General features: G+C 63.5%; 3 protein-coding genes and 1 long non-coding RNA gene across 6 annotated transcripts; 2 read left to right on the top strand and 2 right to left on the bottom strand.

The window, feature by feature from the left end:
• The first annotated feature begins 6,820 nt into the window (after positions 1-6,820).
• LOC144930615 (uncharacterized) lies at positions 6,821-32,602 on the top strand. Of its 2 annotated transcripts, XR_013635884.1 has the most exons (5): positions 6,821-6,906; positions 7,265-7,359; positions 7,885-7,971; positions 30,763-30,878; positions 31,398-32,602. It is a non-coding gene; the product is annotated as an uncharacterized LOC144930615 (long non-coding RNA). The 2 variants fall into 2 exon arrangements; XR_013635885.1 differs by lacking the exons at positions 6,821-6,906; positions 7,265-7,359 and adding an exon at positions 7,440-7,508.
• On the bottom strand, positions 13,495-18,789 carry CABP5 (calcium binding protein 5). The gene is made up of 6 exons (XM_073346399.2): positions 17,994-18,789; positions 17,618-17,648; positions 16,873-17,016; positions 15,462-15,571; positions 14,240-14,387; positions 13,495-13,868 (listed from the first exon to the last, which is right to left on the bottom strand). The coding sequence occupies exons 1-6, from the start codon at positions 18,054-18,056 to the stop codon at positions 13,843-13,845; spliced, it is 522 nt and encodes a 173-aa protein (XP_073202500.1). The 5' UTR covers positions 18,057-18,789; the 3' UTR covers positions 13,495-13,842.
• LOC140912251 (ADP-ribosylhydrolase ARH1) lies at positions 19,634-27,521 on the bottom strand. 2 transcript variants are annotated; one of them, XM_078853053.1, is made up of 8 exons: positions 27,430-27,521; positions 26,997-27,220; positions 25,845-25,943; positions 25,410-25,515; positions 25,098-25,177; positions 24,557-24,740; positions 23,723-23,937; positions 19,634-21,304 (listed from the first exon to the last, which is right to left on the bottom strand). In XM_078853053.1, the coding sequence occupies exons 1-8, from the start codon at positions 27,438-27,440 to the stop codon at positions 21,141-21,143; spliced, it is 1,083 nt and encodes a 360-aa protein (XP_078709179.1). In that variant the 5' UTR covers positions 27,441-27,521; the 3' UTR covers positions 19,634-21,140. The 2 variants fall into 2 exon arrangements, with proteins under 2 accessions (XP_078709179.1, XP_078709180.1); XM_078853054.1 differs by lacking the exon at positions 25,845-25,943.
• A 3,676-nt stretch (positions 32,603-36,278) lies between the features above and the next one.
• On the top strand, positions 36,279-56,702 carry LOC140912248 (uncharacterized). The gene is made up of 10 exons (XM_078853023.1): positions 36,279-36,327; positions 39,053-39,327; positions 39,452-39,989; positions 46,298-46,414; positions 46,735-46,932; positions 47,397-47,810; positions 51,513-51,866; positions 53,721-54,032; positions 54,324-54,677; positions 56,185-56,702. Exons 1-10 carry the CDS (start codon positions 36,279-36,281, stop codon positions 56,187-56,189), a joined length of 2,616 nt encoding a protein of 871 aa, XP_078709149.1. The 3' UTR covers positions 56,190-56,702.
• Positions 56,703-67,323: the final 10,621 nt, after the last annotated feature.

Genomic DNA, 67,323 nt, shown 5'->3' with positions numbered 1-67,323 from the left:
TATGAGAATGGGCCCTACACACTCATGAGCAAGTAAGAGTGGGGGAATGGGGTGTGTGGGAGGGTGATCCCTGATGCTGACCCCACCTTTCTACCACCAGCTGCCTGTGGAAGGGACAGTTCGTCACTGTGCGAGGGCTGAAACCAGAGCCCCCCGGCAGCAGGCCCCACGGCCCCATGGACTTGCTGGTGGCAGAGCAACAGCACTGCAGGTAGCACCCCCCCCCCCCGAATCCCTCTGCCCCGGGCTGTCACGGCGTCCCCGGGCGATGCTCTGGAACTGCTCCCCACGAAGCCAGGCAGGACTCCGGGGCCGTCTCCTCTCTGTGAGCAGCCTGTCTGCAGGACACACAGCTCACCCGGCTTCCACCTTCCTGGGTCTGACCGCAGAGCATTCAGCATCCTCTGCCCCTCCGTGCGCTTCCCACAGTGAGTCTGCCCAGGTGGGGTCCTGGGGAAGCCAGAGGGTCCTGCCTCCCAACTCCGCAGTCAGACGTGACTCTCAGCCAGCCGGGAAAACAGAAGGTTTATTAGACGACAGGAACATGGTCTAACACAGAGCTTGTAGGTGCAGAGAACAGGACCCCTCAGCTGGGTCCATTTTGGGGGGGGCAGTGAGCCAGACATCCCCGTCTGCCCTTCACTCCTTGTCCCCAGCCAGCCCCAAACTGAAACTCCCCCCAGCCCCTCCTCCTCTGGGCTTTGACCCTGTCCTGGGCCAGGAGGTCACCGGATTCCTTTGTTCTCCAACCCTTCAGCTCTCACCTTGCAGGGGGGAAGGGCCCAGGCCATCAGTGGCCAGGAAACAGGGTGTCGGCCATTCTCTGTGTCCAGACTCCTGCACACACCTGCCCTCTAGGGCTCTGCAATGATCATACACCCTTACCCCACCGCCTAGAGACTTAGGAAATGCCTAGGGGAAACTGAGGCACCCCCCACACTATTCAGAGGAAACATTAAGAACAGTCCCGCTTCTTCACACGGGCATCCCGGTCCTGGGGGGCCCTTCCCCTCCGAATCCCTCTGCCCTGTGGACCCCCCTCCCCCCATTAGTGATTGCTGCCCCGTCCCCATGGGGGCCCCTCCTGTTAGCGGGAGCGGCTGTATGGCTGGTACAACCCCCCTTTTCCCCGTGGGGGGCCCTGCACTGGGCTACACCCCAATAAGCTGCCCTCTTCCTTGTAGCCGTCTGCACCACCCCCAGCTGCTGCTGCTCCTGGCTGTGAGCCCTTCCCTGGACTTGCATGAGGTGCGTCTGGTGTTCGAGAGGGTGGAGATGGGCTCCCTCTACTGGGCCCTGCACCAAGAGGTGAGCGGGCCTGGGGCCAGGGTGAGGGGCTCTGTCTACTGGGCCCTGAGCCAGAAGGGGAGCTGGCCTGGGGCAAGGTGAGATGCTGTCTGCACTAGGAGGGGAGCCAGCCTGGTGCCAGTGTGACGGGCTGTTTGTGCAAGGAGGTGGGATGGGAACATGGGGGGGCAAGGGGCTCCCCACTCATGCTGTGTCTCCTGCTGCAGGCACCCTGCCCCCCTGTACCCCCCTCCTGCCTGGCTGCCTTGCGTCTGCTGCTGCAGCTGTGTGAGGCGCTGCTGTTCCTGCATGGGCAGGGGTATGTGCATCGTGCTCTCACCTCTCACGCCGTCCAGCTGGTGCGCCCCGGCCTGGCCAAACTCGGCAGCCTGGAGTACATGCAGCCACGGTGAGTCCTGTCAGGATGAGGCCTGGGGGACCCTCGGAGAACCCCGCTCTGATGTCTCTCTCTCTTGGTTTTCAGGGCTGAGACTGGGCCTCGGGACCCCGCACCACCCCCCGAGCTCTATAACTGGCTGCCCCCAGAGGTGATCCGTGACCGCCCAGCCTCCACGACCTCCGACCTATACAGTTTCTGTGCCGTCACCCAGGAGATCTTCACAGGTCAGCGCCTGGCTAGGCGGAGTGGGGCTGGACCCTCGCCATCAGTCTAACCCAGCCGCTCTGTGTTCCAGGCACCGGCCCCTGGGAGGTGATGGGCAGGGGAGTGGGGCCGGCCCCCCGGCACAGAGCTAACCCAGCTGCTCTATGTTCCAGGTGCCGTGCCCTGGTACGGGGCGGAGGGTGCGGCTGTGCGGCAGTGGGTGCAGGCAGGGCGGGCTCTGGCCCCTGATGCCTGTGTGCCCCCACCCTGCTATGAGGTGGTGAGGGCTGGACTGGCCTTCCGGGAGCGGGAACGCTGTGGCTCGCTGCCTGACATTCGCTACATCCTGCGCAAGGCCCTGCAGGTAACAGGGCCCTGGGGGGATCCCCCACCCTGCTCCACCCGCCAGGATCTAACAGACCTGTCCATCCCCTTCCCAGAAGGCCACAGGGCGGCCAGGCGGCACACTGTCCCTGTTTCCCAGGAGGCTGTGCGTATGGGCAGGAGAGGCTTGGACCCCCCTGGAGTGCCTCCCTGCAGCCCCTACAGGTGAGAGCCATGGGGTGCAGGTGGGGTGGACAGGGTGTACTGACTCCAGGCCCTCACCCCCACCCTTCTGCTCCCCAGAACCACTCTACTATGAGGTAGGGGATGGCAGCCCAGAGCGGGCAGCAGCCGATGGCAACACAGACCGATGGGCTGAGGTAAGGGGGTGGGGTAGGAACCCGGGACAGCACCAGGTGCCGTTGGGGATCACAAGGGGGTGGGGCAGGGATCAGCAGGTTAGGATGAATGGGGTGTGCGCAGGGTCCAGGGATGGGGGTGAGAATGGCTGGGTGGAAATCACAGGGTGGGCTCCAGCGCCCAGCTACCAGGGGTTGGTAAGTGCAGGGCGAAAGGGATGGGCACAAGCACCAGGGGCAGAGTGGGGGAATGAGGGGGTAAGGTCCAAGGAACAAGGTAAAGAGGTGGGGGATGGGGCGGGATTCACTCCCGCACCCCAGCCCCTTTCTCAGCAATGCCCCCTGCTTCCCCCCCAGCCGGGCAGGGGCAGCCCAGTGCCCGGGCTGCAGGGCAAGGGGCAGCCCACCCCCCATGTGAGCCAGGCCAGAGAAGCCTCAGACAGCAGCTTGGAGGTGGACAGCAGCAGCCAGGAGGAGTCAAGGGGCTGGGAGAGTGGCAGCCCAGGCTCCAGCACCACGGTACGTGGGTCTGTGCCCCCTGCCCTGCTCACCCCACCTCTCCTGGTATCTAACCCGTCTGTGTCTGCGTCTCCCTGGCCTGCACCTCCGGCATCTCGCCCCGTCTGTGTTTGCGTCTCCCCGGCCTGCACCCCCGGCATCTCGCCGCATCTGTGTCTGCGTCTCCCCGGCCTGCACCTCCGGCATCTCGCCCCGTCTGTGTTTGCGTCTCCCCGGCCTGCACCCCCGGCATCTCGCCCCGTCTGTGTCTGCGTCTCCCCGGCCTGCACCCCCGGCATCTCGCCCCATCTGTGTCTGCGTCTCCCCGGCCTGCACCTCCGGCATCTCGCCCCGTCTGTGTCTGCGTCTCCCCGGCCTGCACCTCCGGCATCTCGCCCCGTCTGTGTCTGCGTCTCCCCGGCCTGCACCTCCGGCATCTCGCCCCGTCTGTGTTTGCGTCTCCCCGGCCTGCACCCCCGGCATCTCGCCCCATCTGTGTCTGCGTCTCCCCGGCCTGCACCCCCGGCATCTCGCCCCATCTGTGTCTGCGTCTCCCCGGCCTGCACCTCCGGCATCTCGCCCCGTCTGTGTTTGCATCTCCCCGGCCTGCACCCCCGGCATCTCGCCCCATCTGTGTCTGCGTCTCTCCAGCCTGCATCACCCCGGCATCTAACCCCGTCTGTGTCTGCATCTCTCCGGCCTGCATCACCCCGGCATCTAACCCCGTCTGTGTCTGCGTCTCTCCGGCCTGCATCACCTCAGCATCTAACCCCATCTCGGTCTGCGTCTGCATCTCCTACTCCTGGGGGAATATGCAGAAATGGGCAGCAGGGCTGCTAGCCATCACTAGGTGCTGCTGGACCTGACAGAGCTCCGCTCGCACCTAGAAGACACTGCTGGGGGGACGGGGAGGGAGCTAAAGGGGTCCTGGCAGCTGCAGTTCCCAGCATGCCCTGGGAGAAGAGGACGGCACGCAGGAAACTCCGTGCAAGCCTGGGACGAAGTATCAGGCTGTTTCTCCCTCTGGATCCCTGGGCTCTGGGGGTTGATGTCTGGGCAAGGGGGGGCCCTGTGGCTGGACACTGGCGGGGAGGGATGTGGGTGTCTGGGCCGGAGGGCCCCAGCGGCTGAGCCCTGGGGGGAAGGGGGCCCTGTGCCTGGGCTCTGGGGGGGAAAGGAGGCCTGTTCTATCGAGAGACGAGTGACTCACTTCATCACCATTATCATCACCTGGTGCTGAAGTCCTTGCATGATGGAGGAGGGCACTTTGGGGCAGACCGGACACTTGGGAGGGTGAATAGAAGGTTCTATTGGCCCAGATTAGTGAGGGTTATAGAGGAATAGTGGTAAGAACGGTGCCAGCTGTTGAGCTTGGAAGATGTTACCCAAACCATGTGCCCAGTTAACCTCCAAAGCAAGGGACCCCTGGATCTCGTGTGTTCCTCAACCCTGAGAACGAAGGGAACACTAGCGTATTAGTGGTAACAGATCATTTCACTCAGTAAGCACAAGCAGTCCCCGTGACAGATCAGCACGCTCCCACTTTAGCCAAGATAGTATTGGACAAACACTTTGTGCACTTCTGTTGGCCTTCCAGAGTTCACTCTGATCTGGGGTGTGACTTTGCAACTAAACTTATCAAGGAATTACTACAACTAATTGAGGCAAAGAAATCCCGGCCCTCACCATATCACTACAAGGAGACCCCAGCCAGAACGTTTCACTAGGGCGCTTTTGAACATGCTCGGGCCTCTCAGGTCAATAGAAAAGCAGAAATGGAGCCAACATGTTTCACAGCTAGACACACTTATAAGTGGGCCAGGAAGGATGCTCCTGGATTCTCCCCTCATTGTCTGACGTTTGGGAGGGAAGCGAGACTACCTGTGGACATGTGTTTGGGAGTGACTCCGGATGGAGGGGGCCCTGATGCCTTCAATGTGTAAAGAAATTAAAGCAAGAACAGGAGGAACGCCTATTGACTGGCTATGGATGCAGCAGTGAAGACTGCTACACAGAATAAGACCTGATGTGACCGGTGCATAAGAGAGCGAGAACTATTCCCAAGTGACCGGGTTTTGATAAGGAACTCAGGAGTAAAATGGAAGAACAAGCCAGGAGACAGCTGGAAATCAGAACTCTATCAGGTTGTTCTGAAACTACCTGGGATTCCCATACATACGCTCCAGAGAGAAGAAGGAAGGAGAGATTTCACAACCCGTGACAGTAGTAGTCACACTTGTTGACTATTGGGTAGTTGGTACGTTTCCTTGGAAGAGAGCCTGGGAGAGATATGGCCACTAACTCTGCTAGTAGCAATCCGGCGGTTCCACAGAACGAGGATGGTCTGGCTGTGACGGAACAGAGACATGAAGGGGAGAGTGTCTCTGGTGACGAATCTGATGATTGGGGTTTAACGACTTTTATCAACTACCCAGGGCCTAGAATCAGGCTACTCTGTGAGGCCCCACTACAGCCCCCAATGGCAGATATCGCTGCAGAGGGGGAAGTGATGTCCAAGGAAGGGGAGTGTCACGGGGTCCCCGGGCAATGGTCTGGAACTGCTCCCTACTAAGCCAGTCAGGACTCTGGGGAAGTCTCCTTTCTGTGAGCAGCCTGTCTGCAGGACACACAGCTCACCCGGCTTCCACCTTCCTGGGTCTGACCGCAGAGCATTCAGCGTCCTCTGCCCCTCCGTGCGCTTCCCACAGCGAGTCCACCCAGGCGGGGCTCCTGGGGAAGCCAGAGAGTCCTGCCCCCCAACTCCGCAGTCAGACGGGACTCTCAGCCAGCCCGTAAAACAGAAGGTTTATTAGACAACAGGAACATGGTCTAACACAGAGCTTGTAGGTGCAGAGAACAGGACCCCTCAGCTGGGGTCCATCTTGGAGCCAGGGAGGCCAGACCCCAGGTCTGGGCCTCCCTTGCTTTCCCCAGCCAGCTCCAAACTGAAACTCTCCAGCCTGGCGCGCGCTCTCTCTCTCTCTCGCGCCAGGAAGCCACCTGATCTCTTTGTTCTCCAACACCTTCCGTTGGCACCTTTGCAGAGGAGGGGCCCAGGCCATCAGTGGCCAGGAGACAGGGTGTCGGTCAGTTTCTGTGCCAACATCATCACACTGACCCTCTAGGGCTCTACAACAATCACACCTCCTGATCTCACCACCTGGCTACTTAAGAAAGGCATGGGGGGAAACTGAGGTACCCACACAGTGTTCAGAGAGAAAATTAAGAATATTCCCACTTCGTCACAGGGAGGTACAAGCCAGTTGTAAGGCTTACCCATGACCTGCCTGGTACCTCAGCCAATAAACCTACCTCTGTGGTGCATAAAGCTGTGGGTGTTGGGGAAAACAAGCGTAAAGAGGCTTGATGTGTGTGTTAGTTACAAATGGTTGTAATGAAGTTGTGAGCTGGGGTGCTCTTACAACAGGAGAAAAGATATGTTAACATTGAGGGGATAGCTAACTGGTAACGTTAAGGGGTAGGTAAAGTGTATTAACTGAGTTTGTCAGGACGTCAGATTTTACACCCCTATCCCCAGCATCTAACGCCGGCTGTGTTACCCATAGGAGCCGGCCCGGTCCCCAGCCCTGCCCTGTGTGAGTAGCCTCCAGGCCTCGGCCTGCCTGCTCGATCAAGCCCAAGCTTCGCTGGAAACCCTGGAGCACCGCTTTGCCTCTGGCATCCAGGCCCTGCAGGACTTTGTCAGCCTCCAGGGGGCGCTCCCGGCCCGGCCCTGCTGCGGCAGGCGTGGGGCTGGCCAAGCAGGGGCCCCACAGGCATGCTGCAGCCTGGGGGCCCTGCAAGGGTCTGGCCGGCCACGCATGGCCCCAGCAGGTGAGTCACACTTCTCCCAGCCTCCCCCAACTAGAGCACAGCAGGTGGGTCTCCCCTGGCTGGGCTCCACCGAGCTTTGTGGATGGTGGGTAGCAGGCAGCCCCCCTCCCGGAGCCCCAGCCATGCTGCTCTCGCTGCCAACTTTGGGATCCCGGGGTGCCTGGCTGACAGCACTAAGGAGCAGCACAGTGCCTGCCCAGCAGTGCTGGCCCCCCACCCCATGGCTATTAACCCTCCCCCTGCCAGGCCTGCCCAGCACCCGCCCTCCCGCCATTTGGGGCCCCTCCTCCCCCACTGACTCCTGCAGCCCCCACGGGCCAGGGCAGAGTCCCACACTGACCGGGTCCCTCCTCCTCAGGTGAGCACAGCAGGGCCAGTGCGGGGCCCGAGGGTCGTCCCCTGCAGACCCTCATCGATTTCTCTGCCTGGGTACGAACGCAGGAGCAGCAGCAGGTAAGGGAGAGAGGAGAGGGGCCCCCCCACAACCCCCCCCAGGTCTGCCACCATCACAGACTCCCCCCCCTTGTCTGTCTGCAGGGCCTGGGATGCTCCAAGCCAGCCCATGAACCCGCCCTGGACAGCTCCTTTGGCACCCTGCAGTCGTGAGTGGCCAGGGAGCCCTGCATTGGGTGGGAAGCAGAGGCCAGCGCTCCCCTCAGCATTTTACCCAGCAGCCTCTGCTGCAGTCCCCCAAGGAGAACCACCCTAGAGCACACGTTATGGGGAGCAGCACCCTATTGGGTGCACATGCTTGACCTTGGCTCAGGTCCACGTTTTACCCAGCAGCCCCAGCTGCAGGCTGAGGCATGCAGGTAGCAGGGAGGTGAGGGGTGCTGGGGCTGGAGAGTGGGTGTAACGTGGGGGGAGGGGGGTGGCTTGAGAGAGCCGGCCACTACTTGCTGCAGCAGCTGTGGGGAACACCCTGTGGGGGGGGCTGGACCACTCCTACCTCCCTGCTAACCCGCCCCTACTCCCCAGGCTGGACCTGCTGCAGGAGATCATTGACGAGCTGAAGGGCACGGGAGATGCCAGGGCCAGGCGGCCGGCGGGCAGAGAGCAGAGCAGGTAGGGACACTGCCCCTCTCACCCAGCAAGGGGACCTTCCCCCTGCCCTGCCACCCTCCACTAACCCCAGCTCCCCCGTCTAGGGCAGCACGGCAGAAGAGGACAGCTTGGCCCCACGCAGCAGCTGAGAGTGGCACCGTGCCCCTGCACCAGGACAGCTGGGGTGCAGGAGGAAGGGGGCTTGGGCCTCCCTCTAAGAGATAGATGGCCAAGATCTGCCACCCCCTCGTTCACTAATAAATAGCCTGGCCAGAGCCGGGGGCTGTGTGCAATGAGAGGGCACCCCCCCACGCCCCCAGCATCTAGCCAGAGCCCCCGGCCAAGGACTCCCAGCCAGAGACACATCCCCACCCTCCCATCCCCCACACAGCTGGATGCTGGGGGTCAGCCTCAGCCCAGGGCTCCTGCTTCTTCCGTTTATTGTAAAACCGAGGAGGATGCAGGGACATTGCAGCTGGGGGGGCCCCCCCAGTCAGTAACAGGAGAGCTGCAGAGAGGGTCTCCTACCCCAGCCCCCCAAGACAGGTGCCAATCATCCCCACCACATCCTCATCCCCACTGATGGGAACCTCGGGCCGACTCCTCCCTTTCCCAGGCCCTGGGGCTGACGGGAGACTCAGGCCGGCCCCTGCTTTCATAGCTCAGCGCCAGACACCTCCCACCCCTGCACAGTACGAGTTACACTATTGACAGAGCCCCCCTGCCCTGCCCTGCCAGCACCTGCTCCCCAGCCCCCTGGCTTGCAGTCTGGGCTGGCCCCCTGGCATGGCTGGCTCAGCTGGGGGGCTGACTTTGCACAGGCCCGGCGCCCGCCCCACCAGCTGCAGCAGGCGCTGGGTGAGATAGAGGCTGGCAGGGCGGCGCGACAGCAGCTGCAGGAGTGGGTCTGGGCACAGCGAGACGGACAGCACCTGCAGAGGGGGGCAGGGAAGGAGAGAGGGGCTGTCAGGGGCTGGAGCTGGGTGGTTCTGCCACACCCCCAGGCACTCACCTCCCAACCTGTGCCCCCATCACAGCCACACCCCAAGGCAGGACCCCTCCCCCCCAGGGCAGGCTGCCCCCCGGCTGACCTTGCCGCTGCGGCACACCCCCACGAGGCCGTGCCGGGGGGGGTCGGGCACCGTGGCGAAGACGATGTCCCAGGCCAGCTGGACGCGGTGCAGGGGCTGGGCGGTCTCCACGTCGGCCAGGAAGAGCAGGGCGTGCTTGGTGAGCACCAGTGCCAGGCCCAGCCGCGGGGCAAACTGCGGGGAGGGGAGGGGAGGGTCTGGGGTCACGCACGCGCAGAGAGCCCCACACTGCTGGCAGGCACCCCCAGCAACCCACCTACCCCCAGAGAGCCTCCCTTCCCTCCCAGGGACCCACCCCACACCCTGCTCACCTGCACGGCGCTGGGGAAGTCCCCGGGCTGGGCACCCTTGAAGGCCAGGCTGGATCGGGCACTGAGCAGGGCAGCGTTCCCTGGCTGGTGGGGGCCCAGCTCCACCACGTGGAACTGAGAGAGAGCGGGGCGGAGGGGGGTCAGACGGATGCAGCCCTTCCCCAGACCCCGTCTGTCACCTGCCTGCCCCCCGCCCGCCCCACCTTTCCACTCCCACCCACCCAGGCACCACCCACACCCTCCGGGAGCCAGCCCCCCTCCACTCCCGCCCCAGCCTGCCACGCACCTGCCCGTTGCGCTCCGTGCCGTGCCGGACGGCGGCCAGCAGGGCGGAGGAGGGGTGGGGGTTCCTGGAGAAGCTGTGCCGGGGCAGCCCCACCGCCTGGGCCTCGATGACCTGGGAGAGCCGCCCCCCCCGCCAGTGCAGCTGGGTCAGCCCCACCACCTGGCCCTTCTGGGGAGAGAGGCGGGGTCAGCCGGGCAGAGGGGCCGCGGGGATCCTGGGGGCGGCAAGCGAGGGGAGGCCCTTACCTGGTCCAGGCCCAGGGTGGACAGCGCCAGCCAGAGCCCGCTGGCGTCCCGCCGGTAGCCCACCACCTCCGTGCGCCGCAGCTGCTCATGGCGCCGGAACTGGTGCCGCGGCTTCGGGCCTGCCGGCCCAGGGGGGTAGAGGCTCCAGTTAGGAGCTGAGAGAGCCCTCCGCCCACCCCCACAGCCCTTCCCCCGCCCGACCCCCCCCACACCAACCAGCCCCCCCTTCCCACGGCACCCCCGTGCCAACCCCCCCCACGCCGACCAGCCCCCCCTTCCCACGACACCCCCGTGCCAACCCCCCCTACGCCGACCAGCTTCCCCATTCCCGTGGCACCCCCGTGCCAACCAGCCCCCCCTTCCCACAGCACCCCCTGTGCCAACCCCCCCACGCCGACCAGCCCCCCCTTCCCACAGCACCCCTGTGCCAACCCCCCCCCACGCCGACCAGCTTCCCCCTTCCCGTGGCACCCCCGTGCCAACCAGCCCCCCCTTCCCACAGCACCCCCTGTGCCAACCCCCCCGCGCCCACCAGCCCCCCCTTCCCACAGCACCCCTGTGCCAACCCCCCCCACGCCGACCAGCTTCCCCCTTCCCGTGGCACCCCCGTGCCAACCAGCCCCCCCTTCCCACAGCACCCCCTGTGCCAACCCCCCCGCGCCCACCAGCCCCCCCTTCCCACAGCACCCCTGTGCCAACCCCCCCCACGCCGACCAGCTTCCCCCTTCCCGTGGCACCCCCGTGCCAACCAGCCCCCCCTTCCCACAGCACCCCCTGTCCAACCCCCCCCATGCTGACCAGCCCCCCCTTCCCACAACACCCCCTGTCCAACCCCCCCGCGCCCACCAGCCCCCCCTTCCCGTGGCACCCCCTGCCTGCCCCCCAACCATGCCAACCAGCCCCCCCCACAAGGCCCCCAGGCTAGCCCCCCCATTGACCAGCCCACCCTCCTCCCAGGGCGCCCAGCAGCTCCCCAGCGGGGGGTGCCCGGCAGCGTGCTCACGGCTGAGGGCCCAGTGGAACACCTCCTTCTCCGTCACCAGTGCCAGCGTCTCGGGCTCCAGCCACGCCCAGAACTCCAGGGGGTGGGCAAACGTCCACTGCCAGCGCAGGCAGCGCTGTGCCACGTCGAACACCTGTGCCACACGGCCCGCTGGGGGCCCAGGCGGGTCAGAGCCCCGGGGCCGAGACGGGGCAGAGCCCCGGGGCCCAGCCCCACGCGGGTCAATTGAGCCAGGGGGGAGGTGAGGTGAGGACCCCCATTGTTGTGCAGTGAGGACATGGGGCTGAGGGTCAGGCCAGGACCTCCATGGGGAGCGGATGCCATTACCAGTCAGCCCGGAACACCCCTCCCTCCCTCTTCCCTGGCCTGGGGGTCTGGCCCCACTGCCCCCTCGAGACCTCCTGTACCTCGTAGGGCCAGCAGGGGCTGGCTGGGGTGGGCCAGGGCGCCCTGGGCCTGGTGCAGGGGCCAGCTGCGGGTGGCTGGGCCGTGGGGCTCACGCAGGTCGAGCAGGGTGACCCGGGCCCCGGCGGGGTCTTGCGGGGAGCTATGCCGGACGCAGAGACGCCAGGGTGCGGAGAGAGTGACGCGAGGGTAGGTGATCTGCTCCGCGGGGATGCCGTGGTGCTGCAGCTGGGGGGAAGAGAGGGGTTAGAGGGGCACCAGCACCTAGGGTCACCCCCATAGAGGTCACCCACCCACAGTCCAGAGCCTTTCTGCCCCAGACACAGCTGTGCATCCTCAGGGGTCCCCCAGCCCAGGGGTCACCCCTTCTCCAGACACTCTCCCCTCAGGGATCACCACTTCCTTCCCCAGCACAGGTCACCCCCCAAAGCCCTCCCCCTTACCTGGGTCAGCACCTCCACCCGCACAGGGGACTCGCCCATGGCTGAGGGGGCAGGTCGGCCCAGGGAGAGGAGGGACCCGCCTGGCTGGGGCAGCAGTGCAGAGAGCTCACCCGGGGGGGGCCCTAGGCACCCAGCAGAGCAAGATACCCTGCACCCCAGGGAAACCCCCTCCCCTGCTTCCTAGCTCCCTGCTTGGCCTCCACAGGGGACTGATATAGCCCCTCCCCCAGCACTGCCCAGCCACACCCTGCTGCAATCAGCGCTAACGAGCGGCTGGAGCCCACCCTCTGACAACATCACAGGGAGCCGCTTGGGACCCAGGAGTCCCGGCTCCCAGGCCCCCTGCTCTAGCCCTCCAGGCCCTGGCCCAGGAAAGAACCCAGGAGTCCTGGGTCACAGACCTGCACTGGAGTTCCCAGCACTTCCCCCCACTTCTCTCCAGGACTCACAGTGGGAGACACACGGTGTATGGGGGGCCCCCACTGTCCTACGTGCTACCTGCTTCTGCAGGGTCCCAGCCTCCGTGGTCTGCCTTGGGGAGCAGGGCCAGCGGGTGTGAGAGCACCGGGGATCGGGGCCTGAATCTGAGCCAGCAGCCCGGCCCGGGCCCTGGGGTGAACTGACCCTTCAGCCCAAGGGCCTTAACTCCGCCACAGGGCATTGGATCCCACTGCTCACGTCACTGGGGATGGAGCGAGACCGGGGGCCCCCTCGGGCCGGGCGCGGCGCGGACCCCCGGGGAGCGAGACCGGGGGCCCCATCGGGCCGGGCGCGGCGCAGACCCCCGGGGAGCGAGACCGGGGGCCCCATCGGGCCGGGCGCGGTGCGGACCCCCGGGGAGCGAGATCGGGGGCCCCCTCGGGCCGGGCGCGGTGCGGACCCCCGGGGAGCGAGATCGGGGGCCCCCTCGGGCCGGGCGCGGCGCGGACCCCTGGGGAGCGAGATCGGGCTGGCAGGGGGCTGCGGGTACGTCCATCTTCCTGCAGTGCCACAGATACACGGACCCTCCCACCGCCCCGATCTCAGCCTTCCAGCCCCCTCAGCCCCAGGCCACCCAGGTGCGGGGAGCAATCCCAGGGCGTCGGGGGGATTATCCAGCTCGGCTGCTCGTTTCATTTAACGATATTTCCGGATTAAAAGCTCCCAGGATTGGAGCTGAAGCTGCAATTTAATCTCACCCTCTAATGACAGACAGCTTCGCCTGGGGAGGACAGGGGGACGGGACCCCCATGCCGGTGCCCCTCCCTTCCGACCCGCAGCCCCTGCTAGCCCAGCCCTGCCCCCCAGCCCTGCCGGTGCCCCTCCCTCCCTCCCGACCCGCAGCCGCTGCTACCCCAGCCCTGCCCCCCAGCTCTGCCGGTGCCCCTCCCTCCCGACCCGCAGCCCCTGCTAGCCCAGCCTTGCCCCCCAGCCCTGCCGGTGCCCCTCCCTCCCGACCCGCAGCCCCCTGCCAGCCCAGCCTTGCCCCCCAGCCCTGCCGGTGCCCCTCCCTCCCGACCCGCAGCTCCTGCCAGCCCAGCCTTGCCCCCCAGCCCTGCCGGTGCCCCTCCCTCCCGACCCGCAGCCCCTGCCAGCCCAGCCCTGCCCCCCCAGCTACCCACGCTAAGCCGGTTATTCCCATCCATATGTTGTCCCCACGGGCTGTGATTATCATCTCTAAGCCCTTCGCCCTGCGCTCTGGCTGGCCCCCCCGGGTCCCGCTGCCGGGTTGTAAGCGTGATCCCTTGGCCAAGAAAGCCTCCCTCGGGTGCCTGGGTTCAACGCACGGCTTTTATTGTACACAAGGGCTGCGTGTCTGTGATGGAAGGGCCTGGGGAGGAGAGCTGGGGGGATGGTGGGATCCAGAGAGCCGTGGGGCAGAGGAGAGGGACAGGAAGGGAAGGGCCGTGGGGAGTGCAGGGGGAGGTGTGCGAGCGATGGGGGGGGCTGGAGGTCTGGGGGGACATGGTGTGGGGGAAGGCATGGAAGGGTCGGGGGATAGTTGGTAGGGACGGTGGGGGGGACTGGAGGCAGTGATTTGGGGGTCACTCGTGGTGGTGTCTCGACAGCCAGTTGGGGCTCGACCCCCCGCCAAGGTCAGTCTCTGATCTCGGGGCGGCTCAGTCCCCTCAGCGTGACATCATCTTCACGAACTCTGCAGGGGAAAGACCCCATTAGTACTGATGCCTGGGGTGGGGGATCCCAGCCCCACGGAGCCGCCCCCCAGGGGATCCCAGCCCCCAGGAAGACCTGCGCCACTCACGCCAAGTCACACACAGTCCCCTCTTAGAGCTGGCAGGCCATGACCCTCCAACGCCAGCCCACATCCCTGCCAGGGCCATGGGGCCTGACCCACGCTGGCCACGTGGGCTCTGGCCGGGCGGCACATTACCCACAGTCCCTTGCCAGGCGCCCCAGCCCACAGGGTGTAGGATACGGCCCTGTCCCTTCAGCCCCCATGGGGGACGGCTCAGGTCCCAGCCAGGGGGGCAGATTACCCACAATCCCCCCGGGCGCCCCACGCACCCTCGAAGTCGACGGTCCCGTCCCCGTTGATGTCGGCCTCCTTGACCACGTCGCTGATCTCGCGCAGGGTGAGCCGCTCGCCCATGAGACGCTGCATGGCCAGCTGCAGCTCGTCCAGTGTGATCTCCCCGTCCCCGTTGGTGTCAAACTGCAGGGGGGCGGGGGGGAGCAGCCGTCAGGACTCCTGGGTCCTATCCCCGGCTCAGGTGGGTGGGGGCTGGAAGTCAGGATGCCTGGGTTCTATACCAGCTCTGGGAGGAGGGTTAGAGCTGGGCGCTGGAAGCCCGGACGCCTGGGTTCTCGCTTGGCCCTGGGAGGGGGGTTAGAGCCAGGGGCTGGGAGCCCGGACGCCTGGGTTCTCTCCTGGCCCTGGGAGGGTGTGATGAAGTGGGACTGTTCTTAATGTTTCCTCTGAATAGTGTGGGGGGTGCCTCAGTTTCCCCTAGGCATTTCCTAAGTATCTAGGGGGTGGGGTAAGGGTGTATGATCCTTGCAGAGCCCTAGAGGGCCGGTGTGTGCAGGGGTCTGGACACAGAGAATGGCCGACACCCTGTTTCCTGGCCACTGATGGCCTGGGCCCTTCCCCCCACAAAGGTGAGAGCTAAAGGGTTGGAGAACAAAGGAATCCGGTGACCTCCTGGCCCGGGAAAGGGACAAAGCCCAGAGGAGGGGGGGGTGGAGGGAGTTTCAGTTTGGGGCTGGCTGGGACATGGAGTGAAGGGCAGACGTGGTTGTCTGGCTCACTGCCCCCCAAAATGGACCCAGCTGAGGGGTCCCGTTCTCTGCACCTACAAGCTCTGTGTTAGACCATGTTCCTGTCGTCTAATAAACCTTCTGTTTTCCTGGCTGGCTGAGAGTCCCGTCTGACTGCGGAGTTGGGGGGCAGGACCCTCTGGCTTCCCCAGAACCCTGCCTGGGCGGACTGGCTGTGGGAAGCGCCCGGAGGGGCAGAGGAGGCTGAATGCTCCGAGGTCAGACCCAGGAAGGTGGAGCCGGGTGAGCTGTGTGTCCTGCAGACAGGCTGCTCCCCGAGAGGAGACTGCCCCAGAGTCCTGCCCGGCTCCGGAGGGAGCAGGTCCAGAGCATCGCCCAGGGACTCCATGACAGAGGGGGCTTAGAGCCGGGGGCTGGGAGCCTGGACGCCTGGGTTCTCTCCTGGCCCTGGGAGGGGGCTTAGAGCCGGGGGCTGGGAGCCCGGGCACCTGGGTTCTCTCTCCCTCACCTCCTTGAAGGCGTCCCTCATCTCCTGCAGCCCAATCATCCCAGCAGTCTCGGCCAGCAGCTTGGGTGTCATCAGCTCCACGAAGTCTTCGAAATCCACCCGGCCCCCCACTGCAACAGGAGGCTGGTGTCAGACGGGGGTGCCCTGCTCGGAGCCCCGCCCCCTTCCGGGCACCCCCCTGCTCAGAGCCCCGCCCTGCTCGGAGCCCCGCCCCCTCCCGGGCACCCCCTGCTCAGAGCCCCGCCCCCAACCCCTAGGCCCCCCCTGCTTGGAGCCCCGCCCTACTCAGAGCCCCGCCCCCTCCCGGGCACCCCCTGCTCAGAGCCCCGCCCTGCTCGGAGCCCCGCCCCCTCCCGGGCACCCCCTGCTCAGAGCCCCGCCCTGCTCGGAGCCCCGCCCCCTCCCGGGCACCCCCCCTGCTCAGAGCCCCGCCCCCTCCCAGGCACCCCCTGCTCAGAGCCCCGCCCTGCTCGGAGCCGCACCCCCCTGCTCAGAGCCCCGCCCTGCTCGGAGCCCCGCCCCCTCCCGGGCACCCCCCTGCTCAGAGCCCCGCCCTGCTTGGAGCCCCGCCCCCTCCCGGGCACCCCCTGCTCAGAGCCCCGCCCCCAACCCCTAGGCCCCCCCCTGCTCGGAGCCCCGCCCCCTCCCGGGCACCCCCCCTGCTCAGAGCCCCGCCCTGCTCGGAGCCCCGCCCCCTCCCGGGCACCCCCCTGCTCAGAGCCCCGCCCTACTCAGAGCCCCGCCCCCTCCTGGGCACCCCCCTGCTCAGAGCCCCGCCCCCATCCCCTAGGCCCCCCCCTGCTCGGAGCCCCGCCCCCCTCCCGGGCACCCCCCTGCTCAGAGCCCCGCCCTGCTCAGAGCCCCGCCCCCTCCCGGGCACCCCCCTGCTCAGAGCCCCGCCCCCATCCCCTAGGGCCCCCCCCTGCTCAGAGCCCCGCCCCCTCCCGGGCATCCCCCTGCTCAGAGCCCCGCCCTGCTCGGAGCCCCGCCCCCTCCCGGGCACCCCCCTGCTCAGAGCCCCGCCCTGCTCAGAGCCCCGCCCCCATCCCCTAGGCCCCCCCCTGCTCGGAGCCCCGCCCCCTCCCGGGCACCCCCCTGCTCAGAGCCCTGCCCTGCTAGGAGCCCCACCCCCTCCCAGGCACCCCCCTGCTCAGAGCCCCGCCCCCTCCCGGGCACCCCCCTGCTCAGAGCCCCGCCCCCATCCCCTAGGCCCCCCCCTGCTCGGAGCCCCGCCCCCATCCCCTAGGCCCCCCCCTGCTCGGAGCCCCGCCCCCATCCCCATGGCCCCCCGCTGCTCAGAGCCCCGCCCCCATCCCCTAGGCCCCCCCCTGCTCGGAGCCCCGCCCCCATCCCCTGGGCCCCCCCCCTGCTCGGAGCCCCGCCCCCATCCCCTGGGCAGCCCCTGGCTCACGGTTCATGTTGATCTGCTGGGAGAGCTCGATGAGCTCCATCTCGGTGGGCATGTAGCCCATGGAGCGCATCAGGGTGCCCAGGTCCTTGCAGCCGATCAGCCCGTCCTTGTCCTTGTCGAACTCCGCGAAGGCCTCGCGCAGCTCTGCCGAGGGAACCCGCTGGGCTGAGCCCCCCCGCCGGGCTGAGCCCCCTACATGGGGGGGACCCTGCCATCCTGAGCCCCCCTGCTGTGCTGAGCCCCCTCCGTGGGGGGGAATCCGCCACCCTGAGCCCCCGGGGGGGAACCCGCCAGGCTGAGCCCCCCCGCTGGGCTGAGCCCCCTCCATGGGGGGGAACCTGCCACCCTGAGCACTGTGCTGAGCCCCCTCTGTGGGGGGGAACACACTGTCCTGAGCCCCCTCCATTGGGGGGAACCTGCCTTGCTGAGTCCCCCCTGCCATGCTGAGCCCGCTCCGTGGGGGGGAACCCGCCGCCCTGAGCCCCTGGGGGGGAGAACCCAGGAGTGCTGCCCGCTCCCCACCGCAGCCCAGGACCCAGGAGACCTGGGATTCCTGCAGCACCTGTGTTCCTCTGGGGTTGGGGCTAGTACGGGGGGCTCCTGCGTCCCGGCACCTGTGTACCGACCTACTAGACCCCTCTCCCCTTTGCGCTGCAATGAGAACCCAGGCGTCCGGGCTCACAGCCCCACCCCTCCTTCCCTGCTTTAATCGCTAGATCCCACTCCCCTCCCATGGGCGTCTTACCTTCAATTTCGTCTGCTCCCAGCTCCCGGTGCTGGAATAAAGAGACACACTCAGGGACCCAGCCCGGTCCTGCTGGGGAGAGAACCCAGGTGTCCGGACTCTCGGCCTCCTCCCCCAGCTCTAACCCACCAGGCCCCACTCCCCTCCCAGAGCCGGGGAAAGAACCCAGGAGTCCTGGCTCCCCATCTCCCAGATCTAACCCACCAGTCCCCCATTCCCCTCACAGAGCCGGGGAGAGAACCCAGGTGTCCTGGCTCCCCGCACCCACCCAGCTCTAACCCACCAGCCCCCACTCCCCTCCCAGAGCTGGGGAGAGAACCCAGGCGTCCTGGCTCCCAGCCCCCCTGCTCCCCTCACAGAGAACCAGGTGTCTGACCCCATGCTTCTCGGCGATGCCCTTGCGCAGGAAGATGCAGGCGGGCCCCAGGGCGTTCTGCATGGTGCCGGCTGCCGCCCCGGAGCCAGAGCCGTGGCTAGAGGAGGGGGCGGCTGTGCCAGGCTGGGGTGGGGGTTTATAGTTGCTCCCACGTCAGGGGATTATCCTCACCCCCACGACCTATCACCATCCCAACCAGGACAGCTGCTGAATAAATCCGCCCTGCCAACATCTGCTAGCTGGCACAAGGGCTGGGAGCCCGGGCTCCTGGGTTCACTCCTGGCTCTGGGAGGGGAGTGGGGTCTGGTGGTTAGAGCAGGGAGGGCTGAGAGCCAGGACTCCTGGGTTCACTCCCAGCCCTCAAGGACTTGGTGGGGTGGAGAGGAGTGGCGTTAGGAGTGTAATATAATATCACACTGAAAGGTGACAGGGCCAGAAAAAGTTAATTATCTCCCAGACTGACCTGACCCCTGGCCGAACTTTAGAGACTGGTTAGGAAGAGATGGCAATGGAGAGAGCTGTGAAATGCAGCCGGCCTTGTGAGAGAGAGAAGGGGGCTGTGTGCTCAGGCCTTGTGGTGTCAGCAAACGAGTCTTGTCTATTACCACGGCTTTGATTCATTGAGGAGGACGCTGGAGTGACCCGATGTGAGGCAGCAGGGAGGGGGGAGTGTTGACCTGGGACTGTGCCCTGGGGAGGGGAGACCTGAGAGCCTGTCACCTGAGCCGGGATGGGGAGGTAACACCTCTGCCCAGGAATGTGGACAGAGGCTGCAGGAGGGGGCCTGCTGGGGGGGTTTAGTTTCAGTTTGGGGCTGGGTGGAGGAACGCAGGGAACCCCAGGGCTGGGGTCTAAGCTCCCTGCTCCCCCAGAAGGACTTGACTGAGGGGTCCTGGGGGTACCCACAAGCTCTGTTTTGGACTGTGTTCCTGTGGTGCAATAAACCTTCCGTTTTACTGGCTGGCTGAGAGTCTCAGGGAATCCCAGGAAGAGGGGTGCAGGGCCTGGACTCCCCCACACTCCGTGACACCCGGGTCATTGTCTGGTCCCTGGGAGGGTTGTGGTGGCCTGTGTCCGGACTGGTGGTGGGTAAGTGGCCCCGGGCTAATTGCCAGCCTGTCTGGGAGAAGGGAAGTCAAGCCGGGTGTTTCCTCAGGCCTCGAGGCTGCTGGAAATGTCTCCATACCCTGGGACACGATCCTTCCTCAGCACAGGTCTGCCTTGGGGCTCAGGAGGGGAGACCCTGAGCCGTAAGGATTGAGACCCCCAGCCGCTGACTGGAGTCGCCCTGAGTGTGGACGTTGGGCTGTAACCTCTGGACTGTTTCCAAACGGACTTTTGGCTGCTCCAGGCTCGTCTCTGCTGGACCTCAAGAATTGAACTCAAGCCTGTCTGGGTATCGATCTTTTCTTTTTTAATAAATGTTAGTTTAGTTAGTAAGAATTGGCTGTAAGCCTGTATTTGGGGTAAGATCTAAGTTATCATTGGACCTGGGTGTGTGGCTGATCCTTTGGGATTGGGAGGACCTTCTCTTTGATATGATGAGAGAAGATTTTCTGTAATCGTCATCACATCCGACAGGTTTCCGAGGGGCAGCTGTGTTAGTCTGTAGCAGCAAAAACAACGAGGCGTCCTTGTGGCACCTTGGAGACTAACGCATTTATTTGGGCATAAGCTTTCGTGGGCTAGAACCCACTTCATCAGATGCACGGAGTGAAAATACAGGAGCAGGTATAAATACACGATGGGGGTTGCTTTACCAAGTGGGAGGTCAGTCTAATGAGATAAATCAATTAACAGCAGGATTCCATGGGAGGAAAAATCACTTTTGAAGTGGTAAGAGAGTGGCCCATTACAGCCAGTTGACAAGAAGGAGTGAGTAACAGTAGGGGGAAATTAAGTTTAGGTTTTGTAATGACCCAGCCACTCCCAGTCTCTATTCAGGCCTAATCTGATGGTGTCCAGTTTGCAAATTAATTCCAGTTCTGCAGTCTCTCGTTGGAGTCTGTTTTTGAAGTTTTTTCGTTGAAGAATTGCCACTTTCAGGTCTGTTATTGAATGACCAGGGAGGTTGAAGTGTTCTCCGACTGGTTTTTGAATGTTATGATTCCTGATGTCAAATTTGTGTCCATTTAGTCGTTGGTGTAGAGACTGTCCGGGGTATCCGGATGGAGGCCTGAGGCCGGGCACGTTACGGGAACTGTGGTGTTTGGACTCCTGAGTACCCGGGGAGGTCAGACAGAGGCTGGTTTGGGCTGGCTGGGGAAATCTAGGTCCTGGAATATCCCCCAGCGTGTGGGGTCTGTGCCCTGGTCTGTTCGCAGCTCACCCTGATTGAGTGACCTCAGCGGGGTCGCGTGCTGATCGGAGCCGGGTTAATGGCTGATGGGGCCCAGCCGGGTGGGGCGGGGCTGAGCACAACACTGGGGGTGGCAGGCCCCCCTGGGGAGGCTGTAACAGGTTTGGGGGCAGAGCCCTTGGAGCAGAGGGGGGCCTGGGTTCCTGGTGGGCTGGCCCCCAGCAGCCGGGGCCTGGGGGCAAAAGGCCTGTGGGCAGGTGGCCCCAGGGGGGTTGCGGAGCCGGGCCAGGGGGGTACAGCACAGCAGGCAGCCGACATGGGGGGCTCGGAGGGCCCTTCCCTGGCAGGCAGTGCTGGGATCAGGGATGCGCTGCAGGGATCAGGACTCCTGGGTTCCAGCCACTCCTCCCCTGCATGCCGGCCTCGCCCAGCCTCCGGGGGTGCCTGCTCCTTGGCATGGGCCCCGGGCCCCCCCGAAATGACCCCTGCTGGCACGGGAAGGCAGGAGGCAGGAGGGTGACCCAGGAGACCCTGGAGGCAGGACCCTGAGGTCCTGGAGGCAGCAGTAGGAGGTGCTAGTGGTTGGGGCCCTGTGGCTCATGGGGGGCCAGGAGGGTGCACTGGGGGGGATGGGAATTTGTTGCCCCTCCCCCACATGTCTGGGGAATGGGGGACCCCCCAAATCCAGCCCTGGCCTGCGGTGGGGTTGGCTGTTGAGTGCAGGGTGAGAGGCTGGGGTGTCAGAGGCTGGGGGGGTGGAGGGGGGGTTAAGAAAGAACCCAGGTGTCCGGGCTGAGAGCAGTAGCCAGTGCCGGGGGAGTGGGGCGCTCGGGGGGGGGTCTCCCCGCTCACGGGGCGCTCTCCCCCCAGGCCAGGGTGTGGATCCGGTCGGCGGCTGCCTCCATGCGCTGCCGGTACTCCAGGTGTCGGTGATTCCCCTCGGGGACCCCGGCCAGCCCGTACGCCAGCCCCCAGCAGCACCCCGCAATGACGCCTGTCGAGTCGCTGTCTCCTGCAGGGAGATGGGCACAGGTGAGACGCGGCCCCCCTGGGGGGGGCAGGGCACCCAGGGGCCCCCCGGGGCGGGGCAGCTCCTTGCCCGGAGCTGGGATGGGGCCCCTCTGGGGTGGGGGCGGGACACCCAGGGATCCTGCAATGGGCTGTTTGCCCCACATGAGCCCTGCGTGGGTCAATGTGGGTCAGACGGGGCCAATTAACCTGCCATGCCCCAGCTGTGGGGGAGGTCTGGGGGGGTTCAGTCCCTGGAGGGGGCAGGGAGGTTGGCCGGGAAGGAGAATGAGGTCAGGGGGTTGCCCTGGGCCCTGCCCTGGCTGGGAGAGTCTGGCTGGGGTCAAGCGGGGTGAGAGAGCCAAGGGGAGTGGAGGAGTCTCTGGGGCCACGAGCTGTGTATACTGGCATCGGGATGCAGCTGGCTCTGGGGCAGGGTGCCGGGGGCTGTGTATACTGGGGCTGAGATGCGGCTGGCTGTGGGGCAGGGCACAGTGTATAGGTGGGGCTGTGGGGCAGGGAGCTGTGTATACCGGCATCGGGGCCAGGATGCGGCTGGCTCTGGGGCGGGACGCGGGAGGCTGTGTTTACTGGCATGGGGGCCGGAATGTGGCTGGTTTGGGGTGGGGCGTCAGGAGCTCTGTATACTGGCCTTAGGGCTGGGATGCAGCTGAGTCTGGGGTGGGGCGGTGGGAGCTGTGTACACTTGGCATCAGGGTCAGGATGCGGCTGGCTCTGGGGCGGGACGCGGGGGGCTGTGTATACCGGCATCGGGGCCAGGATGCGGCTGGCTCTGGGGCGGGACGCGGGAGGCTGTGTTTACTGGCATGGGGGCCGGAATGTGGCTGGTTTGGGGCGGGGCGTCAGGAGCTCTGTATACTGGCCTTAGGGCTGGGATGCAGCTGAGTCTGGGGTGGGGCGGTGGGAGCTGTGTACACTTGGCATCAGGGTCAGGATGCGGCTGGCTCTGGGGCGGGACGCGGGGGGCTGTGTATACCGGCATCGGGGCCAGGATGCGGCTGGCTCTGGGGCGGGACGCGGGAGGCTGTGTTTACTGGCATGGGGGCCGGAATGTGGCTGGTTTGGGGCGGGGCGTCAGGAGCTCTGTATACTGGCCTTAGGGCTGGGATGCAGCTGAGTCTGGGGTGGGGCGGTGGGAGCTGTGTACACTTGGCATCGGGGTCAGGATGCGGCTGGCTCTGGGGCGGGGTGCTGGCAATGGTGTGTGCTGGGAGGTTCACTCCACCGCTCACCTCGTGGGTCAGGGTCGCTGGGCCGGGGGGACTGGCCGGCTTGGCCCAGGCTGGAGCCCCGCACCCGCAGGGCAGGAGCAGGTGCAGGGTGAGCTGAGTGCGGGCGGCAGGGGCAGCCGCGGTCCCTCCCCAGCCGCAGGGCGCCCCCAGAGGAAGCCGTGGGGAACCAGCAGCCCCCTGGCAGGGCGCCCCCAGAGGACGGGGTGGGGGAAAGCCTGATGCTGGCGAAGCAGGACCGAGGATTGGGACCGTGCAGGCCTGGGCGGGAGCCAGTTGGGTCCCGGGGCTCGGCCGGGTTCCCCACCAGCCCCGAGGCCGGATACTGCACGGCCGCCCGGGCCAGCAGCAGGAGGGGGCGTCGGACCTGGGGGGCGTCTGTCCCCGGAGCAGCCAGAGGGAGGCGCCCTCCCCATGGCCGCAGGGGCTTGTTTTATGAAGATCAGCATGTGAATGGCTCTGGGACAGGACAGAGGGGGCTGGTTATACAGGGAGCAGAGTTTGGATGCGGCTGGCTCTGGGGCATGTTGGGGCCAGGGATGCGGCTGGCTCTGGGGCGTGGCAGGGCTCTGGGGCGTGGCAGCGGGGCCGGGGATGCGGCTGGCTCTGGGGCGTGCCAGGGCTCTGGGGCATGTTGGGGCCGGGGATGCGGCTGGCTCTGGGGCGTGGCAGGGCTCTGGGGCGTGGCAGCGGGGCCGGGGATGCGGCTGGCTCTGGGGCGTGCCAGGGCTCTGGGGCGCAGCGGCGGGGCCGGGGATGCGGCTGGCTCTGGGGCGTGCCAGGGCTCTGGGGTGCGGCGGCGGGGCCGGGGATGCGGCTGGCTCTGGGGCGTGGCAGGGCTCTGGGGTGCGGCGGCGGGACCGGGGATGTGTCTGGCTCTGGGGCGTGCCAGGGCTCTGGGACGCGGTGGCGGGGCCGGGGATGTGGCTGGCTCTGGGGCGTGGCAGGGCTCTGGGGCACGGCGGCGGGGCCGGGGATGCGGCTGGCTCTGGGGCGTGGCAGGGCTCTGGGGCGCGGCGGCGGGGCCGGGGATGCGGCTGGCTCTGGGGCGTGGCAGGGCTCTGGGGCGCGGCGGCGGGGCCGGGGATGCGGCTGGCTCTGGGGCGTGGCAGGGCTCTGGGGCGTGGCGGCGTGGCCGGGGATGCGGCTGGCTCTGGGGTGGCCGGACTAACCCCCATGGAACATGGCCCGGCTGCAGAGCTCGTCCCAGCGGTCGCCAGAGCCCAGCAGCGCGTCGTAGGCGATCATGGGGGCGTCATGCCCGCTGCGCCCCGCCCAGCCCTCCAGGCTGAAGGTCTGGTAGATGCCGTCGCGCTCCGCCGGGCCGTAGCGGGGGGGGAACCGCGGGGGGCCGTGTCCTTCGGCCAGGCCCCGCTCAGCCAGGTACCTGCGGGGGCAGGGATGAGACCAGGCCGCCGACCCCACCCCCGGCCTCGCCCCCCTTTCCTGTCCCCCGCCCTGCGCCTGGCACCTTGCTTGGCCCCCCCGGGGGTCTGCGCCCCCCTTTCCCATACACCATCCTGGCCTGGGCCCCCCCAGACTCGCCCGGGGGTCTGCGCCCCCCCTTTCCCATACACCATCCTGGGCTGGGCCCCCCCAGACTCGCCCGGGGGTCTGCGCCCCCCCTTTCCCATACACCATCCTGGGCTGGGCCCCCCCAGACTCGCCCGGGGGTCTGTGGCCCCCCTTTCCCATACACCATCCTGGGCTGGGCCCCCCAGATTCGCCCGGGGGTCTGCGCCCCCCTTTCCCATACACCATCCTGGGCTGGGCCCCCCCAGACTCGCCCGGGGGTCTGCGCCCCCCTTTCCCATACACCATCCTGGGCTGGGCCCCCCCAGACTCGCCCGGGGGTCTGTGGCCCCCCTTTCCCATACACCATCCTGGGCTGGGCCCCCCCAGATTCGCCCGGGGGTCTGCGCCCCCCTTTCCCATACACCATCCTGGGCTGGGCCCCCCCAGACTCGCCCGGGGGTCTGCGCCCCCCCCTCGCCCCCCCCACTCACCAGGCCCATTTCTGGGGGAAGTACCCCCAGGCGCCCAGGTTGGGCTCCGTCTCGACGCCCGCGTCCCGCACGTAGCTTTGGGCCAGGGGCAGCGTCTGCAGCAGGCCGGCCCCCCACTGCGCCAGGGGGAGCCCCCGCACCGCGTAGGCCGTGAACAGGGCCGAGGCCAGCGCCCCCAGGTACCCTGCAGCGGGGCAAGGGTCCGTCAGGGCCCCGCACGGAGCCCCCGGTACCCTGCCCCCCATCCCCGGGCCTGGGGCCAGAGCCGCCGCTCAGAGCAGGACCCCCCCAGTTCCCTGCAGCGGGGCACGGCATCGGGGGCTGGGACCTCCCACAGCCCTTCCATAAACCCCCAATGGGAGATGGGCGGGGGGATGGCCTCCCACACTGTGCCCCACCCCCCTGCAATGGGGCACGGCATTGGGGGCTGGGAGATGGGGGGGCTGCCCCCTGCAAGGGGGAGGGGGATGCCAGGGGTGGGAGTGTGAGACTATTTTCCCCTCCAGCCCCCTGGACAGTGCCAGCCCCTCGTGCCCCCTACCTGTGGGGTGATGGTGTGTCATGCGCCCGCTCTCCACGCTGATCCGGATCAGGGTCGGTAGCTCCGTGGGGCGCGGGTACCTGGGGGGGCAGGGGCAGTGCAGGGTCATGCCCCCCAGCCCGGTGCCCCTCCGACACTGGACCCCCCCAGCCCCCCCCTGGCATGCAGCCGCCAGACCCCCGAGACCCAGAGCCCCCATCTTCCTGGACGCTCTGTCCTCTGTCCTGACCCCCCCCAGTCTCCTCCTGATGCCCCCAGCTCCGACCCCCTTCCCTGGGGTGCCCCATGGCCCCTGGGGGCCCCGGCCCCCACCTGAGCCCGATGGCCATGGAGCGCATGGCGGCCCCGCAGCCGGTGGCGTTGGGGTTGAAGGGGATCCGGTACCCGGCCGGCTCGCCCGGGCGCAGCTGGGACGTCCCTGGAGGGAGAGAGGGTGGGGGTCACACGGGCACCCCGCAGAGTCCCTGAAATAGCACCCCCCAAGCCCGGCCCAGGTATGCACAGCCCACGACCCCCCCCCCACATGTCCTGGGGACCCCCCCATGCTCCCCCCCATGCTCCCCCCCATGTCACAGGCGTGTGGGGCTGGCGGGCTGCGGGGGCTGCTGGGCTCGGGGGGGCACATGGGGCAGCTGGGCGGGGCAGTGGAGGGGGCCCCAGGAGGCAGCTGCAGGCTGGGTGTTGGTGGGCATGGGGGGGGCCCAGTGCCCAGGGGGTGCCAGGCATGGGGGGGCATCTCTACCCTACCCAGGATGCTGGTGGGGCCGGGTTTCCTGCCCTCCATGTCTCCCATGGCTGCCACGTAGCCTCGCGCCAACTCCTGCAGCAAGGGCTCCCCTTCCAGTCCTGGGGGGCAGAGAGAGGGGTCAGTCTGGGGCCGCCCCAGCCACCACAGGGACCCCCAGCCAGTCCCCTTCCTCCCCCTACACCCCAACTTCTCTGGGTCCAGCTAACCGGCCCAACCTGATCCCTGATTTATCCCCGCCCCGGTGCCCCCCGTTGCCCCCGGGTCTGCGCCCCTGGGGCGTTCGGAGGGTAATGGAAGGCCCCCGGCCAGGTGACCGGAGCCGTGCTCGGAAGGGATGGAGGTGAAGACGAGGGAGCGAGACGGGCTGAGCGCTCGGGGCTGGGAGCCGACGAGTCTCGGTGATGGCGGGGGCTCGGATCCCAAGAGGGATATGGACACTGAGGAGGACGCTGGAGCGACCCGGGTCGTTGTCTGGGCCCTGGGAGGGTTGTGGTGGCCTGTGTCCGGACTGGTGATGGGTAAGTGGCCCCGGGGTAATTGCCAGCCTGTCTGGGAGAAGGGAAGTCAGGCCGCGAGGCTGCTGGAAATGTCTCCGGACCCTGGGACACGATCCTTCCTCAGCGCAGGTCTGCCTTGGGGCTCAGGAGGGGAGACCCTGAGCCGTAAGGATTGAGACCCCCAGCCGCTGACTGGAGTCGCCCTGAGTGTGGACGCTGGGCTGTAACCTCTGGACTGTTTCCAAACGGACTTTTGGCCGCTCCAGGCTCGTCTCTGCCCTCAAGAAGGGAACTCGAGCCTGTCTGGGGATCGACCCCGTCCCCAGCTCTCCGGCTTTTCTTTGCCAACCCTCCTCCCCCCGACAGAGGTGTCTGGACGGAGGCCGGAGGCCCGGCAGGTCAGGGGGACGGCGTTGGTGCCCGGGGGGCCGGACAGAGGCTGCTTCGGGCTGGCTGGGGGACCCTAGGTCCCGGGATGTCCCCCGGCGTGTGGGGTCTGTCTGCCCCGGTCTGTTCGCAGTTCACCCTGATTGAGTGGCCTCAGCGGGCTCCCACGGGCAGCCCCGTCACCCCCCCCCTTTTCTCTCCCCCCCCGGGTCTGTGCCCCCGCATTTCCCCCCGGATCTGTGCCCCCCAGACCTGTGTCCCCCTCACCGGTGGCCAGGGCCTCGGCGGTTGCCAGGTGCAGGACGGTGTCGTCGCTGACGGGCCAGTCGGGGAGCGCGGCCTGGATGCCCCCCAGCCCCCCCAGCTGGGCCAGCTCGGCGTGGATCTGGGGGCCCGAGGGGCAGTACTCCCAGCGCTGGTTCCGGTAGCCCAAGGCGTCGCCCGCCCCGCTCAGCACCATGGCCGCTCGGTACGCCGCCCGGGGAGGGGCCCTGGGGGGAGACGGGGGTCAGGGCTCCGGCCCCCCAAGCATCAGCCCCCCGCCGCTCCCCCCTGCCGCTCAGCGCCCTGCTGGCTGGGTAAAGGTGTGGGGGGGGTCAGGGGTCTGGCCCCCAAACCCCACCCCCCAACTCTTCACCCCCCCACTCAGCTCCATGGCTGGGGCTGGGGACAGCCTGGGGTGGGGGAGGGGGGCACTTACGTCCCCTCCATGGAGCCTCCAGCTGGCCGGGGGCGTCTGGCCCACCTGCGTCCGTCTGTCCCTGCCGGCCCCTGCCCGTCCCTCTGTCTGTCTGTCTGGCCGTCAGTCTCTGCTGGGCCCTGCGTCCCTGTGTCCCTCCCTGCGTCCGTCTGTCGCTGCCGGCCCCTGCCCGTCCCTCTGCAAGGGCCTGGCCGGCCAGCCGTCCCCCCGTCCCCCCGTGCCCGTCCCTGCAGGCCCCTGTCCCTGGGTCCCCCTGTGTCGCCCCCCCAATGCTGGCTCAGCGAGTCCTGTCTCTAAACGCGGCCTTGGCGTGGAGCCAGCTCCAGCCGGCCGCCCTTAAAGGGGCCAGAGAAACCAGAGCCCGCGAGAAGGGGGCTAGATGGGGGTGTGGGGCCGGGGAGCTGGCTTGGGGGGTGGGGGGCTGGGTAGATGGGGCTGTGGGGGTGGAGCTGGGAGTGTGGGGGCAGGTGGGAGCTGGGTAGATGGGGATGTGAGGTGGGGGCAGGGGGGCTGGCTGGGGCTGTGGGGGTGGGGAGCTGGGTGCCTGGGGGTGTGTGGGGCTGGCTAGATGGGGCTGTGTGGCTAGATGGGGCTGGGTAGATGGGGCCGGCTGGGGTTGTGGGGCTGGCTAGGTGGGGCTGTGTGGGGCTGGGGGGTGGCGGGGGCTGGGTAGTCCTGCCTCCCCCCAGCTCTCGCTGCCATTTCCTGCCATGCGCCCATCTCCGCATCACAGCCCACAGCTCGTCCGCTGGTCACTGCCTCCCGCCTGTTTCCTGCCCCCGGGGGCCCCTGGGCTCAGAGCCGTGCGCGGGCCCCACTGGGTCAGCCGGGCAGGGGGCAGCGGGAGCCGGCCCCACGGGGGGAGCTGTCGGGCCAGGCTGGCTGCAGACTCAGGCAGGCGTCGCCGCTCCCCCGGCCGGGCGTCGCCAGGGCCGGGGCAGCCCCTCCCCGGGGGCTGCGTGTGGGGCGGGCGCTCGGCCGCGATGCGCCTGGTGCTGTGGGTCACCCTCCTGCGGCTGGCGGCCGGCTCCCGGCAGCGTGGTAAGGGCAGGGGGCGAAGCCTCCGTGTCAGACGCATGGAGCTGGCAAGATCCAGGGGGCAGCGGCTGGTCCTTGCTCTGTGTGTCGCTGCGTGTGCAGCACCTGGCACCCGGGCCCCGACCTCGGGCAGGGCGGGGGGCTGGGCGGCGAGGGGGCCCGACCTCGGGCGGGGCGGGGGGCTGGGTGGCGAGGGGGCCCGACCTCGGGCGGGGCGGGGGGGCTGGAAACAGGGTGTCGGCCATTCTCTGTGTCCAGACCCCTGCACACACCTGCCCTCTAGGGCTCTGCAACGATCACACCCCCTTACCCCACCCCCTAGAGACTTAAGAACTGCATAGGGGAAACTGAGGCACCCCCACACTATTCAGAGGAAACATTAAGAACAGTCCCACTTCGTCTCAAAGGGCCAGGGTACATAAATGGCCGACACTCTGTCTCCTGGTGACTGATGGCCTGGGCTCTTTCCCCCCCTGCAAGGTGAGAGCTAAAGGGTTGGAGAACAAAGGAATCCGGTGACCTCCTGGCCCAGGAAAGGGACAAAGCCCAGAGGAGGAGGGGCTGGGGGGAGTTTCAGTTTGGGGCTGGCTGGGGACAAGGAGTGAGGGGCAGACGGGGTTGTCTGGCTCACTGCCCCCCAAAATGGATCCAGCTGAGGGGTCCTGTTCTCTGCACCTACAAGCTCTGTGTTAGACCATGTTCCTGTCGACTAATAAACCTCCTGTTTCCCTGGCTGGCGGAGAGTCACGTCTGACTGCGAAGTTGGGGTTGTCACGGAGTGTGGGGGAGTCCAGGCCCTGCACCCCTCTTCCTGGGATCCACTGAGACTCTCAGCCAGCCAGTAAAACGGAAGGTTTATTGCACCACAGGAACACAGTCCAAAACAGAGCTTGTGGGTACAACCAGGACCCCTCAGTCACGTCCTTCTGGGGGAGCAGGGAGCTTAGACCCCAGCCCGGGGGTTCCCTGTGTTCCTCCACCCAGCCCCAAACTGAAACTAAACCCCCCCAGCAGGCCCCCTCCTCCAGCCTCTGTTCACATTCCTGGGCAGAGGTGTCACCTCAACGTCCCCCTCCTGGCTCAGGTGACAGGCTCTCAGGTCTCCCCTCCCCAGGGCACATTCCCAGGTCAACACTCCCCCCTCCCTGCTGAGTCACATTGTCACATCTCTCCCCCCTTTGAGACTGAACTGAGCGGGGTCACGCTGACCAGTGACCTGGGGAAGTTCGGGGCCCCCTCTCCGGGACAGCGCATCCGCTATCAGGTTGGCCCTTCCCTTCACGTGGACCACGTCCATGTCGTAATCCTGCAGGAGCAGGCTCCATCTCAGGAGCTTGGCGTTGGCTCCTTTCATCTGGTGCAGCCAGGTCAGGGGAGAGTGGTCGGTGTAGACGGTGAAGTGTCCCCCCGAAGAGATAGGGTTCTAGTTTCTTGAGGGCCCTCACCATGGCCAGGCACTCCTTCTCGATGGCCGCGTAGTGTTGCTCCCGGGGTAGCAACTTCTTGCTCAGGTACACGATGGGGTGTCTCTCCCCCTTTTCATCCTCCTGCATTAACACCGCCCCCAGTCCCGTGTCTGAGGCGTCGGTGAACACCACAAAGGCACTTATCCTTATTGAACCTCATCAGATTTCTTTTGGCCCAATCCTCCAATTTGTCTAGGTCTTTCTGTATCCTATCCCTGCCCTCCAGCGTATCTACCACTCCTCCCAGTTTAGTATCATCCGCAAATTTGCTGAGAGTGCAATCCACACCATCCTCCAGATCATTTATGAAGATATTGAATAAAACCGGCCCCAGGACCGACCCCTGGGGCACTCCACTTGATACCGGCTGCCAACTAGATATGGAGCCATTGATCACTACCCGTTGAGCCCGACAATCTAGCCAGCTTTCTACCCACCTTGTAGTGCATTCATCCAGCCCATACTTCCTTAACTTCGTCCCACTTCGTCACAGCCGGTACGTCCCCAGCCCTGACTCAGCCCCTTCCCTCTGCCCCATAACTGGCCCTCGGTCAGGCCCAGCGCTGGTCCCCAGACTCCGGACTCCCTCATTCCAGGGCCATACGTAACCCGGGGGTGGCTCCCACTGGGGCAGGCAGGTCCCTGGGGAGTCCGAGGGTGTGTCCGTGTGATACCCCCGGAGCTGGGGTCGGGGGCCGGAGAACCCGGGAGTCGGTGGGCACTGGGGTCCCCTGGGGATTGGCAGTCGTGGGGCTTGGTGGTGGGGTCGCGCCGAGGAGCAGGGAGGGCAGCAACCGGGAGGTCTCTCTGACGTGTGCGTCCCCAACAGCTGGCGGCCTGGAGATGGGGCTCAGGGTCATGCTGTGGATGCTGCGAGCGTCACTGTTGCTGGCCATGGCCATGGGGGGCTGGCTCTGCTGCGACACCGGCAGCCGGCCGAGGAAGGTGAGGGCTGAGTTTGCTCAGCGAGTGCCCAGCACTGGCCCCAGCATCGGTCCCCTGGCTAACACGGACCCCTCTGGCCCTGTCTGCACTGGGTCTGACACGTCCTCCCCTCACCCCTCGTTCCCAGGGACGGCAGGGGGTTGGGGTGAGCCCAGAGCCCGTTTCGCTCCGTGCAGCCTCGTCCCGACCAGGCGCTGGTAGGGCCAGAGGCTCCTGCACGGGGCGAAGAGCCGGGACTATTCGGGTGTCCTGAGAGACATTCCCGGGAAGGCACAGGAAAAACGGGGCCTGCCCCAGTGATATGATGGGGGGGCATCACCCTCACACACGGGCAGAAGCGACCCCCAGGAGTTTGTTCATAGCACCTTGTCCAGAGAGACACCCTGGGCTGGAGTCAGCACCTGTAAGCAGCCCTAGACCGCCGGGGGGCCTGGCCCCTGTGGAGACAGGGCCCTGAGCTGCGACCCACGTCTCTCCCTCTGGGCACTAACGCTGCTCTCCCCCGTGGCCGGTGCACAGATGGTGGAGCAGGCGACGGAGCGGATCTGGGACCCCCTGCGTCAGACGTTCCAGCGGGCTCGGGAGGCGATCTCCTCGCGGAGCCGATAGGAGGACCCCACCGCGGCCCGCAGCACCATGGCTCTCCATCCCGCAGCGCTGTCCCTGCCTCCAGTGCCCCCCTCGGCCCGTGGGCATCCCGCGCGCCGGCCTCCCAGCAGCCAGTTCCTGCCCTTGCTGCTCCGGGGAGCGACTGAGCTGCCGGCCGCGGCAGGAGCTCTCTGCAGGGACACAGCCTGTGTCCCCTCTCGCCCCCGTGTCCCCGGCCCCTCGCTGCGTCCGGCGCGTGGGCGGGGTGTGGTTTCCTCTCTGCTCAGCTGTCTCTCTACACGCCCTGCGCAGCTGCAGTTCCTGGGCTGGGACCCCCCCCGATCCCCGCGGACCCCTCTGCTGGGAGCCAGCGCTCGGGCCAGGCGTCGCCTGGGGCCGGCTGGGCCCTGCTCCTCCCTGCCTGGCACCCTCGGGCATGCACACGTCAGCCTTTGCCCCTGCCCCGAGCTCAGGTGATCTGCTGAATTATCATTTACATCTTAGAACGAGTTCAGCTGCTTGTTAAAATTAACGCTGCCGTGCAAATATTTCCCCAGCTTCCAGAGGCTCCTGCCTGCCCCCCTGCCCCAGCCCCTGCTTGTTAAATCCGCACAAATAAAACAAAGTCTGCTCTGCAGGTAGGAGGACGGGAAGGGAGGGCAAGATCCTTTTGCAATGGGCTTCGCAGGGACCTGCAGCCGGGTGTGGCTGGAGGGCGCCTGGTGGCCGCATTCGCACAGGGCCACGTGAACGCTAACAAACCCTAGCTTGAGTGAGGAGCCTGGGGCCAGAAGATTGAGCCCCAGGGCTTGGGGTGGACTGGCAACCCGGCCAGAGCTTTATGCAGCCAGACCCCTCACCTGCGCCGCAGGGAGCCCTCCAGCCGTGCAAACACTTACCATTGTCCAAGCCCCAGGAACGGCAAACGTGGGCACGTGGCCAAGACATAGCCACAGGTGGGGAACCAAACCCGGCTCTCAGGGGGATCTCGGGCCGGCAGGGCGGTGATGCCCTGAGCGCTTTTCTCCCCAGAAGGGGAACCCACGGCCCGCGGACCTGTGAGCGTTCGTGGTGCAGATCTTGTCTCCCTAGTTTTGTGACTTTGCTCGCACTGATCGCGGCGTTAATAAAACTCAGACAGTCTCTGTGCGTCTCACACACTCAGCTTCACCATCGTGCTCTGCGTAGCCAGCCGAGAACGAACCTGTCGCTCGCGACAAGTGTCCCTGGCATTGGCTGTGCCCGGCCCGGCCCTGCTGCGCCCAGGCTGAGCCCCACCCCGGCGCGGCCCTGTCACGGAGTGGGGGGAGTCCAGGCCCTGCACCCCTCTTCCCGCGATTCCCTGAGACTCTCAGCCAGCCAGTAAAACAGAAGGTTTATTGCACCACAGGAACACAGTCCAAAACAGAGCTTGTGGGCACAACCAGGACCCCTCAGTCAAGTCCTTCTGGGGGGCAGGGAGCTCAGACCCCAGCCCTGGGGTTCCCTGCGTTCCTCCTGTGACGAAGTGGGACTGTTCTTAATGTTTCCTCTGAATAGTGTGGGGGTGCCTCAGTTTCCCCTAGGCAGTTCTTAAGTATCTAGGTGGTGGGGTAAGGGTGTATGATCATTGCAGAGCTCTGCAGGGCAGGTGTGTGCAGGGGTCTGGACACAGAGAATGGCCGACACCCTGTTTCCTGGCCACTGATGGCCTGGGCCCTTCCCCCTGCAAGGTGAGAGCTAAAGGGTTGAAGATCAAAGGAATCCGGTGACCTCCTGGCCCGGGAAAGGGACAAAGCCGAGGGGAGGAGGGGCTGGGGGGAGTTTCAGTTTGGTGCTGGCTGGGACATGGAGTGAAGGGCAGACGGGGTTGTCTGGCTCACTGCCCCCCCCCAAAATGGACCCAGCTGAGGGGTCCTGTTCTCTGCACCTACAAGCTCTGTGTTAGACCATGTTCCTGTCGTCTAATAAACCTTCTGTTTTACTGGCTGGCTGCGGAGTTGGGGGGCAGGACCCTCTGGCTTCCCCAGGACCCCGCCTGGGCGGACTGGCTGTGGGAAGCGCACGGAGGGGCAGAGGAGGCTGGAGGCTCCAGGGTCAGACACAGGAAGGTGGAGCCGGGTGAGCTGTGTGTCCTGCAGACAGGCTGCTCCCAGAGAGGAGACTTCCCCAGAGTCCTGCCTGGCTTTGTGGGGAGCAGCTCCAAGCATCGCCCGGGGACCCCGTGACGGGTGGGACTCAGTTTTCCTGGGTGCTATGGGTTTAACAAGGGGAGGCGAGAGGGAGTTTGTGGTTACACAGGACCGGCGAGGGAACATGGGACTCCGGCCAGTGGTCTGGTGACTGGAGACCCCAGCGACGGGTGACCTGGGGACCCGGAGCCCAGCTCGGGAGTCCCAACCAGGTCTGGCCAGTGGGGGGACACTGGCCTGCGGTGAGAGGGGACCCCGTTGACCGGACCAGCTGGGTCCAGCCAGAGAGGCTGGAGCACAGACAGCTCCCTGCCTCGTCCCTGTGCGTGGCGGGGGGAATAACGACTGACGGTGGGTGACGAGAGACGCTGCGGGTACGGGTGTCGCGGGAGTAAGGACCATGTGGGGCAGGGGAGATGCCTGAATAAACCGTCGCTAAGGAAATTAACACAAAACGGGGGAACCGCTGCTTACAACGGCCCAGAACCCCGAATCGCCCTGGTGATAGCCGTGTAACACCCCCGCGGCGCACGGCGCACGACGGGCCTGACCCGCGCCCGCCCAGTCACGAGGGCGGACCATGCCACTTGTCCGTGCGCGCCGGCCTTTTCTGCGGCCGGCGGCGGGAACACGTGCTATGGTCCACGCAAGGGCGGGAAACCAGCTGAGGTGAAACGGCCCTTGAGATCGCCCCGTGGCGGTGTTGGAGACACTGCGCATGGCCACTAGGTAACTCGAGGGGGTGGAAGGCCACGAGTGTCGATGAAGCCCCCTCGCACTAGGCCCAGGTGTCCTTGGCCCCCCGCCTGGAGGCACTCGCAGCAGTCATGCTAAGGATCTGCGACAATATGCTGCGGAGTCCGACTGCCTGAAACTAAGCAAGGCCAAACAGGGCAGATAGGGAAGAACAATGCTGAATCAAGCAGCTTTATGTATGGTTTAACAGATGGCACAGAGAACCAGGGAACTAGCTGGTATCTGGATTGGCTGGCTAGATGGATCCTTAGGGCAGCTTGCTATTGGGTAAGTATGCTGAAGAAAGGACGTATATGTAACCCTTCTGCCCGTCAGAGTTGGCAGCAACAAGGGCCGGGTTCAATATCTAGGGGATCCATTCCAATAACACAATGCAAACCGGCTCGAGCCCCCACCCAGTGACCTGGGACCAATATATACCACCCCCGCCGGGCGCCTCCAAGAGGCGATACTTCCCCTCTCGCAAGCTGTCACGGAGTCCCTGGGCGATGCTCTGGAGCTGCTCCCCATGAAGCCAGTCAGGACTCTGGGGCAGTCGCCTTTCTGGGAGCAGCCTGTCTGCAGGACACACAGCTCACACAGCTTCCACCTTCCTGGGTCTGACCTCGGAGCATTCAGCCTCCTCTGCCCCTCCGTGCGCTTCCCCCAGCGAGTCCGCTCAGGCGGGGCTCCTGGGGAAGCCAGAGGGTCCGGCCCCCCAACTCCGCAGTCAGACGGGACTCTCAGCCAGCCAGGAAAACAGAAGGTTTATTAGACGACAGGAACATGGTCTAACACAGAGCTTGCAGGTGCAGAGAACGGGACCCCTCAGCTGGGTCCATTTTGGGGGGCAGTGAGCCAGACAACCACGTCTGCCCTTCACTCCATGTCCCAGCCAGCCCCAAACTGAAACTCCCTCCAGCCCCTCCTCCTCTGGGCTTTGTTCCTTTCCCGGGCCAGGTGGTCACCGGATTCCTTTGTTCTCCAACCCTTTAGCTCTCACCTTGCAGGGGGGAAGGGCCCAGGCCATCAGTTGCCAGGAAACAGGGTGTCGGCCATTCTCTGTGTCCAGACCCCTGCCCACACCTGCCCTCTAGGGCTCTGCAACGATCATACACCCTTACCCCACCCCCTAGAGACTTAAGAACTGCCTAGGGGAAACTGAGGCACCCCCACACTATTCAGAGAAACATTAAGAACAGTCCCACTTCGTCACACTGAGCTATAACAGTGTAACCCCTCACACCCCACAGAGGCCCCGGGGCCCAGAGCGAGGGGACTCCCTGAGGGGCCCACGGCAGAGACAGGCGGGCTAGGGCTCCGAGAGGTGCGGCTCCAGGAGGTGGAGGGGCTGGAGCCCCGAGAGAGAGTGGACCCCCGAGAAGGGCTGTCGCACTGAAGGGGGTTCCCCCCGGAGACTGCACGCACAGGGCCAGGAGCCCGTAACAGCCCGTCACTCGGCCTCTCGGGTCCCCTATGGGCAGTGGGGATAATAGCGCTGCCTGCCCCACAGCGGGGCAAGGCTCTGACGGGGGGCGGGGACCAGAGACAGCCTGTGGCCCTGCAATCTACCGCCTCAGCAGGGGTTAGCTGGACCCAGCTGACTCCCGGGGCAGACTAACGCCCCCAGGCCTGGTGTTGGGCTGGCCGTGCCCCCGCTGGACCCCGGGAGTGCTGGGGTGGGGCGGGGGGCAAGGTCTGTCCCAGGGTGCACCTCTGAGCCAGCGCCGGGCAGGTGCGTCTGAGCCTCGCCCCGCAACATCAGACCTCCTGATCGCCACCCTTTGCCCGTTTTTATAGCCCTCCCCGTGACCCACGGAAAGTGAAAGGGAATTCGCCCTTCCCCGGGAGCCCTGCCAGCCCCGGAGAAGGAGACAGGGAGGCTGTGGGACGGAGGGCAGGGACCATGGGGCTGGCAGATCTCCTTGTCCCACTCCTTTTCCTCGGGGTGGCCGGTACGTACAGACCCCTTGTGTCCTGGGGCAGGGCCCCGGGGCTCCCCGGCCGAGTAGAGTGCCGGGGATGGAGCCCAAGACTTGGCTCGGTCCTAGCGGGGCCCAGCTCTGCTCTGGGCCCCTGGGAATGACCCGGAGGTGCAGGGGATTGTGTACGTGGGAAAGGTGGGAAGGGACAGGCTGTGCCGAGGGGGGGACACACCAGGGCGAGAGGGAGAGCCGCTTTCTGGCTATGGGTGCTGTGTGCAGGGGGGGTCTGGCTGTGGGTGCTGTGTGCCGGGGGGGGTCTGGCTGTGGGTGCTGTGTGCGGGGGGGGGGTCTGGCTGTGGGTGCTGTGTGCAGGGGGGGCTGAGCTGGCCTTTCTGCGCAATTGACCTGCTGGCAGCTCTGCTGTCTCTCTGGCCAGCTCCGTCCTCGGGACGCCAGGGCCTGTGCTGGGTGAGGGGCACAGCTGGGGAACGGCAGGATTTCACTGCAGGCAGAACCTGAGACCCCCTGGAGCTGAGCCAAGGGGAAAGGGCCCTTTGGTGGCTCGGTGGTGAGCGTGGGCAGGCACTCCTGGACCATGGCCAGAGGGGCAGAGACCTGCCTCACGGACAGAGACTTGGGGTCTGTCTGCACTGCAAGGAAAAGCCCGCGGCACTGATTCCCACAGCCCAGGTCTATTGCCTCGGGCTCGCGCTGCAGGGTTGCCAATAGCTGCATGGGAAACGACCCGGGCGCTGCGATAACCCCGTGTTCAGTAGCAGGATCCCATGACTAGATTCCTCTCTGTCACGGAGTCCCTGGGCGATGCTCTGGAGCTCCCCATGAAGCCAGGCAGGACTCCGGGGCCGTCTCCTCTCGGGGAGCAGCCTGTCTGCAGGACACACAGCTCACCCGGCTTCCACCTTCCTGGGTCTGACCCCGGAGCCTCCAGCCTCCTCTGCCCCTCCGGGCACTTCCCACAGCGAGTCCACTCAGGCGGGGTCCTGGGGAAGCCAGAGGGTCCTGCCCCCCAACTTCGCAGTCAGACGGGACTCTCAGCCAGTCAGTAAAACAGAAGGTTTATTAGACGACAGGAACATGGTCTAAAACAGAGCTTGTAGGTGCAGAGAACGGGACCCCTCAGCTGGGTCCATTTTGGGGGGGCCATGAGCCAGACAACCACGTCTGCCCTTCACTCCATGTCCCAGCCAGCCCCAAACTGAAACTCCCTCCAGCCCCTCCTCCTCTGGGCTTTGTCCCTTTCCCGGGCCAGGAGGTCACCGGATTCCTTTGTTCTCCAACCCTTTAGCTCTCACCTTGCAGGGGGAAGGGCCCAGGCCATCAGTGGCCAGGAAACAGGGTGTCGGCCATGCTCTGTGTCCAGACCCCTGCCCACACCTGCCCTCTAGGGCTCTGCAACAATCACACCCCCTTATCCCACCACCTATATACTTAAGAACTGCCTAGGGGAAACTGAGGCACCCCCACACTATTCAGAGGAAACATTAAGAACAGTCCCACTTCGTCACACTCTCTAATGCCTCGAAGCTCACTGGTGTGGGGGCTGTTTCGTTGCTGATATTTACCGGGCAGGGGTTTGTCAACTTGTTCAAACTTCCCAAAGAAACCGTGTGAACAAAACAGCCGGGTAGCTGTTCCCGCGGGGCTGGAGCCCTGGCTCGGAGACATGGAGAGGACGGCAGGTCTCAGGGCCCGGGCTCCAGCCCGGTTGGGAACATTTTTAGCCCTGCAGCCCAAGGCTTCCGAGCCGGAATTAATAGAGCTGGGCCCACCTGGTGCTGCGGGTTTTCCTTTGCAGTGTGGATGTACCCCAAGGAGCTCAGTCTGCTCAGCTTAGCACAGAGAAAGTTCAGGGGGGATGGCAGGACGCTGGTCTAGAACCACCCACGTGGGGAACAAAGGCTAGCAGCAGAGGGGCCTGTCCCCTAGCAAAGGCAGAACAAGAGCCAGTGGCTGGGGAGCTGAAACAGGACACGCTCAGGCTAGAAATACGTGACCGTGTTCAAGAGGGAGGGGAGTTAATTCCTGGAACAACTCGCCGGGGAGCAGGTGCTTCTCCAGCGCCTGGAGTCAGTGAAGTGTGATCGGGTGTCTCTCTGAAGGCGCGGCTGGAGCTCTGCCGGACGTAGGACTCCCTGGAGCACTTCTCCGGCCTGGGCTATGCAACTGGCCAGACGGGCGGGGCACGATGGGCCCTGCTGGCTGTACCAGCTGGGATCCTACCGCAAGGCTGTAAACAGTCCACAGACATTTTGCAAGGGAGGGGCCCCTCGATTTTGCATAAACATGACAGCACCCACAGTCCACAGAGAGCAACGCCCGCCTCCTGCAAGTCCAAGCCCTTGGCTCGTTTCAGCGCCTCTCTCCAAAGAATGACCATTTCGTATCTGAAAGGAAAGGTGCTGGGTTTCAGCTGAGAAACGCAGGGGTCCCCAGCTGGGAAGGGGCCCGAGCGGTGGAGCTGGGAGCTCTGCGCCGGGGACATGCTGCCTGCAGGCCAGCTTGCAGCTCAGCTCTCTCCCACCTGGCTACAGACCCATTCCTTTGTCTCCCAGCAGTCCCTAATTGTTCCGAGCTCGCTGCACAAATCAATGTGTCCGACAGTTTCCTTCATTCCTAAAAGGGCCGGAAACAGACTCTGCAGCAGGATCCCAGACGCAAAGGGTCCTGCCTGAAGGCAGAGACAGTTCCCAGGACTGCAAACCTGTGTGGTTTATTTACCCGTTTCATTTTACAGGTGACCCACTGACGATATACACCCTGCCCTCCTCCTCGGCTGTGCTGGGCTCTGCAGCGTTGCTGAAATGCCGGTTCAACATCGGGGGGCCGATCAATCTAACCGCGCTGCAGGTGTACTGGTATTTCTCGGATCGCAGCGTGGCACAGTACGACCGGGGCAAGGAAACGTTTGCACCAGGGGTGAGCATCTCCAAGCAGGAGTTACTGATCGGGAACGCCTCCCTGGGGATGGAGAACGTTCAAGTGTCGGACGAGGGGCCGTACAAATGTGTGGTCGGGTACGGTGCGGAGCGGCAGCAGAGCGAGACGACCCTCCGTGTGTTCGGTAAGGAGGGCACAGGAGTCCCGGCCGAGAAGCCGCCAGGAGTCATTGTCCCACTGCTGCTCGGGCTGGCAGGCCAGCGTGGCTCGCGTGCGTGCGAGCGAGGGGACGTGGAAGCCCTGGCGTGCATGCGTGCGCACCGTGTGTGTGCAGAGTCGCCGAACGGTGCAGCCCGTCGCGGACGCAGCGTGTTCTGCCCCAGCCGCAGGAAGGGGCCGGGCGCTGGTGCAGCGGCCGCAGGGCTCAGCACCGTGCCAGACAGTGGCGGTCGCTGAGTTAACGCTGCACTCCCGTCCTCTGCCTCTCTTTCCAGCTGCGCCCAGACTCTCCGTCCCCCGGCGAGCGGCCGGGAGAGGCACAGCCAGCGCCTTCCCCTGCCATGTGCGGGGATTCTACCCCGCGGACGTCACCGTCGCCTGGCTGAGAGACGGGCGGGTTCTGGCCGACGTCACCCCGTCTGCCCCCCAGAGGAACCCAGACGGGACCTTCAACCTCACCCTGACCTACACCTTCACCCCCACCGCGAGCGACTCCGGCAGCCTCTTCTCCTGCCACGTCAGCCACGCGGCTCTGGCTCAGCCCCTGCGGGAGGGGTTCCCCCTGGCGGTCACAGGTGAGGGGGGGCTGGGGGAGGGCAGGATCCTGGGGTCCAGACCCTGCTTTATCGCTGACTGGGAAAGATTCACATTGTTCTTTGTCCCCTCCACGTCCCCTAAGCAGGAGCAGACTGACTCTGCTGGGATGCTTGGGGAGGGGGGGCGGGGGGGGCGTGCTGACACCTGGTGTGGGGCAGCGGGCACAAGGCACAACCCAGCCTGTCAGGGGTGAGTCGTGGGGAGGGGCTGGAGGAGCCAATGGGCAGGAAGATCCCTGTGCAGCCAAAATACCCAGAACATCCCCCCCACTCCCCGCCTGCCATCACAGTGTCTGCTGCCCAGGGATGGAGCCTTGGTAATGACTGATCCTGTCTATTACGGGTGCGCGGGTGGGTGGGTGGGGGGTCCCATTGTTTCAGGAGCTGCCCAGACACAGAGGAGGACACGGTCCCTGCCCTGAGCAGCTTCCAGTCAAACCAGAGCAGACAGACCCCGGGTGGGGGAAGGGGACAGCGCATCATTAGGGGAATGGTAGGTAATGAAGAGGATCACTGGTCCCTGGTACAGAGCCATCTGGGTCACTTGGTCAGCTGGGCAGCAGTGACTGCGAAAGTGGTGGGGTTGCGGTGAATAATAACAATACTAGGTTATGCCATAAACACACCGACCCCTCTGTGACGCAGCTGGGAGGGGGGTGGATTGACCGGGGATGGCGTCTAGTTTTACGGGGACTGTCTGCACGGGGGATTGGATAGCAGGGGATGAGCCTCTAACCTGAGCCGGGAGGAGGTTGGGGCCGGGTGACACCTTGGCCCAGGAAACTGGACAAAGGCGAGAGGAGAGAGCCTGCTGGAGGAGTTTTGGTTTCAGTTTTGTGCTGGGTGGAGGAACACAGGGAACCCCAAGTCTGGGGTCTAAGATCCCTGCCCCCCAGAAGGACTTGACTGAGGGGTCCTGGTTGCACCCACAAGCTCTGTTTTGGACTGTGTTCCTGTGGTGCAATAAACCTTCTGTTTTACTGGCTGGCTGAGAGTCTCAGTGAATCCCGGGAAGAGAGGTGCAGGGCCTGGACTCCCCCACACTCCGTGACAACTGGTGGCAGCGGTGGGATGTACTGCACCCCGTGGACGGCGCTTCCTGCAGTAAGTGACTGGGGAGCAGTAAAACGAAGGGGAATTGACAGGGACCAGGCGTGCTGAAGATTCAGAGAGAGACAGTTTCAGGGGGCGGTTAACCCCTGGGAGTGTGTGACCAGAGAGAAGGACTTTTGCAGTAACAGGGTCCCCCGGGGGATCGCAGCGAGTGGTCCCAGGGGCGGAGGAGTCTGCAGCTCGACCCTGGCAAAGAGGTGGTGACCTCAAGAAGGACTGGCACCCTTGGGGTTCTTCCTGGAAACCGTGGGAAGCTGCCCGGCCTGCGAGTGGCCAGCAGGGAGATGTACGCTAAACGCCTAAAGAGTGACCTGGTGGAGCTGTGTAGGCAGAGGGGGCTGCGCATCGGGAGGTCCACCAAGGAACAGCTGATTGCCCAGCTGGAGGAGAGGGATCGCTTGGATGACCCGATCCCTGTCCCTGAGGGAAGCTGCCTGGGGGACGCAGCGTGGGCCCTGGGGCCTGACTGGGCTGGGAGGGGTCAGACTGCTGCCGAGGACATCCCGAGACCCTTCCTACCTAGGCCTGGGGGAGGGGTTGGGGGAAGCCCAGCGAATACCGAGGGCACCCTGACCCCGGCACCCAGCAGGGGATCCTCCCAGCGGAGCTCCCCATCCCTGGAGCAGAGGCATCTGGCCTGGGAGAGGGAGATGAAAATGAGGGAGCTGAAGGATCGCGAAAAGCAGTGGCAGCATGAGGAGAAGCAGCGGCAACATGAGCTGGAGGAGAACGAGAAGCAGCATCAGCATAAGCTGGAGGAGAAGGAGAGGGAGCGTCAGGAGAAGGAGAAACAAAGACAGCATGAACTGGAGCTGGCCAGGCTGAGGAGCAGTGGGGCCCCGGCTGCGGTGAGTGCGGGGGGACCCAAGACTGCAAGGAGCTTTGATAAGTGCTTCCTGGCCCAGCGGAAGGAGGGGGAGGACATAGATAGCTTCCTGACGGCCTTTGAGAATGCCTGCGAGCTGCACAGGGTTGACCCTGCAGACAGGCTCCAGTTTCTCACCCCCTTACTGGACCCCAAAGCCGTGGAGGTGTACAGCCGAATGACAGGGGCGGAGGCAGGGGACTATGAACTGTTCAAGCAGGCCCTGCTCCGTGAGTTTGGGCTGACCCCCGAGATGTACCGGAGAAGGTTCCGGAGTCAGCGTAAAACGCCTGAGGTCACCTACCTACAACTGGCCAACCGGATGCAGGGGTATGCCCGCAAGTGGACAGCTGGGGCCCGAGCTAAAGAGGACCTGCTGGACCTAATCGTACTGGAGCAACTGTATGAACAGTGCCCGTCCGACCTGAGGCTGTGGTTGGTGGACAAAAAGCTCGAGAACCCCCAGCACGCAGGGCAGCTGGCCGACGAGTTTGTGAACAGTCGGTCAGGGGGTAGCCGGGAGGAGCCCCAAAAGAACAGGCCCCCCCGATGCAGAGAGAGAGTCACCATGGGGCCTCCCAGCGGGGAAATAGGGAGAACCCCCTCCCAAGGGGAACGCCTGGCGTCGGGCCCCTCCGACCCGCTCGAGGGGACCAACGTGACCTGAGCTGCTATCACTGTGGCCAGAGAGGCCACGTACGGTCCCAGTGCCCCGGGCTCAGGGACAGACTGAGCAGACCCAACCTACCCAGGGTTAACTGGGTAGGGACCCAGCTGGACGAGGGGCAGATGACCCAGGCAAGGGGGGCTACCAGTTTACCACCTGCTCCAGAGGGAAGAGTACCCCAGCCAGCTCTGCCAGAGGGCTGGATACCCTGGACTCAGGGTGCTTGGTTTCAGGGTGGGCGCGGGGCTGTCCCTCCGGAGAGAGTGCCTTGTTCCCCTGGAGGTGGATGGGAGGAAGGTCAATGGATACTGGGATATGGGCACGGAGGTGACGCTGGCCTGGCCCAAGGTGGTGGCCCCAGATCGGGTGGTGCCCAACACCTACCTGACCCTGACGGGGGTGGGCAGGACCCCATTCAAGGTGCTCGTGGCAAGGGTACACCTGAAATGGGGGGCCAAGGAGCGCCCCAAGGATGTGGGGGTACACCACCATTTGCCCACTGAAGTTTTGATGGGGGGAGACCTAGAGGACTGGCCAAGCAACCCCCAGAACTCCTTAGTCGTAACTCGTAACCAGAGCCGGCGAGGGTCACTGCTCCCCGACCTCGGGGAGGGTATCACACCGGAGGCGCAGGACCCTACCCTGGTGGGGAGGGAGGGCCGAGGGGCACGGCTTAGAGAGGCGGAGGCCTCAGACCTGGCCAGCGAGAGGGAACCGGGCCCCGTCCCTGCCCCAGCTGCTGAGTTCCAGGCCGAGTTGAGGAAAGATCCCTCCTTGCGGAAGCTCAGGGACCTGGCCGACCTCGGTGTGGGACGGACCATGAGGAGAGGCTGCCAGGAGAGGTTCCTGTGGGAGAAGGGGTTCCTGTACCGAGAATGGGCTCCCTCAGGGGAAGTAGAGTCCTGTGGGATCAGGAGGCAGCTGGGGGTCCCCCAGAAGTATCGCCGCAGGCTCCTGTCCCTGGCCCATGACATCCCCCTCGCAGGGCACCAGGGAATCCGGCGCACCCGGCAGAGGTTGCTACAGAACTTTTACTGGCCCGGGGTCTTTACCACGGTCCGGCAGTATTGCCGATCCTGTGACCCCTGTCAGAGGGCGGGGAAGGCCCGGGACAAGGGGAAAGCGGCTTTGAGACCTTTGCCCATCATAGAGGAGCCTTTCCAGAAGGTGGCCATGGACATTGTGGGGCCTCTCAGCAGGACGACCCGGTCGGGGAAGAAATACATTCTGGTGGTGGTAGATTTTGCCACCCGCTACCCCGAGGCAGTGCCCTTAGCTTCCATTGAAGCAGACACCGTGGCCGATGCGCTCCTGACCATTTTCAGCCGAGTGGGGTTCCCCAAGGAAGTCTTGACAGACCAAGGCTCCAACTTCATGTCGGCCCTGCTCCGGTGCTTGTGGGAGAAATGTGGGGTCCGGCACGACTGGGCCTCAGCTTATCACCCCCAGTCCAATGGGCTGGTGGAGAGGTTCAATGGGACACTAAAGATGATGCTGAGAACCTTTATGAACCAGCACCCGCAGGATTGGGACAAGTACTTACCTCACCTGCTGTTCGCGTACAGGGAGGTGCCCCAGGAGTCTACCGGATTTTCGCCTTTTGAACTGTTATATGGCAGGAGGGCGAGGGGCCCCCTGGACCTGATGAGAGACGAGTGGGAGGGGAAGGCCACTCCCGATGGAGAGTCAGTGGTGGAGTATGTCCTGATCTTCCGAGAGAGACTGGCGGAACTCATGGGCCTGGCCAGGGAGAATCTGGCCAGAGCCCAGAAGAAGCCTCTGGGGCTCTATGAGTTCCTGACCCTGCCTTTCGGCCTCAAGGGAGCGCCGGCCACCTTCCAGCGCCTGGTGGACCAGCTCCTGAGGGGGATGGAGAGTTTTGCCGTGGCGTATATTGATGACATCTGTGTCTTTAGCCAGACCTGGGAGGACCACGTGTCCCAGGTTAGACAAGTGCTGGACTGACTCCAGGGGGCTGGGCTGACTGTAAAAGCGGAGAAGTGCAAGGTGGGGATGGCAGAAGTATCTTACCTGGGCTATCGGGTGGGGAGCGGCCGCCTAAAGCCGGAACCAGCCAAGGTGGAGGTGATCAGAGGCTGGCCCGCTCCCCACACCAAAAAGCAGGTCCAAGCCTTTATTGGGATGGCAGGATACTACCGAAGATTTGTGCCCCACTTTAGCGCCATAGCCACCCCCATCACTGAGCTATGCAAGAAGGGGAAGCCAGACAAGGTGGTCTGGACCGAGCAGTGCCAGGAGGCTTTCCGGGCGCTGAAGGAGGCTCTGGTCTGTGGCCCAGTTCTGGCAAACCCAGACTTTGACCAGCCCTTTGTGGTGTTCACCGACGTCTCAGACATGGGACTGGGGGCGGTGTTAATGCAGGAGGACGAAAAGGGGGAGAGACACCCCATCGTGTACCTGAGCAAGAAGTTGCAACCCCGGGAGGAAAACTACGTGGCCATCGAGAAGGAGTGCCAGGCCATGGTGTGGGCCCTCAAGAAACTAGAGCCCTATCTCTTCGGGCGACACTTCACCGTCTACACCAACCACTCTCCCCTGACCTGGCTGCACCAGATGAAAGGAGCTGTGATGAAGCGGGACTGTTCTTAATGTTTCCTCTGAATAGTGTGGGGGTGCCTCAGTTTCCCCTGTGTAGTTCTTAAGTCTCTAGGGCGTGGGGTAAGGGTGTATGATCGTTGCAGAGCCCTAGAGGGCAGGTGTGTGCATGGGTCTGGACACAGAGAATGGCCGACACCCTGTTTCCTGGCCACTGATGCCCTGGGTCCTTCCCCCCTGCAAGGTGAGAGCTAAAGGGTTGGAGAACAAAGGAATCCGGTGACCTCCTGGCCTGGGAAAGGGACAAAGCCCAGAGGAGGAGGGGCTGGAGAGAGTTTCAGTTTGGGGCTAGGGGGTGGACGCAGGGAACCCCAGGGCTGGGGTCTGAGCTCCCTGCTCCCACAGAAGGACTTGACTGAGGGGTCCAGGTGGTACCCACAAGCTCTGTTTTGGACTGTGTTCCTGTGGTCCAATAAACCTTCTGTTTTACTGGCTGGCTGAGAGTCCTGGTGAAACGCAGGAAGAGGGGTGCAGGGCCTGGACTCCCCCACACTCTGTGACACCCTCCTCAGAGAAGGGCGGGGGACGGGCTAAGAAATGAAGAGGTTTTGTTTGACTCAGCAGGGACCGGGTAGAGCGGTCACTGACCTTGTCACTTGTCTGCTGTGTGCTCTCACCATGTGCCGCTCTGTGTGTGTGTGTGTGGAGGGGGGGCTGGTTGGCTGCTCCCTACGTTGTCCCCCCCCAAACCCCATGGAAAGGGAATCCCCGCCTGGGCGTGAGTGCCCCCTGGGTGGGGTGGGGGGGGTCTCCCTTGCATGGTTCTGAGTCCAGGGGTGCTGGGGGAGGGGTGGCTCCAGCTGGGCCCCATTTCACCCCCTCCCCCTGGTGCAGCACCCCCTGCTTTGGCTGCTTCTGCAGCTGCTCCCAGCGGCTGGAGTCTCCGTCCTCAGCACAGCAAACGGCCCTGGCGGGCAGGCTGGGAGCACGGCCCAGTCAGACCGTCCCGGGTGTCCCGTTGGTACGGGGAGCCCGTTCTCCGGTGTGGGGCGGTGCCGTGAGCCGGGTCTGACTTTTCTCTCCTAGTCCCAAGAGCAGGAGCGGATCACACCAGCGCCGCGATCGGGGCGACCCTGGGGATCCTGGTCGCAGGGGGAGCTGCGGCTGCGTTAGCCATTTACTGCCGGAGGAAGAGGCGGGAAGGTAACGGGGGACGGTGCCATTGGCCAGTGGGGGGCGGGGGGGGGGAAGGTGTCTGCGTGGCCCCGGAGGGAGCAGAGAGTCTGGGGAGGCCGAGGGGACAGGGACACAGCCAGGGACACCCCAGGGGCTGCGGGGCTGGAGGGTCTCCCTACAGACTGAGCCCCCTGCAGCAGGGCCCATCCCCAGGGGAGGTTTCACCCTCCTGCTCTCAGGGATCCGCCGTTCCTGGCCCCGAGCTCCGGACGGACGCGTCTCCCAGACCCCCCGACACTGACCCCCTGTGTTGCTCTGACCCCGTGTGTCCCACTGTCTCTGTCTAGGTCCTTACAGTGCAGGGGAGACGCCCCCCGAGGACCCAGCTGGGAGCAGAGACAAGACGCGCGGCGAGGACATGGTGCTGATGGTGAATGACGGGGTCAGCGATGCCGGGAAGGGGCCTGAGCAGCAGCCGCTGTTACCTGCTCAGGGCCAGGACCAGAGCGAGATTCAGGAGCAGGAGGACATGGCGCGGGTCACAGGTGAGGGGCAGGAGAGGAGAGCGACTCCAGAGGGGTCACGCTATGGGGTCGGTCACCTTCCGCTGCGTGTGCGTGTAGATCCCACAGTGGGAGGACGGGGGGACACTGCATGGGGGGGGTTGATGGGGTCACGTGGGGTCAGCAGTATTCACCAGCCCCCATGGCTCAAGCCCTATGCCTCAGGCCCCCCCAGAATCAGGAACTAGCTTAAACCCATTTCAGTTCTTGCAATGGAGGCCAGGAACCTAAACACTGGTGAGAGTCTGGGCCTAAATATCAGGAGATGTGGACAGATGAACTGGCCAGAGGCTCTGGGGCCTGAATTAACCCTTTGTACCCAGGCAGGGCTGGGGCAGCCTGTGGCCCCCCAGGCTCAGGGTAACCTGGGGGCTCTGGTTCTGCCAAAGCAACTGACCCCGTGGGGCCCCTCGGTGACACCCCCCCCGGCTCGGTTTGTTTCCCAGAAAGTTCCAATTCTTCTGGATCAAAAGCGTCTGACGTGGGCCCAAGGGCATCATCCTGGATCTCGCAGGGGGGCCCAGAGGCAGAGGGGCCATCCCCGAACACGGAGCCACTGGGGGAGACGGGAGCCCAGGATGAGGAGCGAGCGGGGGCAGCCTCCCCACAGACACGGCCGGCGGTGGAGGCGACATTCCCAGCCCAGCACAGTGCGGCTGGGGAGGAGGGAGAGACAGATCTGAACCAGCACAGTGGGGAGGCAATGGTGCCCACCAGCCAGCCCAAAGCAGGGGATCAGGGGGGGCCCGGCAGTCAGACCAACGAGAAGGATCAGGGGGTGCCTGACAACCAGACCAAAGCGGCTGCACACACGGTGTCGGATCCTGCACAGGAGGAAGATGCCCAGGGAGAGGCAGGAGGTAACAGTGAGTGTTTGTGGGGGGGGGGGGGGTAACATGGGAGGGAAGGGGCCCATGTCAACTGAACATTGTTCAACGTGCAGCCCACCAGGGACAGGTGCTGGGAGCTCTGTGAGACGTTCCCAGCAAGCCTCCACCGGTCAGCAAAGGGCCAGATGGTAGGTGCCCCATCCCTGGTGGGGTTCTGCCAGCATGGGCAGAGTCACTCTGAGGGGGCACAATCCATGTGAAACAACCGAATGGTAACCCATCGACAGCTGGGGAGCGCCTCAAAGGAGGGGCCGTGTCTTTCCTCTGCACGGAGAGAGCCCAGGACACTCCAGGTGCTGTTCAAATAACTTTAAGTGCAGATGTTGGCATTGCCCGACACTTCCCATTGTAAGCACCTGTTTTTGGTTGCTTGTAACTTTGCCAAACTTTAACTGCTGAGGCTGAAATTTCCCAGGCTGGGTGTCTGCCTCGAGCTCTTTTGTCCTGGAGTGCGTTTGTGTTTGTGGGTGTCATGGAGCGCAGGTCTGATGCTCTGGAACTGTTCTCTCTGAAGCCAGCCAGGACTCTGGGGTGGCGTGTCTGCCCGCAGGGCTCGCTGCCCAGGGCAAACAGCCACCTCAGCTCTGGCCTTCCCAGACTGACCTTGGAGCATCGAGCATCCCTGTTCACCATATGCCTCCCCTTGGCGGGCCCACCTGGAGGGGACCCCCTGGGGAAACCAGAGGGCCCTGCACCCCGACTTTGCAATCCACCGTGACTCTCAGCCAGCCAGAAAAATGGAAGATTTATTAGTTGATCAGGACACAGCATAGCATAGATCTTGTTAGCACAGAAATCAATGACTTTTAGCCTAATCCATCTTGGGGCAAGGGAAGCCCAGAGCCATGGCCCTGAGCTCTCTCCCTGCACTCCCAGACTGCCAGTCCCCTCCCAGCTGCCTCCCCAGGCACACCCGTCAGCCCTCCCCCAGGAAAAAGGTGTTGGGCTCAGGTTACGAAGGGCTCCAGTGTTTACAGCTGGGCAGCCTTACCATCTAGGCATTGGTGTAGCACCCAGGGAAACTGAGGCACACACAGAGTGTTAGTATACAACAGTTGGACTTACATGCAACATAACAAGGTAAATAGGACCCCATTTCGTCACAGTGCTGGGGGGGGGGTTCATCTAAAATGGTTGGGCTATTTCAATGAACATGTTTAGGAAAAATACTTTGTTTTGCTGAAGTCAAAAAATTCTTACAACTGCTGCACTGAGAAACTCATAGAAACATGGGTCTGGAAGGGACCTGAAAGGTCCCCTAGTCTCCCCCTGTGCTGAGGCAGGACCATGTAACCCTAGACCATCCCTGAGAGGGGTTTGTCCAACCTGTTCTCAAAAACCTCCAATGACGGGGCCCCCACGACCTCCCCTGGACGCCTGTTCCAGGCTGAGCTCCCCGCAGAGCTAGACACTGTTTCCTGATATCGAACCTAGAACTCCCTGGCTGCAGATGAAGCCCGTTGCTGCTTGTCCTGCCGTCAGTGGACATGGAGAACAATCAGTTGCTGTCTTTAATACAGTCCCTGTCCCATTGGAAGACTGAACAGGTCTCCCCCTTACTCACCTTTTCTCAAGACTAACCGCACCCCGTGTTTTTAACCCTTCCTCGCAGGTCAGGTCTCTAAACCTTTGATCAGTTTGTTTCTCTCCTCTGGAGTCTCTCCAGGTTGCCCCCAGTTTTCCCAAAGCGCAGCACCCAGAATGGCACACAGTACTGCAGCTGGGCCCCCCCTGTGCCGAGCGGAGCCGGACAATGAGCTGTCGTGTCTGACGTCCGACCCTCCTGTTAATACACCCCTGGCTGATATTAACCTTCATGCACCTCCCTGCTTAGGAGTGGGGGCTGCAAATTTGGCAGGAGGGTCATTAGGAGTCAGAATTAGCTTTTGCCACCTGTGTGAAAATTGGTCCAAATTTAGCCCCGCTGTGCACCACTGACAATCACCATTGACGTGCTCAGGAGAAGCACGTGAGAGTTTGGCAGCTAAGTTCTCTGCACCGTCCATCTGCACCCAGCGTGCTCCGCGACCCCGAGCTCTCAGAGCGTGCTCTGGGCCAGGGCTGAGCGGGGCTTGCTCTGTGCTCCCACTGGGCGCAGGAACGGAGAATAGGGAGATTGTCTCCCCACTGTATTTTCCACAGTGAGCATCCGATGAAGTGAGCTGTAGCTCACGCAAGCTTATGCTCCAATAAATTGGTTAGTCTCTAAGGTGCCACAAGGCCTCCTGTTCTTTTTGTGAATACAGACTAACACGGCTGCCACTCTGACACCTGTCTCTCTTGTGCTTTCAATGCCCCCCACCCCCAAGCTGGCACCCAGGTGCCGTGGAGAAGGGGAGGAGCAGTGAGGGAAGGGCTGGGCTGGGGGGATAGAGACAGAAAGGACCGGCTGGGCTGGGACATGGCTGTGAGGCACTGGGAGACGTGAGCAGAAGCGTCGGCAACCACTAGACGACGCTCCCCTGCCGAGCCTGCAATGGAACAGGTCACGGAGCAGGGAGCGGGCGGATTGACCTGGGAATGTTGCGTGGGAGTTTTTCAGGTACCCGCTGCGTTGGGGATGGGGATCTCCGGGGGTGACTTCACCGGAGGGACGATACCTGAGCCTGTAACCTGAGCCCAGGATGGGGGTTGGGGCCAGGTGACGCCTTTGCCAGGGAAACTGGACAAAGGTTGGAGAAGTGGGGGGGCGAGGCTGGGTGAGACGGCTGGAGAGGGTTTCAGCTGGGAGTTGACTGGGGAAACAGAGGGAGCCCCAGGGCTGGGGTCTAAGCTCCCTGCCCCCCAGACGGACCTGACTGAGGGGGTCCTGTTGTCTGCACCTACAAGATCTGATTTGGACTGTGTTCCTGTCGTCTGATAAACCTTCTGTTTTACTGGCTGGCTGAGAGTCACGGGGAATCGCAGGAAGAGGGGGTGCAGGGCCCGGACTCCCCCACACTCCGTGACAGATCCCAAGAGTTCTGTGTCTCCCCCTTCCTCTGCTGTCAGCGGGTCGCTGTGACGCTCTTGTCCCCCATAGGGGCCAACTCCGGGGGTGCGCTGGGGCTCAGGCACCCCTGGGAAAAAATAGGGGGTGCTCAGCACCCACCAGCCACAGCGGTACTGGGGCCCCAGGCTGGCCACCGATCAGCTGTTGGGCTGCCTCCAGAGCGGGCCAGTGGAGCAGCGAGCGGCTGGCAGGAGGTGCTCGGGTGAGGCAGAAGACAAGCAAGTGGCCGGCGTGCAGGGGGGTCCTTGGGGGAGGGAGCAGAGCAGGGGCAGGGCCTCTAGGAGGGGGTGGTGCAGGGGCAGGAAGAGGCAGAGTGAGGGTGGGGCCTCGGGGCAGAGTGAGGGTGGGGCCTCCACTGGGGAAAAAAATTCAGCACCTGTGTCACCCCCCTGTAGTGCCTGATCCACACAGAGGATAACAGCCTACTGCTGCTCCACTCACCCCCACCATCAGGGCAGTTGTGGCCCCACACCGACTCCTGACCCCTCTCCCGGGTAACCCCAGCACCCCTGAGGTTGTGTGTGTTACAGGAGTCATCCAGGGGAGCTCTCGCTGGGTGAGGGGAGGGCCTGGCAGAGGCTGCTGGGGACATGGGGCCAGGTCAGACCAGATGGTGATGGGGAGCGTGTGTCAGATCTCCAGGTGCCGTAACTATAACGTGCAATTTCCACGTCTTCTAGACCCACAGGCTCCAGTTCTGTGCGAGATCTCCCAGTCAGACGTCCTGGCTCCCGGGAAGCAGGTAACACTGAGCTGCCAAATATCCAGGTTCTACCCCAAGGCGCTGAGCGTGACCTGGTACCGACAGAAAAGAGGAGAGCCGGTGTTCCGGTGCTTAGACACTCTGGGCACCCACAAGATTGTCACCCCAGACCCCACAGCCGCGCCAGACGGGAAATCCTACAGCGTGACCTCCCAGCTCCGCTTCACCCCCTCGGTGCCCGAGGACGACGGGGCAGAGTACCTGTGTTCCGTGGAACATCAAACCCTACCGGAGCCTGAAGGAAAATCCACTGGGCCGCTGGAGCTCCGAGGTACGAGTGAGCGGGACTGGGCAGAGCCGCGCTGACGCTGGGGTTGTTGTGGCTGAGGAGGTCTCTGCTCTCAGGCACCTGGGGTGTTCAGCGTCGCTTTGGGCTGAGCCTCCTCCCGCCGGTTCCCAGCACGTGGGGCGGGTCCTGCAACGTTTGGGGACTTGCCCGTGGGCTGCTCGCAGGTTCCCCCCGTGCTGGGGAAAGAGGGTTCTCAGGTCTGGAGAGAAGTGATGGGCGGGTGCAGCAGCCCCTCTGTTTAAAACGGGGTTCAGTTTTCCACTTGAGGCAGGGACTCACCCTGATTGTTTCGCAGGAGGAGAACAGTGTGTCCTCCCCAAACTCATGGCCCAGGGTCTGAGGGCAGAGGAGGAATTTTCTAGGGAATTTCAACTAAATCTGGGATCTGGTTCGGGAATGGGACCTTTGAGAAGGTTTTACCTAAAGCATCCGACCTTTGTTGACACTGTTTGCTAATAACAGCTGGGTCTGTCTCCTTCCCATGGTTGCCATGATTAAACCCCACTGGCAACCAGCGGCAAAGGGACAGGCGAAGACATTAAGCTGTAATTAAGCAAAGCGATTAATGGTGTACCCAGCCCTTGCTCTTATGCTCACAACTGGCCCTTGCCCAGGGGAGCTGCTGCTCCCCACACCGTGCCGTGGGGCTGACGCCACCTCCTGGGGTTGAAGCTACTCAAACCCTCAGCAGGGATGGTCCCTTTTCCACTCCCGAGGCCGCCCTCAGTAAAGATGGCTGCTGTCTCCTGTTGCTGACTCTACCGGCTGCCCTCAGGAAAGGTGGCCGACCACATGAAAATGAGGCTGCCCGTCCCAAAGATGGCCACCATCTCCCATGGTTTCCATACACCAGTAGCCAGGCTGCCCTCACAGGAGAGCCCCATCCCCACCCCCCACGCTCCTTGGCTGGGAAACGGGGCAGGAAATTGTGAGGCGACATCTGTGCCGTGAGCCCCAACGAGACCACAAGCTCCACCGCAGGAGTGAAGGCGCCCGGCCAGGGTTATTGCCCACGAAGCACGGTCCTAGTGCCCGGCTCAGGGGCACGAACACACGTGTGCCCGTCGCTACGGACTAGCTCAGGGAACGGCGGGACTTTCCATTCCCCACTCAGCTGGCCAAGGACACCCCCTCTGAGACCCCTCTGTATACACCGATACAAACACGATGCGCGTCGGACCGAGTTAGTTCCCGCCCGTCACCTTGTACACGTTGGTTCGGTCAAACCAGCGCTATCCCTCACCCCGTCAGCCTGACCTTGTCTTTAGGAGGGGTCGGTGTGTTCTCGTTACCTTTGGGGGGCTGCTGGTGAGCGACGGGGGTGGGGGGGAGGGAAGGAGCTGATGGGGGGCTGCTGATGGGTGCTCAACATCCACCATTTTTTTCCGTGGGGGCTGCAGCCCCAGAGCCCCCTCGGAGTTGGCGCCTATGTATCATAGAATCATAGAATATCAGGGCTGGAAGGGATCTCAGGAGGTCATCTAGCCCAACCCCCTGCTCAAAGCAGGACCAATCCCCAATTTTTGCCCCAGATCCCTAAATGGCCCCCTCAAGGATTGAACTCACAACCCTGGGTTTAGCAGGCCAATGCTCAAACCACTGAGCTATCCCTCCCCCCCATGTGCCCAGCATGTGGCCTGGCAGCCTGAGAGCTCTCTGCCCCAAGGCGTAACACAGGCCTTGCTGACTCATGAGGTGTAGTCCCCGGCTGGCTCCGGTCTGTCCCTACCCGCCCCTTCCCCATCGGGGCCTGACTCAGTTCTCTGGGGAGACACGTTCCAGGTCTCCCCCTTACCAGCCCCTGCTCTCACTGACGCTCCTGCTGTCTCCCTGCAGCCCAGCCACAGGTGTCCGAGATCCAGGTGTTACCACACTGGGAGCCCCGGGAGGAGGTGCCGTTTGCTGTCCAGATGCAGAACTTTTACCCCAGGGAGATTCACCGGATCCAGTGGACCTGGGACGGGGCAGGGAGCGGGAGAGATGAGACCCCAGAAGTCAGCCAGAACCGGGATCTCACATTCAGCGCTACCAGCGTCTGGAGAATCCCCAGCCAGGGACTGAACCGTCCGGAGCTCAGAGTCCGAGTGTCCGTTCAGCAAAGCCCCCGAGAGCCCCCGATCGAGAGAGAGATCAGAGCCGGGGACACAGGTGAGGGGGGCCTCTTGGGGTCGGACGGGGAATGAGCAGGAATCGCTGCCCCCACAGGGTCCCTGAGGCATGAATGAGGTTTGGGAGCTAATATTCCTCGTCCCCCTTTCCAGCTGGAGACGCCGATGGGTCGGGGTGTAACAGAGTCACACCCGGGGGTGATTTTATGGGGTAACAGCCCCACAGAGGGGTCAGATCTCTCCCGCCTGAAGGGAGGGGGAAGCAGCCCTCACCAGGCCCCATCTCCCCCTTGCGGGGCCTGTAACTGTCTCTGGATGTTTCATTCCCCAGGTCTCCTGCGGCCCCCGGAGGTGTCGGAAATCTCCCAACCCGAGTCAGTGACGGCGGGGGAGGAAATCACCCTGAGCTGCCGCATGGTGGGGCATTTCCCTGGGGTGCTGTGTGTGACCTGGCTCAGGAGGAACAGGGGGGCTGGGGCGGCTGTTCGTATACTGAACTCGGCCGAGTACAGAATCGAGCCCGGAGCTCCCCACACACAGGACGGGAAAAGCTTCCAGCAGGAGACGAGACTCCGCTTCACCCCCTCGGTGCAGAGAGACCAGGGGGCAGAGTACGTCTGCCGGGTGGGACACGTCATCCTACGGACCCCAGTGGAGAGACGCAGCAGGGAGCTGCAGGTCACAGGTCTGATCTTTCGTCTTGAAAAGCCTGCAACTCGTACAGGATGTTAGGAATTTCCCAACTGGAGCAGGCCAGGGCCCCTCTAGCGCAGCACCTTCCCCTTGACAGCGGCCAGGGCAGCTGCCCCAGAGGACAGGACAAACCCCTGCCGTCGGGGGCTACAGCCTAACGCAGGTGGTTACCCCAGCTGGTGGGGACTCAACATGGTGTGTTGCACACACGCACCCCTTGTGAGAGCGCTTCCTGGCTGCACCTTTCCTGGCTGTTGTGTGGGTGACCCACTTCCCTGGGCCCCGTGTGCTTTAAGCCTCCAGAGTCTGACCAGAGTCCAGCCACAGCCCAGGGCTTGGGCTCTCTTTGCCTACTTGTGGGGTGCAGATCCTCTGCCTTGCACCCCCCCCGAGAGCTCTGACCCTGTGCTCTCGCTGCCTAGCCCCGGGATCAGTGATGCCCCCCCAAACCCCACTTCCTCCCCCTGTATCTCAAACACACCGTCGCCAGAACTCCCGCTGGGTGGGCGCTCTGGGGTTACAGTTTCCCTCTTAAGCAGCATAACAGGGCGGCTTGCCTTGGGCTGGGGGGGAAGCTCTCCAGGCAGGGAGCCTGGCAGAGACCCTGGCCAAGAAGCAGGGCAGAGTCTGACAGACACACCCTTGGGGAAGAGGGGGCTGGGCCCAGCTGAGAGGGGTATAAAGACTGTAGGAGTTTGTGCTTTGTTTTTCAAATACTTTGGGCTGCTGGGGGAGAGACTGACCTGGGGTTGGGGCTGAGGGGCCTGGAAGACTAAATAAATGGGATCCCTTGTGGGGTTTGTTTGAACTTCTATTTGAACTTGGTGAGTTCTTAAAGGGGCCCCGAACAGGGGGAAACTGAGGCAGGAGATGCAGCGTGACTCCTGGCCACGCGGGGACACCCAGGAGACAGCTGTCCCCACTCCAAGGGACAAGCGATAGTGAAAGCCAGGGCACACAGATTTGCACACTCCATATTTAGCAGCGTGAGAAACACAGATCTAGACCAAAGCAATAAACCGTACATGTGTTTCCCTGCCTCAGTTTCCTCACCACTCTGGAGCATTCCTTGGGCTGGAGTCAGAGTTCTCTGGGGGCACGTGGGATGGTTTTTCTTCTGAATCCTGGAGTCTTCTCTAGCCCCACAAGCCGTCTCTGGCCCTAGCTGGTCTATGCCCATCCTCTTTCCTGCTCAAAGCTGCCTCTTCCTGTCCCAGTGAGTCTCCTGAGTTTTTACATCCCATCAAAAACCCCTGGTTCCTTTGTTTTCCTGCTGGTGATTTCCCGCTCTCTCCACTTCCCCAGCCCCCTGAAGAGAGGTAGGATGAAAGTGGCTCTTCTAGGCTTGAGTGTACCTTGGTGAAGGGCTGGAAGGACTGACGCAGACCAGAGCCCTTGGGGAGGTGGGGAGGAGGGGTGATGCCTGGTAAGTTGATTAGCCCGCGTGTAGATACTTTGGTTGTTTTAATGTGTTTTCTCTCGAATGCTTTTACCTCCAGAATAAAGGGGCCGGCGTAGAAGGGCTGGGTGGTATCTGGCCTGCACCGGTTACCGTCTCTGAGGAGAAAAGCAAAGCAGAGCCGCTGGTGGCCAGGCGGTCCGACTCTCCTGGGGAGCTCACGGTGTAGGCAGGGTGCTGGGCAGCCTGGAAATACGCCGGTCAGGAGGGAGAGCCATGCAGATCCCCACCCAAGAGAGGTGACGGCTGAGAGCGGGTGCTGTTGCTGGACCACGATGGGGGACACAGGTGAACTGGGACGTACATGGTGGCTGGGCAGCCCACCTGGAGAAAAGTATAAACTCAGGGACACTGGCATCACCACGGCACCTCTCCTCCCCCGCCCGCTCACTGAAGGCAACAGGGTCGTTTGAAAGACAAAGAATCATTTGAACTGGGGGGGGTCCTAACGGGAAAAGCTTTCCAGTTAGCACCGGCTGCTGTCGGTTTTTGGGGAAGAGAAATCTTATTGCTCCAAATTTGACTCAGCTGGATAAAGTTTAAAGAAATTAGACTGTGGTTTTATCTTTTATTTCTTTTTGTAACCAACTCTGAACTTCTGTGCTTATACCACTTACAAGCCCTTCACATCTCTCTTTCTGCAGTTAATGTTGTTATTTTAATGTTTTATCTCAGCCAGTGTGGTTTCGACTGAAGTTTGGGGAATTACTCTGGTTACAAACGCTGGTGCGTATTCGTACCCTTTGATGGTATGATGAACTAATTAACGAGCTTACGCTGATCCAGGGGGGTCTGGAGCTGTGCAAGAGGCACATTCCTGGGGGGCCAGGCTGGGGCTGCGGGATGTGCGGGTGTCTCCCTCTACACCGTGCAGGAGGGGCCGGCAGAGCCTGTGTGTAACTGTGCGGGTTGTATGGACACAGGCTAATGAATGGGGGAGAGCCAGGGCTGGAGGGACTGCTGGTCACTGGCAGAGTCGTGGGAGAGGTGCCCTGGGCTAGAGAGTTAAGGGGGTACAGCAATTGCCAAGTCCAGGTTGTACCCCAGGCCATATTACACACCTCTACCTCCATTTCCCCCTCTCAGTCCCACTTTAACCCCCTCCCCTCAGCCCTCACCCCAAAATACTTTCACCCCCCTTCTCATACAAGCCCACAGTCCTGTCTCCCCCATGGCCCATCCCCTGCAAACCACCCACCCTGCCCCCTGGCCTGGCCTGGCCTGTTGTCCCCCAACGATCAACTCAGTTCCCATTTTTCCTCTGCCCCCACAACTCCCCCACCCCGAGCCCCGAACTGTCCGTGGACCCCGGGTGGGGCCTGGGCTGTAACATCCGCTCTGGTCTCACGCATCCTGCAGAGCTCTTCAGCTTCCCGCGCTCGGGGCCACCCCCGGCACTGAGCCCAGCGCTGTCCCCACGACAGGGGTGGCCCTGGCTTCTCCGGGCAGGATCCCCCTGAGGTCCCGGGGCGGGGCCTGGCTCCCATGGGCAGTGCGGGGTGACTGGCAACATGCTGGGAAGGGGCGTCTGTGAGGGGCCAGCTCTGGGGGACCCTCACCAGCTGGGGCAGCATGTGGAGTGGGGCTGTGGGGACGCAGGCCTGTCCCTGGGAAGCAGGTCTGCTCTCCGTGGGGTGCATTGACCGGCCTTACACCGTGTTTCAACCCTGCAGCATCCGCACCCTGGCTCAGGGCCTCTCATCCCCCCTGATCCTTTCCTCTAAGTGCTTCAGAATTGATTCCTTGAGGACCTGCTCCATGATTTTTCCAGGCACTAAGGTGAGGCTGACCAGCCTGTAGTTCCCAGGATCCTCCTTCTTCCCTTTTTTAAAGATGGGCACTACATTAGCCTTTTTCCAGTCGTCCGGGACTTCCCCCCGATCGCCATGAGTTTTCAAAGATAATGGCCAATGGCTCTGCAATCACATCCACCAATTCCTTTAGCACTCTCGGATGCAGCGCGTCCAGCCCCATGGACTTGTGCATGTCCAGTTTTTCTAAATAGTCCCGAACCCCTTCTTTCTCCACAGAGGGCTGGTCACCTCCTCCCCATGCTGTGCTGCCCAGTGCAGTAGTCTGGGAGCTGATCTTGTTCGAGAAGACAGAGGCAAAAAAGGCATTGAGTACATTAGCTTTTTCCACATCCTCTGTCACTAGGTTGCCTCCCTCATTCATTAAGGGGCCCACACATTCCTTGGCTTTCTTCTTGTTGCCAACATACCTGAAGAAACCCTTCTTGTTACTCTTAACATCCCTCGCTAGCTGCACCACATGGTGTGATTTGGCCTTCCTGATTCCATTCCTACATGCCCGAGCAATATTTTTATAATCTTCCATGGTCATTTGTCCAATCTTCCACTTCTTGTAAGCTTCTTTTTTGTGTTTAAGGTCAGCAAGGATTCCACTGTTAAGCCAAGCTGGTCGCCTGCCATATTTACTATTCTTTCTACACATCGGGATGGTTTGTCCCTGTAACCTCAGTAAGGATTCTTTAAAATACAGCCAGCTCTCCTGGACTCCTTTTCCCCCTCATGTTATTCTCTCAGGGGATCCTGCCCAACAGTTCCCTGAGGGAGTCAAAGTCTGCTTTTCTGAAGTCCAGGGTCCGTATTCTGCTGCTTTCCTTTCTTCCCTGTGTCAGGATCCTGAACTCGACCATCTCATGGTCACTGCCTCCCAGGTTCCCATCCACTTTTGCTTCTGTCACAGAGTCCCCGGGCGATGCTCTGGAACTGCTCCCCATGAAGCCAGGCAGGACTCTGGGGCAGTTGCCTTCCTGTGAGCAACCTGTCTTCAGGACACAAAACTCACACGGCTTCCACCTTCCTGGGCCTGACCTCGGAGCATTCAGCCTCCTCTGCCCCTCCGTGCGCTTCCCACAGCGAGTCCACTCAGGCGGGCGCCTGGGGAAGCCAGAGGGTCCTGCACCCCAACTTCGCAGTCAGACATGACTCTCAGCCAGCCAGTAACACAGAGTTTTATTAGATGGCAGGAACATGGTCTAACACAGAGCTTGCAGGTGCAGAGAACAGGACCCCTCAGCTGGGTCCATTTTGGGGGGCAGTGAGCCAGACATCCCCCTCTGCCCTTCACTCCATGTCTCCAACCAGCCCCAAACTGAAACTCCCTCCAGCCCCTCCTCCCCTGGGCTTTGTCCCTTTCCCAGGCCAGGAGGTCACCGGATTCCTTTGTTCTCCAACCCTTTAGCTTTCACCTTGCAGGGGGGAAGGGCCCAGGCCATCAGTTGCCAGGAAACAGGGTGTCGGCCATTCTCTGTGTCCAGACCCCTGCACACACCTGCCCTCTAGGGCTCTGCAGTGATTATACACCCTTACCCCACCACCTAGAGACTTAAGAACTGCATAGGGGAAACTGAGGCACCCCCACAATATTCGGAGGAAACATTAAGAACAGTCCCACTTCGTCACACCCAGCTCCCTGTTCACCCTCGGAACCCCCTGCCACAGGACGCTCCACCGGCGAGCAGCTTAGTAAAGCTTAGTTCCAACTGCAACGCTGCCAGCTCTCCACCCCCACACTTCATGACCGTGGCTGGGTCAGGGAGGAATATGTCGCCCCACACGGCCTTGCAGGGAGGTGCATTGTGGGAGACGAGCTACCTCAAGCTGCACAGGAGCTATTGGGAAAGGGATACCGGGATGGATGGGCCCATTGGCCTGATCTGTGGGGCAGGACCCGGGTGAAGTGGCCACCAGAACATCACCCCCAGGGGGAGTGAGACGAGCCCACACCTAGGAACCCGGAGCCCCACAGCCTGGGTGCCTCCTGTCACCGATTCCCCGGCCCGGGGCTCTCTTGGCTCCGTACGGCCCCTGGGAGGAACCCCCCTGTGTGACAGCTCTTCACAGGGGTCCACTGTCTCTGGGGTTAGGCCCTCTGGCCTCGCCGCCTCTTGGGACTGCACCTCTGAGCCCCCAGCAGCCTGGCTCTGCCGTGGGCCCCTCAGGGAGTCCCCTCGCTCTGGGCCCCTGGGGTCCCCACCCCCAGAGGGAGCAACGCCCCCTGATCTCTAGCTGCAGGGACTCCCCGTTAGTGTTTATTGAACGTCTGGACCCAGCCCGGGCAGGTCTCTGGGGCCTGGGGCCTGACCAGTCTCAGCCCCGGCCAGCTGAGTCTGTCCCCGTCCCCATGGGCTCTGGCTGCTCCTTGTCCCCAGCCCAGCCCCCTCCTTCCAGCTGAGCCCCCCATATACCCTCCCCCTCTACCCTTTGTCTTCAGTCCCAGGTGAACAGGCCGCCTAGGCCCCTCTCTGCAGTCCTTTGTTCCTCCCAGCTGGTCAGGGCCCCGGGCCCCTCTCTCCTCAGCCCATTGTCCCCCAACTGGCCAGAACCAGCTGGCTCCCAAGCTGGGGGGGTACCCTGATCACCAGTTGCTGGGTCCCCAATCTCCAGGCCAGTGTCTGGGGTCCCAACTAGTAGTCGAGGTCACACCTGGTCCCCTGCAACAACAAACCCCCTCTCCCACCCCCTTGTTACACACGCAGCACACAGGGAAACTGAGGCACGCACAGTCACTAAGCACCCCCCACTTTGTCACACCTCTCCAGCCCCAGGTCGAGGGATGGGAGCTGGCATGGGCTGGGGGTGCCTCTCTCCTTGCCTTAACAATGAGGAGTCCTTGTGGCACCTCAGAGACTAACACATTTATTTGGGCATAAGCTTTCATGGGCTAGAACCCACTTCATCAGATGTATGGAGTGGAAAATACAGTAGCAGGTATATATACATAGTACATGAAAAGATGGGAGTTGCCTTACCAAGTCGGGGGTCAGTCTAATGAGACAACTCAATTAACAGTTGAATACCAAGGGAGGAAAAATCACTTTTGTAGTGGTAATGAGGGTGGCCCATTTCAAACAGTTGACAAGAAGGTGTGAGTAACAGTAGGGGAAAATTAGGTTTTGTAGTGACCCAACCACTCCCAGTCTCTATTCAGGCCTAATTTGATGGTGTCCAATTTGCAAATTAATTCCAGTTCTGCAGTTTCATGTTGGAGATGGTTTCTGAAGAGTTTTTTTTTGCCACTTTTAAGTCTGTTATTGAGTGACCAGGGAGGTTGAAGTGTTCTCCGACTGGTTTTTGAATGTTATAATTCTTGATGTCAGATTTGTGTCCATTTATTCTTTTACATAGGGACTCTCCAGTTTGGCCAATGTACACGGCAGAGGGGCATTGCTGGCACATGATGGCATATATCACATTGGTAGCCATGTGGACCCCATTAAATTAGGCCTGAATAAGACTGGGTGTGGTTGGGTCATTACAAAAACTGATTATCCCATACTAATTTCCCCCTACTGTTACTCACACCTTCTTGTCAACTGTTTGAAATAGGCCACCCTCATTACCACTACAAAAGTTATTTTTCCTCCCTTGGTATCCTACTGTTAATTGAATTGGTTCGTTAGCACTGACCCCCCACTTGGTAAGGCAACTCCCATTTTTTCATATGCTGTGCTTTTATACCTCCCTACTGTATGTTCCACTCCATGCATCCGATGAAGTGGGTTTTAGCCCACGAAAGCTTAGGCCCAAATAAATGTGTTAGTTTCTAAGGTGCCACAAGGACTCCTCGTTTTTGCTGATACAGACTAACAAGGCTACCCCTCTGAAACCTGTGTTCCTGCCTTGCAACTCTGTGATTAAACAAACCTCCCCGCAAACCTCGCTCATGTGTCTGGGTGTCTTTGCTGCTCTCTGGGGATGTGAATCGTGCCCCTGAAACTAAGAAACATGCAGGACACCGTGTGCCAGGACAAGCCGGAAACCTGCCCTGGCTCCGGGCTGCCAAGGCAGGGTCAGTGCTGTGAGATTGCTAAGCAGCAGGGTGTCTAGGGGTCAGAGCAGGGGGCTGGGAGCCAGGACTCCTGGGTTCTCTCCCTGTCCCTTGGAGGGAAGTGGAATCTAATGGTTAGAACAGGGGGGGTGGGAGCCAGGACTCCTGACTCTGGGAGGGGAGTGGGGTCTAGTGGTTAGAGTGGGGTGGGGTTGGGAGTAGACAGCCACGCCAGGTGACTGATTATGGGGCACCAGCAGAGCTGTGGGGGGAAAGCAGGCGGCTGTGGGTCGGGATAAAGGGGCACCGGCAGAGCTGTGGAGGGGCCGAGGACTGGGCTGGCGGGGGGCTGCAGGTTGGGAGCGAGGGGCACCAGCGGGGCTGGGGGGCCCAGGGCTGGTCCGGCAGGGGGCTGCGGGTCGGGAGCGAGGGGCACCGGCGCCATGGGCCGGTTCCCTGGTGGGGGGGCCTGTTGTGCCTCCGTCCGCTCGATGACTCTGGCACAAATGAGCCCTGGCCGCACAGCTGGTTTCTTGGGTTGGTGGCCCTTGGCAGGCACCCAGCCGGGAACGCCCGGCCCAGCCCCTTCTCCCCGGGCCGCCAGCCGGGCGGGGTGCCAGGGCGGTGACTCCTACATGGCGTGGGGGGGATGTCGGGGCGCCCAGGGCCTGCGAGGGGTCTGCCTGCCATGGGCGGCCTGTGAACCGCTGGCTGGGGGAGGCCCCAGCCCCACCCCTTCCACCCGAGGCCCCTTCCGCACCCCCTGGAGCCCAGACCCCCCACCGTGGCTGCCGGCCCCCGCCCCAGGCTGGCTCGTGCCCGCAGCCCCCCCAGCCCCGGGAAGGGGGGCAGCGTGGCCCTGGAGCCCCGCAGCCCCACCTAAGCGGGGCCCTGGGGGTGGAGTGTGGGCAGGGCCAGGCCTGGCTGCTTCGGCCTCCCCTACCCCCGCCTGTGTGGCCTGCGTAACCAGGAGGACTTCACCGGTGACTCCGGTCTCGGTGTCCGTGGCAGCCGTGGTCCCTGCAGTGCCCCGGCCCCTGTGAGCCCCCCGGTGCAGCCGCCGCGCCCGGCGATCGGGGGCCTGCTCGTTACCGTGCCCTATCGCAGCGGCCCAAGTGCACACGGGTGGCCCCCGTCTGCCAGCGCCCGCAGCAGGGCCCCCTTGCTCTGGGCCCCGGGACCGAGCGGGCGGGGTGGGAGCAGGGCGCCTGCTTGGGGGCCGGACACCCCGCGACCGAGCTGGCCGGGTGGCAAGGAGCCGTGTGGCCTGGCCTGCCCTGCCCTGGGCTGGAGCTGGGTTTACCCTCAGCCCGGGGCTCCCCAGAACCCCCAGCCCGGCGTGGCCCGGCCCTGACCCGGGGGCCTGTGGGGAACCTGGATGGACCCGAGAAGGGGGCACGGCCGGGCTTCACCCCGCGGATGGGCAGCTCTGCCTGCCAGATACAAACGCGGGCTGACTCCAGACCAGCCGGGAACGCGCCGGCCACGCGGGCTGCCCCGGGACCCTGCACGCGCTGGCAACGGCCCCGGGCTCGGCCTGGCGCCTCCCTGCCCAGCTCCCGCCTCGGCCGGCCTGTGTGCCCGGAGCCACTGGCTGGGAGCGGGGCCGGGGCTCGGCGAGGTGGGCAGGGTGTTTCGGCCCCTCTCTCTGCCAGGGGGATATTGTGGGTCCTGACGGCTGCTCTGGGTCTCAGAGCGGCAGGGCAGCATCTCCTGAGGGGGTGGGAGCTCGGCCCCCTGCCCGCATCTCAGTGACTCTGCAGGGAGGGGGGTGGGGGGTCAGCAGGGGGCGGCAGGGAGTGGGGAGGGGTGTCAGTGGGGGGCACTGTGCTGCAGGAAGTGGGGCAGGGGCTTAGCAGGGGGCACCCTGCTGCAGGGAGCAGGGTGGGGGGTGTCAGTGTGGGGTGCTGGGATCCCAGGAGGCCAAGGACGGTGGGTTCTTGTTTCATCAGGAATTTCATTATTTGAGGAGGGAAGATTTGCAGTTTGGCTGGGCAGGGGGAGAGGGAAACTGAGGCAAGGGGGGGGGCCAAGGCAGCGGCTGCATCTGAGCTTGGACACAGTCTCCCACTCCCAGCGCACTGGGGCTCATCTCTGCTGTCTAAGAAGGGGGGCAGCAAGAGCCTTTGCAGCGAGCCCTTCTGCTGGGCGCACTCAGGACCGCTGTGCTGCGTGTCGTGGCCCCTGTACTGCCAGCAGCTGCCTCCATGCCTGGAAGCTCCGGGATTAAACAAACCCTGGACTGAGACGCTCGGCCGGGGCCACCAGCTTGGAGAGACTCGCCCCCCTCGGCCCGGGTTTCCTGGAATCAGCCCCGTGCTAGGAAAGGCTCCGGCTGCTTTCGGTTTCCATCTGACTGACGCGTTCAGGGGATTTTGAGCTGCCAGCCCCAGCTCATTCCCCCGCCCCAGTATGTGGGTTGGCAGCTGTCAGGGCTGGCACCAGGCGTCCTGTGCTGCAGGGAACGGGGGGCTTACTACCCCCTGCTCTAACCACCAGACCCCACTCCCCTCCAGAGCCAGGGAGAGAACCCAGGAGTCCTGGCTCCCAGCCCCCCTTGCTCTAACCACCAGACCCCACTCCCCTCCAGAGCCAGGGAGAGAACCCAGGAGTCCTGGCTCCCAGCCCCCCTTGCTCTAACCACCAGACCCCACTCCCCTCCAGAGGCAGGAACCCAGGAGTCCTGTCCCCAGTCCCCCGCTGGAGGAGGAGCAGAGGTTTCATGCCAGCAAGCGGCTGAGCTGGGCTCTGGGTGTCTTTGCCTGAGACTTTTTCTCTCACTTTCCAGACTGGCTGGGGCTGGTGACCAGGCAGGAAGATGCTGACGGACCTGAGGTCACCCGGCTTCAACGCTGAGAGACCAACTGGGGGAGCTGGCCTGGGGGGACATATCTGCCTTGCTGTGCCCTGGGGAAAGAACCCAGGAGTCCTGGCTCCCAGCCCCTCCCCACTCTAATCCACTAGACCCCACTCCCCCACCCCCCCGAGCCGTGTATGGGGCCTGTCAGGGCATAGAGCTCTCACCCGCTCATTAGTGAGTTACCCAGGGAGGTCCTGGCAGCGCAAATGCTGGAGGACAGTTTAAGCAGCGGGATTGGCTGGCACCGGTCAGGAATGAGCACAGACCCAAGCCCCTGCTGTGTGAAATCCTGACCCGATTAGGGCCCAGCTGGGGTGGTGTCATCTTGCTGTCACCGGCTGGCAATGTGCTGCTTAGCCTGCTCCCTTCAAGTGCTCCGGGGTCGCTCTGGCCTCTCTCACCAGGCTCTGACATCTGCCTTGTACCCCACAATGGCATGGAAGAAGCACCAGGGCTGGGTGTTCCTGCTGAAATGATCAGCAGTGACACAGTTAACATGGCCATCGTTAGGTTCCAGGGGTAACATTATATTGCTACGAAAGACACAACTCACACTGGGGTCAGGCTCTCTGCAGACACAGGCAGCAAACCAGGTGTATTCAGGTCACATTGGGAAGGTTTTGTAGAGGCCCAGGGCCAGATTCTCACTGACACTGGGGCCCTGTTTGGCCTGGAAGTGGGTGAAAATATAACGTGGACCTCTTTGTACTTCCCAAGCTCTGTAAAAGGGGTCCTAGCACCAGTGAGAATCCAGCCCTGCCCCACAAGCCCTTGTGACTGCAAAGAAAAGTTCCAAACGTGACCTCTTCCGGGCAGGGTTTTCTGCCTGAATGTGCAGAGGGCCTGAGCCGAAAGCCCTGCGAGTGGCATGAACTGCCCTGTTTCTAGTGACCGTCTGCTAACGCTGAAACCCAATGACAACGTGATTACCTGTTTTGCTGATCGTTCCAGCTATGGGTTGGCCTGGGTGTAGTGCCTGAGGTTGGAGTCACTCATTGCTGGGCAGAAGTGGGATAAACGCTCCCTTTGCGTGCGCCTCTGGGGCGGAGCGCTTTGGACACCAGCTGTTCACACACAGCCCGCTCTTCCTGCAGGGCTCTCTGCCGCTCCCTCTCTTTAGCCCGTGGCCATGGAGGAGCCCATGGTCCTGGTGGCGAAAGGCGCCGAGGGGGAGCTGGAGGTGAACCCCGCGGCGCTGGAGATCCTGCGTGGCGTGGCCCAGCTCGTGGTGGTGGTGGCCATCGTGGGGCTGTACCACACTGGCAAGTCTTATCTCATGAACTCCTTGGCCGGGAAGCAGAGAGGTTTCTCAGTCCCTCTTCCCGTTGGCCCCGGGCTGGAGCCGGGAATGAGGGGGCAGCTGAGCCCGGGCGCTGGGTCTCTCTCTCGTCTCCTCTCTCCCCAGGGTTCTCGCTGGGCGCCACCATCCAGTCGCACACCAAGGGCATCTGGATGTGGTGCCTGCCTGTCACGGCGTCCCCAGGCGATGCTCTGGAGCTGCTCCCCATAAAGCCAGGCAGGACTCTGGGGAAGTCTCCTTTCTGTGAGCAGCCTGTCTGCAGGACACACAGCTCACCCGGCTTCCACCTTCCTGGGTCTGACCTCGGAGCATTCAGCATCCTCTGCCCCTCCGTGCGCTTCCCCCCAGCGAGTCCGCTCAGGCGGGGTCCTGGGGAAGCCAGGGGGTCCTGCCCCCCAACTTCGCAGTCAGACGGGACTCTCAGCCAGCCAGGAAAACAGAAGGTTTATTAGACGACAGGAACATGGTCTAACACAGAGCTTGTAGGTGCAGAGACCGGACCCCTCAGCTGGGTCCATTTTGGGGGGGGGCAGTGAGCCAGACAACCCCGTCTGCCCTTCACTCCTCATCCCCAGCCAGCCCCAAACTGAAACTCCCCCCAGCCCCTCCTCCTCTGGGCTTTGTCCCTGTCCTGGGCCAGGAGGTCACCGGATTCCTTTGTTCTCCAACCCTTTAGCTCTCACCTTGCAGGGGAGAAGGGCCCAGGCCATCAGTGGCCAGGAAACAGGGTGTCGGCCATTCTCTGTGTCCAGACCCCTGCCCACACCTGCCCTCTAGGGCTCTGCAACGATCACACCCCCTTACCCCACCCCCTAGAGACTTAAGAACTGCCATGGGGAAACTGAGGCACCCCCACACTTTTCAGAGGAAACATTAAGAACAGTCCCACTTCATCACACTGCCCCACCCCTGCCAGGCCAGCCACACCCTGGTGCTGCTGGACACCGAGGGGCTGGGCGAGTGGGGGGTGTGACGATGTGACACAGCAAAGAGTGGGGAGTGTTGACCTGGGACTGTGCCCTGGGGAGGGGAGACCTGAGAGCCTGTCACCTCAGCCGGGAGGGGGAGGTGACACCTCTGCCCAGGAATGTGAAGACAGGCTGCAGGAGAGAGCCTGCTGGGGGGGTTTAGTTTCAGTTTGGGGCTGGGTGGAGGAACGCAGGGAACCCCAGGGCTGGGGTCTGAGCTCCCTGCTCCTCCAGAAGGACGTGACTGAGGGGTCC

This window comes from Lepidochelys kempii, chromosome 6, assembly GCF_965140285.1.
Source record: "Lepidochelys kempii isolate rLepKem1 chromosome 6, rLepKem1.hap1, whole genome shotgun sequence".
NCBI lineage: Eukaryota > Metazoa > Chordata > Testudines > Cheloniidae > Lepidochelys > Lepidochelys kempii.
The sequence above is the reverse complement of the archived record's forward strand: the minus strand, read 5'-3'. Positions and strand labels throughout refer to the sequence as shown.

What these genes read in the sequence shown, in the direction of transcription:
- LOC140912248 (XM_078853023.1), top strand. Translation starts at nt 36,279, where the DNA reads ATGGGGCTGGCAGATCTCCTTGTCCCACTCCTTTTCCTCGGGGTGGCC. An exon ending in GGACATGGCGCGGGTCACAG is followed by an intron (nt 46,933 to 47,396) that starts GTGAGGGGCAGG and finishes TTTGTTTCCCAG; the next exon opens with AAAGTTCCAATTCTTCTGGA. An exon ending in TGGGCCGCTGGAGCTCCGAG is followed by an intron (nt 51,867 to 53,720) that starts GTACGAGTGAGC and finishes GTCTCCCTGCAG; the next exon opens with CCCAGCCACAGGTGTCCGAG.
- CABP5 (XM_073346399.2), bottom strand. Translation starts at nt 18,056, where the DNA reads ATGCAGAACGCCCTGGGGCCCGCCTGCATCTTCCTGCGCAAGGGCATC. An exon ending in GCATCGCCGAGAAGCATGGG is followed by an intron (nt 17,649 to 17,993) that starts GTCAGACACCTG and finishes TCTTTATTCCAG; the next exon opens with CACCGGGAGCTGGGAGCAGA. An exon ending in TGAGGGACGCCTTCAAGGAG is followed by an intron (nt 14,388 to 15,461) that starts GTGAGGGAGAGA and finishes GCCCCCCTGCAG; the next exon opens with TTTGACACCAACGGGGACGG.
- LOC140912251 (XM_078853053.1), bottom strand. An exon ending in TCCATGGCCATCGGGCTCAG is followed by an intron (nt 25,178 to 25,409) that starts GTGGGGGCCGGG and finishes CTGCCCCCCCAG; the next exon opens with GTACCCGCGCCCCACGGAGC. An exon ending in TTCCCCCAGAAATGGGCCTG is followed by an intron (nt 23,938 to 24,556) that starts GTGAGTGGGGGG and finishes CTGCCCCCGCAG; the next exon opens with GTACCTGGCTGAGCGGGGCC.